Below are 71,756 nucleotides of genomic sequence, written 5' to 3'. Positions count from 1 at the left end.
CAACACCGGGACCAGTGCATAACACTTTTACTCCCATGTACAGCTTGCCTGAGACTCGGAGATCGGCGCCACCATCATCACCACCACCACCACCACCAAACGTTCCAGGATCCCCTACACCATCGCCTCATCAGGGCTGGCCGGCCCGGGAGTCTTTGAGGGGACAGCCAGATGTTGCTTTGAGAGAGCCACCGCAAGCACCTGCTCCGGTTTCGCAACCGGTGTTGAGAAGATCGCAGCGTCGGTGTGGTCCTCCAGACCGTCTGGACTTGTGAATCCTGTTATTTTTTTTGTCATTGTCTGTTTTCATCCACCCCGCCACCTTTGGTTCCTAAAGGAGGGGTGAATGTGGTGAACCATCGTTGGTTCACCACTGGGGTTGTTGTTATGGGGGTTGTACTATGTTGTTGGGTTAGGGTGTTTACCTGTCCTAAGGGTTATCATGGCACACTCCAGTGGGGTCCCGCCTCCGGTGGCAGGGTATAAGACCCCCTGCTCTGGCAGGACCCCTTCAGTCTGAACGGGTGAATTTGTGTTAGTAGTTTCATTGTTAATGTATTAAAGCCTTCAGTTCTAAAGCCTTGTTTCCGGGTGCTCATTGAGGTGCATCAGAGCTTTACTCTGTATCTAACCCCGTGCTGTACCTGTCCTGGGAGTGTTTGATGGGGGCAGTGTAGAGGGAGCTTTACTCTGTATCTAACCTCGTGCTGTACCTGTCCTGGGAGTGTTTGATGGGGACAGTGTAGAGGGAGCTTTACTCTGCATCTAACCCCGTGCTGTACCTGTCCAGGGAGTGTTTGATGGGGACAGTGTAGGGGGAGCTTTACTCTGTATCTAACCCCGTGCTGTCCCTGTCCTGGGAGTGTTTGATGGGGGACAGTGTAGAGGGAGCTTTACTCTTTATCTCACCCCGTGCTGTTCCTGTCCTGGGAGTGTTTGATGGGGACAGTGTAGAGGGAGCTTTACTCTGTATCTAAACCCCTGCTGTACAGGTCATGGGAATGTTTGACTGGGGACAGTGTAGAGGGAGCTTCACTCTGTATCTAACCCCGTGCTGTAGCTGTCCTTGGAGTGTTCGATGGGGGACAGTGTAGACGGAGCTTTACTCGGTATGTAACCTCGTGCTGTACCTGTCCTCGCAGTGTTTGATGGGGACAGTGTAGAGAGCGCTTTAATCTGTGTCTAATCCCGTGCTGTGCCTGTTCTAGGGTGTTTGATAGGGACAGTGTAGAGGGAGCTTTACTCTGTAACCAACCCTGTGCAGTACCTGATCTGGGAATGTTTGATGGGAGACAGTGTAGAGGCAGCTTTACTCTGTATCTAACCCCGTGGTGTTCCTGTCCTGGGAGTGTTTGATGGGAGACAGTGTAGAGGGAGCTTTGCTCTGTATCTAACCCCGTGCTGTACCTGTCCTGGGAGTGTTTGATGGGGACAGTGGAGAGGGAGCTTTACTTTAGAACATAAGAACATAAGAACTAGGAGCAGGAGTCGGCCATCTGGCCCCTCGAGCCTGCTCCACCATTCAATAAGATCATGGCTGATCTTTTCGTGGACTCAGTTCCACTTACCCGCCCGCTCACCATAACCTTTAATTCCTTTACTGTTCAAAAATTTATCTATCCTTGCCTTAAAAACATTCAGTGAGGTAGCCTCAACTGGGCAGGGAATTCCACAGATTCACAACCCTTTGTGTGAAGAAGTTCCTCCTCAACTCAGTCCGAAATCTGCTTCCCCTTATTTTGAGGCTATGCCCCCTAGTTCTAGTTTCACCCGCCAGTGGAAACAACTTCCCTGCTTCTATCTTATCTATTCCCTTCATAATCTTATATGTTTCTAGAAGATCTCCCCTCATTCTTCTGAATTCCAATGAGTATAGCCCCAGTCTACTCAGTCTCTCCTCATAAGCCAACCCCCTCAACTCCAGAATCAACCTAGTGAATCTCCTCTGCACCCCCTCCAGTGCCAGTATATCCTTTCTCAAGTAAGGAGACCAAAACTGTGCACAGTACTCCAGGTGTGGCCTCACCAGCACCTTATACAGCTGCAACATAACCTCGCTGTTTTTAAACTCCATCCCTCTAGCAATGAAGGACACAATTCCATTTGCCTTCTTAATTACCTGCTGCACCTGCAAACCAACTCCTTGAGATTCCTGCACAAGGACACCCAGGTCCCTCTGCACAGCAGCATGCTGCAATGTTTTACCATTTAAATAATAGTCCATTTTGCTGTTATTCCTACCAAAATGGATGACCTCACATTTACCAACATTGAACTCCATCTTCCAGACCCTCGCCCACTCACTTAGACTATCTATATCCCTTTGCAGACTTTCAGCGTCTTCTGCACACTTTGCTCTGCCACCCATCTTAGCGTTATCTGCGAATTTTGACAGACTACACTTGGTCCCCAACTCCAAATCATCTATGTAAATCGTAAACAATTGCGGTCCCAACACTGATCCCTGAGGCACAGCACTAGTCACTGATCGCCAACCAGAAAAACATCCATTTACCCCCACTCTTTGCTTTCTGTTAGTTAACCAATCCTCTATCCATGCTAATACATTACCCATAACACCGTTCACCTTTACCTTATGCAGCAGTCTTTGGTGCGGCACCTTGTCAAATGCCTTCTGGAAATCCAGATACACCACATCCACAGGTTCCCCATTGTCCACTGCACATGTAATGTTCTCAAAGAATTCCACCAAATTAGTCAAACATGACCTGCCCTTCATGAACCCATGCTGCGTCTTACCAATGGGACAATTTATATCCAGATGTCTCGCTATTTCTTCCTTGATGATAGATTCAAGCATTTTCCCTACTACAGAAGTTAAGCTAACCGGCCTATAGTTACCCGCCTTTTGTCTCCCCCCTTTTTTAAACAGTGGCGTCACATTTGCTGTTTTCCAGTCTGCGGGAACCACCCCAGAGTCCAGTGAATTTTGGTAAATTACCACTAGTGCATTTGCTATTTCTCCCGCCATCTCTTTTAGTACCTGGGATGCATTCCATCAGGACCAGGAGACTTGTCTACCTTTAGCCCCATTAACTTGCCCAACACTACCTCTTTCGTGATAATGATAGTTTCTAGGTTCTCACCTGCCATAGCCTTCCTGTCAGCAATTTTTGGCATGTTATTTGTGTCTTCCACTGTGAAGACCGACACAAAATACCTGTTCAATGCCTCAGCCATTTTCTCATTTCCAGTTATTACATCCCCCTTCTCGCCCTCTAAAGGACCAATGTTTACTTTAGCTTTACTCTGTATCTAACCCCGTGCTGTACCTGTCCTGGGAGTGTTTGATGGGGACAGTGTAGAGGGAGCGTTACTCTGTATCTAACCCCATGCTGGACCTGTCCTGGGAGTGTTTGATGGGGACAGTGTCGAGGGAGCTTTACTCTGTATCTAACCCCGTGCTGTACCTGTCCTGGGAGTGTTTGATGGGGACAGTGGAGAGGGAGCTGTCATCTGTATCTAACCCAGTGCTGTACCTGTCCTGGGAGTGTTTGGTGGGGACAGTGTCGAGGGAGCTTTACTCTGTATCTAACCCCGTGCTGTACCTGTCCTGGGAGTGTTTGATGGGGACAGTGGAGAGGGAGCTGTCATCTGTATCTAACCCAGTACTGTACCTGTCCTGGGAGTGTTTGATGGGGACAGTGTAGCGGGAGCTTTACTCTGTGTCTAACCCCGTGCTGTACCTGTCCTGGGAGTGTTTGATGGGGACAGTGTAGAGGGAGCTTTACTCTGTATCTAACCCTGTGCTGTACCCGTCCTGGGAGTGTTTGATGGGGACAGTGTAGAGGGAGCGTTACTCTGTATCTAACCCCATGCTGGACCTGTCCTGGGAGTGTTTGATGGGGACAGTGTCGAGGGAGCTTTACTCTGTATCTAACCCCGTGCTGTACCTGTCCTGGGAGTGTTTGATGGGGACAGTGTAGAGGGAGCTTTACTCTGTATCTAACCCCATGCTGTACCTGTCCTGGGAGTGTTTGATGGGGGACAGTGTAGAGGGAGCTTTACTCTGTATCTAACCCCGTGCTGTACCTGTCCTGGGAGTGTTTGATGGGGACAGTGTAGAGGGAGCTTTACTCTGTATCTAACCCCGTGCTGTACCTGTCCTGGGAGTGTTTGATGGGGACAGTGTAGAGGGAGCTTTACTCTGTATCTAACCCCGTGCTGAACCTGTCCTGGGAGTGTTTGATGGGGACAGTGTAGAGGGAGCTTTACTCTGTATCTAACCCCGTGTTGTACCTGTCCTGGGAGTGTTTGATGGGGACAGTGTAGAGGGAGCTTTACTCTGTATCTAACCCCGTGCTGTACCTGTCCTGGGAGTGTTTGATGGGGGCAGTGTAGAGGGAGCTTTACTCTGTATCTAACCCCGTGCTGTACCTGTCCTGAGAGTGTTTGATGGGGATAGTGTAGAGGGAGCTTTACTCTGTATCTAACCCCGTGCTGTCCCTGTCCTGGGAGTGTTTGATGGGGACAGTGTAGAGGGAGCTTTACTCTGTATCTAACCCCGTGCTGTACCTGTCCTGGGAGTGTTTGATGGGGGACAGTGTAGAGGGAGCTTTACTCTGTATCTAACCCCGTGCTGTACCTGTCCTGGGAGTGTTTGATGGGGACAGTGTAGAGGGAGCTTTACTCTGTATCTAACCCCGTGCTGTACCTGCCCTGGGAGTGTTTGATGGGGACAGTGTAGAGGGAGCTTTACTCTGTATCTAACCCCGTGCTGTACCTGTCCTGGGAGTGTTTGATGGGGACAGTGTAGAGGGAGCTTTACTCTGTATCTAACCCCGTGCTGAACCTGTCCTGGGAGTGTTTGATGGGGACAGTGTAGAGGGAGCTTTACTCTGTATCTAACCCCGTGCTGTACCTGCCCTGGGAGTGTTTGATGGGGACAGTGTAGAGGGAGCTTTACTCTGTATCTAACCCCGTGCTGTACCTGTCCTGGGAGTGTTTGATGGGGACAGTGTAGAGGGAGCTTTACTCTGTATCTAACCCCGTGCTGAACCTGTCCTGGGAGTGTTTGATGGGGACAGTGTAGAGGGAGCTTTACTCTGTATCTAACCCCGTGCTGTACCTGTCCTGGGAGTGTTTGATGGGGACAGTGTAGAGGGAGCTTTACTCTGTATCTAACCCCGTGCTGTACCTGTCCTGGGAGTGTTTGATGGGGACAGTAATAGCAGAATGATGAGCAGTGATGCGTGGAGCTGTGGTGTGGTTTGAGATGAGATACTGTCTGTGTGCACTTGCTCCCTATGTGTTTGCACTGATGATAAGGGAAGGCTGATCGGGTTAGTGTTGGTGTTTAGCTGGTTGGTTAATAGCGATATCCGTAATGGCGTTTGCTGTAGACAGTGTTTGGGGCGTGGATCAGGAACACTGAGCCATGTTCTGAACCCAGTCTGGCCCCCAGCAGAGTTTCTATTTTGGTGTTAGTGTGAGGATGAGCTGTTTCATTCCTGGTGTGATTCTGTTGACAAACACGGAAGCTTTTTTCTAAACAAACTTTATTTAATTACACAGCTTAATTATAACAAATAATTAGCTTAACTTTTATTGGGTAATATTTACATGTGACAAGATACAATTCTTAACTGCTACCCTATCTCTATCTGTTCCAATCGAGCAATATTCCTCTTGTAGACTTAGTCCCTCTCTTGTGATTAATTAGCAAAACACAGACATACTTTTACTTTGGTTACCAGGGTTGGAGCTTTCTGAATCCCTCTGGAGAGAGGGCGCGCGGGACAGGGAGGGCGCGCGCGCGGGACAGGGAGGGCGCGCGGGACAGGGAGGGCGCGCGGCAGAGGGAGGGCGCGCGGGAGAGGGCGGGCGCGCGCGCGCGCGGGAGAGGGCGGGCGGGCGGGCGCGCGCGGGAGAGGGCGGGCGGGCGCGGGAAAGGGAGGGCGCGCGCGGGAGAGGGAAGGCGGGCGCGCGCGGGAGAGGGAGGGAGAGGGAGGGCGAGCGAGGGCGCGCGGGCGAGGGAGGGAGGGAGGGAGGGCGCGCGGGCGGGAGGGAGGGCGCGCGGGCGGGAGAGGGAGGGCGGGCGGGAGAGGGAGGGCGCGCGCGGGCGGGCGGGAGAGGGAGGGCGCGCGCAGGCGGGCGGGAGAGGGAGGGCGGGCGCGGGAGGGAGGGCGCGCGCGGGCGGGAGAGGGAGGGCGGCGCGGGCGGGAGAGGGAGGGCGCGCGCGGGCGGGAGAGGGAGGGCGCGCGCGGGCGGGAGAGGGAGGGCGCGCGGGCGGGAGAGGGAGGGCGCGCGGGCGGGAGAGGGAGGGCGCGCGCGGGCGGGAGAGGGAGGGCGCGCGCGCGCGGGAGAGGGAGCGCGCGCGGGTGGGCGGGAGAGGGAGGGCGCGCGGGTGGGCGGGAGAGGGAGGGCGCGCGGGCGGGAGAGAGAGGGCGCGCGGCACAGGGAGGGCGCGCGGGACAGGGTGGGCGCGCGGGACCGGGAGGGCACGTAAAGTGGCGAGTGCGAATGGCACCTCTTTTCGTGCCTCTCGCAATTTTATGACTTCCGGAGCAGTTAGCCTCTCGCCGGAAATGGGCAAAAGGCTGATTAATTTATTTAAATATATGGAAATGTTGCTTTGCATTTCTTTAGCGACCCCGGCGCTCGATCGTTCCGGCACTCGATCGTTCCGGCACACCTGCCTTCCTGGCCTTGCTGGGGGAGGTTCTCTCCAGCGAGGAAAATACCCGTTCCCCATGATCTGCGAACAGTCGTGTTGGCCTCATCGGTGGAACCGGAGGCCACTGAGGACCCCTGGGGGTGGCTGAGGGCAAGGCAGGGGTGCCCCTTGGCACTGCCGGCCTGGCACCTTGGCAATACCCACTCGGCATCTTAGCACCATCCACCAGGTAGTGCAATGGGGTGGGGTGTGCGGGGGCAGTGCCGGGGCGGGGCCAATGGGGGTGTGCAAGGGGTGGGGCCAACAGGGGGTCGTGGGCCCGCTGCCACTCTTCCTGTGATTGGTGGGGGAGGGAATGGGGGCCGTGATCGATCTGGGCGGATGTCGGGGCGTGGGCTGCCACGATTGTGGGCGGGTTGCTGTTTGAGGCTGCCTGCAGCAGCAGGGGCCTGAGCTCTCTCCCTCTGTCAGACCCCTGCTACTGTTAATGCGCATGGGCAGCATCAGAGGTCTGCACATGCGCAATATCGCCCTCTACAGGCTGTCGGGTGAATTAAGCCCCGCCCACAGCCTCTAGTGGCTAGAAACTGACGAGCCCATCTTTTCAGAGCCAGAGAGCAAAGATTGGGCGTGAAAACTCACCCAGAAAACGGATCTGGAACTCTCGCAGTTTCAGGCTAGCTGGACACTTAGAATCAATCTCGTAAAATTCCGCCCCTTGTGTTTTAAAATGAAAATGGAACTGATCTGTCCTGCAAGCTTAGCGCATCTCGTTAATCACATGACTCTGTCCCTGTCAATCAACCTAACACAAATTCTGCTGTGAAACCCCAGGGGAACCTAAGTAAACACAAATGCATCAGCAGTGCTTAAACAAACACTCCAATTGTATATTGAGTAATTACCTGCTCTCCCAGTTACTAATTTAAACGTTTTCCGAGACAAACTGTCCCCTGCAAAACAGAGCTGAATTTTAAACATACCCCTTACAAGAAACATAGAACACAGTTCTATGTTCTAAACATGATATAAATATATTTCTTAAAGGCACAGAATGATCACATTAGAAAGTAACAAGAACTCTGTTTACAGCTGCAGAAAGTGACCAAGTATCTGGACCCGAGGAATCTGGGACGCATCAGCTTCCAGGAATTTTGTCATGGAATCTTTGCTATCAAAGGTACGGAGTGAATCAGGGGCCGGTGTGGGATTCAGCGGGTGGACGGAAGGAGGTGGGTGGGGGGAAACAGATGAGTATAAAGCTCGGAGGAAGCAATGGAAGTACTTGGTACCCCAGTGCGAGTCAGTGTGGGTGGAACTGTACCCCAGTGAGAGTCAGTGTGTGTGGAACTGTACCCCAGTGAGAGTCAGTGTGTGTGGAACCCGTACCCCAGTGAGAGTCAGTGTGTGTGGAACTGTACCCCAGTGAGAGTCAGTGTGAGTGGAACCCGTACCCCAGTGAGAGTCAGTGTGTGTGGGACCCGTACCCCAGTGAGAGTCAGTGTGTGTGGAACCCGTACCCCAGTGAGAGTCAGTGTGTGTGGAACCCGTACCCCAGTGAGAGTCAGTGTGTGTGGAACTGTACCCCAGTGAGAGTCAGTGTGTGTGGAACTGTACCCCAGTGAGAGTCAGTGTGTGTGGAACCCGTACCCCAGTGAGAGTCAATGTGTGTGGGATCCGTACTCCAGTAAGAGTCAGTGTGTGTGGAACCCGTACCCCAGTGAGAGTCAGTGTGTGTGGGATCCGTACTCCAGTAAGAGTCAGTGTGTGTGGGACCCGTACCCCAGTGAGAGTCAGTGTGTGTGGAACCCGTACCCCAGTGAGAGTCAGTGTGTGTGGAACCCGTACCCCAGTGAGAGTCAGTGTGTGTGGAACTGTACCCCAGTGAGAGTCAGTGTGTGTGGAACCCGTACCCCAGTGAGAGTCAGTGTGTGTGGAACTGTACCCCAGTGAGAGTCAGTGTGTGTGGGACCCGTACCCCAGTGAGAGTCAGTGTGTGTGGGACTGTACCCCAGTGAGAGTCAGTGTGTGTGGGACTGTACCCCAGTGAGAGTCAGTGTGTGTGGAACCCGTACCCCAGTGAGAGTCAGTGTGTGTGGAACCCGTACCCCAGTGAGAGTCAGTGTGTGTGGGACCCGTCCCCCAGTGAGAGTCAGTGTGTGTGGAACCTGTACCCCAGTGGGGGTCAGTGTGTGTGGAACTGTACCCCAGTGGGGGTCAGTGTGTGTGGAACCCGTACCCCAGTGAGAGTCAGTGTGTGTGGAACCCGTACCCCAGTGAGAGTCAGTGTGAGTGGAACCCGTACCCCAGTGAGAGTCAGTGTGTGTGGGACCCGTACCCCAGTGAGAGTCAGTGTGTGTGGAACCCGTACCCCAGTGAGAGTCAGTGTGTGTGGAACCCGTACCCCAGTGAGAGTCAGTGTGTGTGGAACTGTACCCCAGTGAGAGTCAGTGTGTGTGGAACCCGTACCCCAGTGAGAGTCAGTGTGTGTGGGATCCGTACTCCAGTAAGAGTCAGTGTGTGTGGGACCCGTACCCCAGTGAGAGTCAGTGTGTGTGGAACCCGTACCCCAGTGAGAGTCAGTGTGTGTGGAACCCGTACCCCAGTGAGAGTCAGTGTGTGTGGAACTGTACCCCAGTGAGAGTCAGTGTGTGTGGAACCCGTACCCCAGTGAGAGTCAGTGTGTGTGGAACTGTACCCCAGTGAGAGTCAGTGTGTGTGGGACCCGTACCCCAGTGAGAGTCAGTGTGTGTGGGACTGTACCCCAGTGAGAGTCAGTGTGTGTGGGACTGTACCCCAGTGAGAGTCAGTGTGTGTGGGACTGTACCCCAGTGAGAGTCAGTGTGTGTGGAACCCGTACCCCAGTGAGAGTCAGTGTGTGTGGGACCCGTACCCCAGTGAGAGTCAGTGTGTGTGGAACCCGTACCCCAGTGGGGGTCAGTGTGTGTGGAACTGTACCCCAGTGGGGGTCAGTGTGTGTGGGACCCGTACCCCAGTGAGAGTCAGTGTGTGTGGGACTGTACCCCAGTGAGAGTCAGTGTGTGTGGGACTGTACCCCAGTGAGAGTCAGTGTGTGTGGGACTGTACCCCAGTGAGAGTCAGTGTGTGTGGAACCCGTACCCCAGTGAGAGTCAGTGTGTGTGGGACCCGTACCCCAGTGAGAGTCAGTGTGTGTGGAACCCGTACCCCAGTGGGGGTCAGTGTGTGTGGAACTGTACCCCAGTGGGGGTCAGTGTGTGTGGAACCCGTACCCCAGTGAGAGTCAGTGTGTGTGGAACCCGTACCCCAGTGAGAGTCAGTGTGAGTGGAACCCGTACCCCAGTGAGAGTCAGTGTGTGTGGAACCCGTACCCCAGTGAGAGTCAGTGTGTGTGGAACCCGTACCCCAGTGAGAGTCAGTGTGTGTGGAACCCGTACCCCAGTGAGAGTCAGTGTGTGTGGAACTGTACCCCAGTGAGAGTCAGTGTGTGTGGAACCCGTACCCCAGTGAGAGTCAGTGTGTGTGGAACTGTACCCCAGTGAGAGTCAGTGTGTGTGGGACCCGTACCCCAGTGAGAGTCAGTGTGTGTGGGACTGTACCCCAGTGAGAGTCAGTGTGTGTGGGACTGTACCCCAGTGAGAGTCAGTGTGTGTGGAACCCGTACCCCAGTGAGAGTCAGTGTGTGTGGGACCCGTACCCCAGTGAGAGTCAGTGTGTGTGGAACCCGTACCCCAGTGGGGGTCAGTGTGTGTGGAACCCGTACCCCAGTGAGAGTCAGTGTGTGTGGAACCCGTACCCCAGTGAGAGTCAGTGTGTGTGGAACCCGTACCCCAGTGAGAGTCAGTGTGTGTGGAACTGTACCCCAGTCAGCGTCAGTGTGTGTGGGACCCGTACCCCAGTGAGAGTCAGTGTGTGTGGGACCCATACCCCAGTGAGAGTCAGTGTGTGTGGAACTGTACCCCAGTCAGAGTCAGTGTGTGTGGGACCCGTACCCCAGTGAGAGTCAGTGTGTGTGGAACCCGTACCCCAGTGAGAGTCAGTGTGTGTGGAGCTGTACCCCAGTGAGAGTCAGTGTGTGTGGGACCCGTACCCCAGTGAGAGTCAGTGTGTGTGGGACCCGTACCCCAGTGAGAGTCAGTGTGTGTGGGACCCGTACCCCAGTGAGAGTCAGTGTGTGTGGGACCCGTACCCCAGTGAGAGTCAGTGTGTGTGGGATCCGTACCCCAGTGAGAGTCAGTGTGTGTGGGATCCGTACTCCAGTAAGAGTCAGTGTGTGTGGAACCCGTACCCCAGTGAGAGTCAGTGTGTGTGGGACCCGTACCCCAGTGAGAGTCAGTGTGTGTGGAACCCGTACCCCAGTCAGTCAGTGTGTGTGGAACTGTATCTGAGGAGGAAGATATTGGAAGGTTCTAGATCGTTGCACTGGTGCAGATCCATTTTGTCAACTTGATTTCCTTCCCCTCCATGTGTTTAATGTATTTAATATTTTCCTTTCATTATCAGCGGCTGGAGCAGATTAAATTCCCGCTCACTGCTCCAGAGGAATATTCTGGATAAGATTCTGACAATGACTCACTTCCAAGTTTGTGTGTGAGCTTTGCCAGAATCCTGATCACATGTTGATGTTTTTCAGGAATGTCAGGAAGGCGGAGAGGTTTGCAGAGGGAATTCCAGAGGTTTGGGCTCCAGGTGATGAAGGCACTGCCACCAAGCTGGCGAATTGAAAATTGGGAATGTTGCAGTGAGGGGAATTGAAAGCCGGGCTGGAGGTGTGAACAGAGTATTGGACCGTCTCGGAGACAGCTTCCCCGCTGATATCGGGCTGTTGTCTCTCGCTGAACTCAATCCCTGCCTCTTGTGTTTTTGTTGACAGGGTGTGATGATCTACTGGACAATGCGTTGTGCATGGAGAATACAGGACTGGCTCACTATGACCCCCAATACGAAGATTATTACTGTCGCCAGGTAACCTCCAACCTGACAGCAGTCTGTGATGTTTGTCTGCACTCAAACCAGAAGCAGGTCCATGAGTTTCCTGCAGTGCCTGTCCTTCACAATCTGCACCCCTGTCCTGAAAGTGAAGGCTCATGAGATCCCGGATTGGCCGAGAGGCAGGAAACAGAGGGTGGTGGTTGAGGGATGTTTCTGTGACTGAACTTTCCAGTGGGGTTCCACAGGGCTCAGTGCAGGGGTCCTGGCTATTGGAGATGTCACAGAGTCATAGAGTCATACAGCATGGAAACAGGCCCTTCGGCCCAACTTGTCCATGCCGCCCTTTTTTGTTTAAAACCCCTAAGCTAGTCCCAATTGCCCGCATTTGGCCCATATCCCTCTATACCCATCATACCCATGTAACTGTCTAAATGTTTTTTAAAAGACAAAATTGTACCCGCCTCCACTACTACCTCTGGCAGCTTGTTCCAGACACTCACCACCCTCTGTATGAAAAAATTGCCCCTCTGGACACTTTTGTATCTCTCCCCTCTCACCTTAAACCTATGCCCTCTAGTTTTAAACTCCCCTACCTTTGGGAAAAGATATTGACTATCTAGCTGATCTGTGCCCCTCATTATTTTATAGACCTCTATAAGGTCACCCCTCAGCCTCCTATGCTCCAGAGAAAAAAGTCCCAGTCTATCCAGCCTCTCCTTATAACTCAATCCATCAAGTCCCTGTAGCATCCTAGTAAATCTTTTCTGCACTCTTTCTAGTTTAATAATATCCTTTCTATAATAGGGTGACCAGAATTGCACACAGTATTCCAAGTGTGGCCTAACCAATATCTTGTACAACTTCAACAAGACATTCCAACTCCTGTATTCAATGTTCTGACCGATGAAACCAAGCATGCCGAATGCCTTCTTCACCACTCTGTCCACCTGTGACTCCACTTTCAAGGAGCTATGAACATGTACCCCTAGAATTCTCTGTTCTGTAACTCTCCCAATGCCCTACCATTAACTGAGTAAGTCCTGCCCTGGTTCAATCTACCAAAATGCATCACCTCGCATTTGTCTAAATTAAACTCCATCTGCCATTCGTCAGCCCACTGGCCCAATTGATCAAGTTCCCGTTGCAATCGGAGATAACTTTCTTCACTGTCCACCATGCCACCAATCTTGGTGTCATCTGCAAAGTTACTAACCATGCCTCCTATATTCTCATCCAAATCATTAATATAAATGACAAATAACAGTGGACCCAGCACTGATCCCTGAGGCACACCGCTGGTCACAGGTCTCCAGTTTGAAAAACAATCCTCTACAACCATCCTCTGGCTTCTGTCAAGAAGTCAATTTTGTATCCATTTAGACACCTCACCCTGGATCCCGTGAGATTTAACCTTGTGTAACAACTTACCATGCGGTACCTTGTCAAAGGCCTTGCTAAAGTCCATGTAGACAACGTCGACTGCACTGCCCTCATCTACCTTCTTGGTTACCCCTTCAAAAAACTCAATCAAATTTGTGAGACATGATTTTTCACTCACAAAGCCATACTGACTGTCCCTAATCAGTCCTTGCATCTCTAAATGCCTGTAGATCCTGTCTCTCAAAATACCTTCCAACAATTTACCCACCACAGATGTGAGGCTCACTGGCCTGTAGTTCCCAGGCTTTCCCCTGCAGCCCTTTTTAAACAAAGGCACAACATTTGCCACTCTCCAATCTTCAGGCACCTCACCCGTGACTATCGATTATTCAAATATCTCGGCTAGGGAACCCGCAATTTCCTCCCTAGCCTCCCACAGTGTCCTGGGATACACTTCATCAGGTCCCGGGGATTTATCTACCTTGATGCGCTTTAAGACTTCCAGCACCTCCTTCTCTGTAATATGTACACTCCTCAAGACATCACTATTTATTTCCCCAAGTTCCCTAACATCCATGCTCTTCTCAACAGTAAATACTGATGAGAAATATTCATTTAGGATCTCACCCATCTCTTGTGGATCCGCACATAGATGACCTTGTTGATCCTTAAGAGGCCCTACTCTCTCCTTTATTACTCTTTTGCCCTTTATGTATTTGTAGATTATGAATTTGTAGACTGTAGATGTAGATTAATGATTTGGACTTCAATGCAAAGTCAAGGATGACATGAAAATTGGTAGGGTGATAAATAGTGAGGAGGATAGCATAGACTGCAAGAGGATATCAGTGGACTGGTCCATTGGGCAAAGCAGAGGCAAATGGGATATAACCCAGATAAGTGTGAGATCATGAATGCACTTGGGAAGGGCTAACATGGCAAAGTATTACACTATGACTGGTAGGTCCCTAGATCGTACTGAAGATTAGAGTAACCTTGGAGTGCATATCCATAGACCCTGAAGATTTCAAGGCAGGTAGATAAGTTGGTTAAGGAGGCGTACAAGATACTTGCCTTTATTAGCTGAGGCATAGAACACAAGAGCAGGGAGGTCATGCTGGAACTGGTTAGGCCACAACTGGAGTATTGCATGTAGTTTTGGTCAGGAAGGATGTGATTGCACTGGAGAGGTTGCAGAGGAGATTTACCAGGATGATGCCTGGGCTGGAAGCTTTAAGCTATGACGGAAGATTAGATGGGCTAGGGCTGTTTTCCTTGCAGAATGAAGGTTGAGAGGGGACCTGACAGAGGAGTATAGGATTGTGAGGGACATAGGTAGGGTGGATAGGAAGGCACTTTTTCCATTTGTAGAGGGGTCAATAACCGGAGGACAAAGATTTAAGGTAAGAAGTAGAAGCTAAGAGGGGAGTGGCAGAGAAGAGTAAGTCTGGAACACGCTGCCCGAAAGAATGGTCAAGTTAAAAACTCTTGTATTTAAATATTCACTTGCGCTGCCGTTGCCCCCAGGGTTATGGGCTAAGCGCTGGAAAATTAGATGAATGTAGTCAGATCTTTGTTGACCAGCGTGGTCACGATGGGCTGAGTGGCCTCCTCTGTGGTTTAAACATCTGAGAATCTACACCCGCACCAGGATAGGCTCTTGTCATCTCTTGTTTCCACACTCCTGGCTGTGATTGGTGGAGTTTGGATAGAGCAAGGCGATGGATCCAGGATGGATCAGGGCTTGTCCCAGCAGTCAGAGCTCTGAGCTGAGGATGGAGCTCAGAGTGTTACTGTTTATTAACACACTCAGTTTCAGATTAAACTGGACCTCTGTCCTCATTGTAATAATTTTAATGATTGGCTCCACCGGTTAACTTTTCAAACACAGAGATAGATAAGTTCTTGATTAATAAGGGGATCAGGGGTTATGGGGAAAAGGCAGGAGAATGGGGATGAGAAAAATATCCGCCATGATTGAATGGCGGGGCAGACTCGATGGGCCGAGTGGCCTCATTCTGCTCCTCTGTCTTCTGGTCTTATTATTGATTATAAACAGCTGTTTGAAAAGCCTCTCCATCCTCAGCTCTGACTGCTGGGACAAGTCCCAGTGAATCCCCAACTCCATGTCTGATTGGACTAGCACGTCACATGACTCCTCCCTCAGAGAACACCCTTTAAAGGGGCCAGCTCCTACATCCCATCCCCTTTTAAGTCCTCTAGAGGATTTTCACAGTAACTTCATTGCGGTGTTAATATAAGCCTACTTGTGACACCAATAAATAAACTTTTAAAAACGATTACACATTGGAATAATTAAATTACACAATTGCCAAATAGTAACGATAACGAAGATTTTTACACCAGTCCATCAATAACTCAGCCTATCCAGTCACCTCTTTCTCCTCAAGTGACATAGCTATTCGGGGAGTTCATATTGGCCTTAATTCACAGGACTTGCTCCTTGTACTGACCTTTCACCTTCCTCTGTAACCAGGGGGATGACACTCCAGCCTGTTCCTTGGGTAACCCTCAATACTTGCTGCTGCCACAACTGGATCAGGTTGTGACGCTGGCTGTTGGGAGGGCTGGCACCCATGCGCCTACTCTAGACTCTTCTCTCACATCGTGTCCGGGTGCTTTACCCTCAAAGGCCCGATTCTGGCCACAACAACGCCTGCAACACAGTTTGGTCCAAAATTCTTCCCGAATGCTCTTGCAATTTCAAAAGAATCGTGGTTCGTCTACACTCTGCCTGCTGAGTTTGGGAACACCAGGCATTACCTGCCTTCAGGTAGTGACCTCCCAGCAGCCCAGCTTGAGAGACCCCAGTGGTCGTTTCAGATCGCAGAAACCGAGACAGCTTCGTGTTAAAGGATGGCGGGGTGGAGGGTTTATTCATTTGTGGAACATGGCCGTCGCTGGCTGGCTAGCATTTATTGCCCATCTCTAGTTGTCCTTGAGAAGGTGGTGGTGAGCTGCCTTCTTGAACTGCTGCAGTCCACGTGCTGTGGGTTGACCCACAATGCCATTAGGGAGGGAATTCCAGGATTTTGAGGCAGCGACTGCAAAAGAATGGTGATATATTTCCAAGTTAGGATAGTGAGTGACTTGGAGGGGAACTTGCAGGTGGTGGTGTTCCCATGTATCTGCTGCTCTTGTCCTTCTAGATGGAAGTGGTCGTGGGTTTGGAAGGTGCTGTCTAAGGTGGTGAATTGCTGCAGTGCATCTTGTAGATGGTACACTGCTGCTACTGAGTGTCGGTGAGGGAGGGAGTGGATGTTTGTGGATGTGGTGCCAATCAAGCGAGCTGGTTTGTCCTGAATGGTGTCGAGCTTCTTGAGTGTTGTTGGAGCTGCACCCATCCAGGCGAGTGGGGAGTATTCCATCACTGCCCTCTCAGACAGTCATTGGCCAGTCTGAAGTGCTTCATTGGTAAAAGCCTTTGCATTGTCTGAAACGAGAACCTCTGGTTCTCCGTGGATTGTGTTCACTTTCTGTGGCGTTAGGAGTTGTGGACCTCGCCTCAAACACCTCCATCCGCTTTGAATGGGTGTCCACTAACAACAAGAACATTGTGTTTATAAATGGCGTGGAGATGCCGGCGTTGGACTGGGGTGAACACAGTAAGAGTTTTAACAACACCAGGTTAAATAACACCAGAGTGGAAATTCCACTCCATCTGACGAAGGAGCAGCGCTCCGAAAGCTAATGGTATTTGCTACCAAATAAACCTGTTGGACTTTAACCTGGTGTTGTTAAAACTCTTACTTTATAAATGGCCCCATATAGTCGATGTGGACCCTAACCCAAGACCTGCCTGGCCATTCCCATGGATGTATCGGACCTGCAGCAGGTAACTCCTGAAACTGGCACTGATCACAGGGCTTTACTTGTCTCTCAGTTGCAGCGTGGTACCAGTTTACAACCTGTAACCCGCATCTTCATTATAGACACGCCTGGATGGACGCTCTCTAACTCTCCCAGTAGTAATCCCCTTCCTGGCCCCAGGGGATGACCACTCTCGATCCCCACAAGACAATACCAATCCTCACAATCATAGAATCCCTACAGTGCAGAAGGAGGCCATTCGGCCCATCGAGTCTGCACTGACCACAATCCCACCCAGGCCCTAGTCCTGTAACCCCACATGTTTACCCTGCTAACCCCCCTGAACAACGAAACTCATCATTACTGATGTGGTCAGGCTGTGTTTCCTCTCTTGTTCTGACATCCAGATAAGGCGCTCCGCACCAATGGACCTGTTAGTCCCGCACTGAATCTGTTAATCCGACACTGACAAAGTGTGTAGAAAGTTCATGTCATTCTTATCTCTTCTGGGAGTGTGGGGGGGTGCCCGCGTCTCTGGCAGGGGATAAGACTCGGGGCATTTGTATTGACTGTTTGAGTCCCTGGTCAATGTGCAATGTCATAATTCGACATGAACGAGAGCCAATGGTGTGTCTGGGCTGAAGCTATTGGTGAAATTGCCTCAGCTTCCTGGAACAAACCCACCAGTGGCTTGTGGTCTGCCACTGAAGTGAAATGTCTCCCGTGTAGATATTGATGAAACTTTTTGATGCCACAGATGACAGCTGGCCCTCTCTCCTGCTTTAGGAATTGTTCATCTCTGTGTCTGTAAGGGTTTCCGACACATATTCCACAGGGCTGTCCAACCCATCATCCATTCTGTGGGATAAAACTGCCCAATGAGGATGCGTCAGATGTTAGTATTCTCACCTTGGTGGGGTTAAAGTGCATCAGTAAACATGGCGACTGGTTAAATGCCTCTTTCTGTCGAACCTTCCAGACCCATCTCTGGCGTTCCTTTCCAAGTACATGTAGTGGAGATAACACCGCTGTGGGGTTTGGGAGGAACCCGCCCAGAACAGTTAACCATCCCCAGAGAGGACCCTAGTTCTGAGCTATTCCTCAGGGCCATTGCTTCCAGTTTATCCCCCAGATAACACCCGGGAAAACCACTACATGAGCTCCTCCCTCCCTTGAGGATCTCTCCTGCTTCCTAGAGTCTCTTCAATAACTCTTCCAAATTTAACACACATTCTCCTTCTGAAGGTTCTATTACTCGCATTTGATTTGATTTATTATTGTTACATGTATTAACATACAGTGAAAAGTATTGTTTCTTGCGCGCTATACAGACAAAACATACTGTTCATAGAGAAGGAAATGAGAGAGTGCAGAATGTAGTGTTACAGTCATAGCTAGGGTGTAGAGAAAGATCAACTTAATGTGAGGTAGGTCCATTCAAAAGTCTGACAGCAGCAGGGAAGAAGCTGTTCTTGAGTCGGTTGGTACGTGACCTCAGACTTTTGTATCTTTTTTCCCAACGGAAGAAGGTGGAAGAGAGAATGTCTGGGGTGCGTGGGATCCTTAATTATGCTGGCTGCTTTGCTGAGGCAGTAGGAAGTGTAGACAGAGTCAATGGATGGGAGGCTGGTTTGCGTGATGGACAGGGCTACATTCAGAACCCCTCAGCCCCTCCCCCTCAGCCTCTCTCCCTCATCAGTGCGTCTCCTGGTCAGTCTCTGAGAGGGGGTGTGGAGTGGGTGAGGCAGGGACATTGACAACATTTAAGAGGCATTTGGACAGATACATGGATAGGAAAGGTTTCGAGGGATTTGGGCCAAATGCAGGTAAATGGGGTTGGGTTAGATGGACTTTTTGGTCAGCATGGACCAGTTTGGGCCGAAGGGCCTGTCTCTGTGCCGTAGATTCTAATCATAGAATCTCTACAGTGCAGAAGGAGGCCATTCAGCCCATCAGGTCTGCACCGACCACAATCCCACCCTGGCTCTATCCCCGTGACCTCACGTATTTACCCTGCTGGTTGCCCTGACACTAAGGACAAATTTAGCATGGCCAATCTACCTAACCCGCACATGTTTGGATTGTGGGAGGAAACTGGAGCACCCGGAGGAAACCCACGCAGACATGGGGAGAACGCGCAAACTCCACACAGACAGGGAGCCAAGTTGGGAATCAAACCCGGGTCCCTGGCTCTGTGAGGCAGCAGTGGTAACCACTGGGCCATCCCCAGTGGCTGGGATGTTACTGCTGTTGCTGGATCTGTCTCCAGAGCGGCTGTGATTGTGGCTGGGAGTGGTCAGGACAGTAAGAGTTTTAACAACACCAGGTTAAAGTCCAACAGGTTTATTTGGTAGCAAATGCCATTAGCTTTCGGAGCGCTGCTCCTTCCTAATCAGTGTTGGACTTTAACCTGGTGTTGTTAAAACTCTTACTGTGTTTACCCCAGTCCAACGCCGGCATCTCCACATCGTGGTCAGGATCGACAGACTCCCAGCTCTGCCCTGGTCTCTGTTCAGGCGTGAAGTGAAATACTGGGAGGGGAAATTATTCCGAAATGTGAGCCTGGAATTCGGGAAAGAGTGAGTGCAGTGTAATGTGCTGGTTGTATTGAGTCAGTGGTTCTAACCTGCTGGCTGAGTTAGTGAGTCTTGCCATCATGCTGGGACTTGCTGGTCCTGTCAATGAGAGTGTAGAATGGTGTCTGGGAGAGAGCCCGGAGCTGGTGTCTCGCATACTGAACACAGACGGGGGAGGGGCTGGCGACATGCTGCAAAATGAAGGAGTTTGTGTTGTGGAGAAGTGCCAGAATTCTGGTCTCACCGTGAACAATAGATTCAGTGTCCAGGCTCCAGACTCGAACCGAGCTCTCCGGCTGCCTCCCTGCCGCAGCCACAACCCAGAAACTCTGCCCAGCTCCTGCACATATAGGACCGCGGAGAGACAGGGATCTGTTCCTGTGGACCGTGGATCACCCGCGGAGAGACAGGGATCTGTTCCTGTGGACCGTGGATCACCCGCGGAGAGACAGGGATCTGTCCCTGTGGACCGTGGATCACCCGCGGAGAGACAGGGATCTGTCCCTGCGGTTCGTGGATCACCCGCGGAGAGACAGGGATCTGTTCCTGCGGTTCGTGGATCACTGCGGGTCGTGGATCACTGATCCAGAAGCAGCTGCAGAATGGTTTTCATTCCAGTAGAAACCCACAGTAGAAACTTCCAACAAATATCCCCGTCCACTCCCGGAACAGCTGCTGTTTAAACTTGGAATCGGCAAGTTAACCTGATCCTGTATCAGTGGTTAGTGTCTCTAGTTAACCTGATCCTGTATCAGTGGTTAGTGTCTCTAGTTAACCTGCTGCTGTTCTCGGTGGTTAGTGTCTCTAGTTAACCTGATCCTGTATCAGTGGTTAGTGTCTCTAGTTAACCTGCTGCTGTTCTCGGTGGTTCGTGTCTCTAGTTAACCTGCTGCTGTTCTCGGTGGTTAGTGTCTCTAGTTAACCTGATCCTGTATCGGTGGTTAGTGTTTCTAGTTAACCTGCTGCTGTTCTCGGTGGTTAGTGTCTCTAGTTAACCTGATCCTGTATCGGTGGTTAGTGTTTCTAGTTAACCTGCTGCTGTTCTCGGTGGTTAGTGTTTCTAGTTAAACTCGGTGGTTAGTTCACTCCTCTCCCTCGTTAACTCTCGGTTTTTTTTCCTCAGTATTTCGAGTTAACTCACTTCTTAACCTTTAGTTATTGAATTCAATGTTGCTATTGGCCGTTACTGGTTCTGTCTGGTTGATAGAGAGGGAGGAGGTCCGTTAGACGGACGGAGATTTCTGGAATGATCACTTGCTGACTATCTGTATTCCTGACCTCTTCCCATTCTTTACATCCAATCAAACTCTTCCATCATCCGAAAGACCTCAATCCCGTCACCTCTCAGCCTTCTGTTTTCCAGGGAAAAGTTTTCAATCCTGTCGGAGAGTTGGGGCCTCTCTCTGTCACCTTCACTTCCAGGTACTTTCCACAATGTCTTTCTCTGTCCCTCACAACCAGCGCGCAGGTTAGAACAAAGAACAAAGAAAATTACAGCACAGGAACAGGCCCTTCGGCCCTCCAAGTCTGCACTGACCATGCTGCCCCCGTCTGAACTAAAACCCCCTACCCTTCCGGGGACCATATCCTTCTATTCCCATCCTGTTCATGTACTTGTCAAGGCACCCTTTAAAAGTCACTACCGTATCCGCTTCCACTACCTCCCCCGGCAACGAGTTCCAGGCACCCACTACTCTCTGTGTAAAAAATCTGCCTCGTACATCTCTTTTAAACCTTGCCCCTCGCACCTTAAACCTGTGCCCCCTAGTAATTGACTCTTCCACCCTGGGAAAAAGCTTCTGACTATCCACTCTGTCCATGCCTCTCATAATCTTGTAGACTTCTATCAGGTCTCCCCTCAACCTCCGTCGTTCCAGTGAGAACAAACCAAGTTTCTCCAACCTCTCCTCATATCTAATGCCCTCCATACCAGGCAACATCCTGGTAAATCTTTTCTGTACTCTCTCCAAAGCCTCCACATCCTTCTGGTAGTGTGGCGACCAGAATTGAACACTATATTCCAAGTGTGGCCTAGCTAAGGTTCTATAAAGCTGCAACATGACTTGCCAATTTTTAAACTCAATACCCCGGCCGATGAAGGCAAGCATGCCGTATGCCTTCTTGACTACCTTCTCCACCTGCGTTGCCACTTTCAGTGACCTGTGTACCTGTACACCCAGATCCCTCTGCCTATCAATACTCTTAAGGGTTCTGCCATTTACTGTATATTTCCTATCTGTATTAGACCTTCCAAAATTCATTACCTCACATTTGTCCGGATTAAACTCCATCTGAAATCTCTCCGCCCAAGTCTCCACCTGATCTATATCCTGCTGTATCCTCTGCGGGTTATTGCGGAAGCCTCTGGCATTGCTGCACCAGCCTTTACTTTACAATCCTGTTCACTGAGCAGAATTCCAAATGGAAATTCTGTCACGAGAATCACTCACCTCAGATTCTTTAAGTGGGCAGTTGTTACGAAACCTCGGCTGGACAACAGTTCAGAGTACGGTTCCAATCACTGTGAAACACTGGAGAAGGTGAAGTGAGAATCATCCCCCACACACCCATTACATTAAAAAGTAATCTCCACCATAAAGTCCATGACCAGAAAACTGCGGAACAGGATCTCAGCACTGAGGGAGTGCCGCACTGTCAGAGGGTCAGTACTGAGGGAGTGCCGCACTGTCAGAGGGTCAGTACTGAGGGAGTGCCGCACTGTCAGAGGGTCAGTACTGAGGGAGTGCTGCACTGTCAGAGGGTCAGTACTGAGGGAGTGCCGCACTGTCAGAGGGTCAGTACTGAGGGAGTGCCGCACTGTCAGAGGGTCAGTGCTGAGGGAGTGCTGCACTGTACTCTGGGTTTCTGAGTTTGCTGATATTTATGCAGCTCCCTCACACTCAGTCAGGAAGCTGTGATGAGATTCTCCGTGATGTGGTGGGATTGGGAGTGATTGGCCTGCTGGAGTTGAGTGATTGTCACTGACTGGCCTTGGTCCAGTTTGATGTCAATTCCCATTACATTACTGACATTAAACCGCCTCCTGAAATATTTACCCGTTACTGATCAGTCGACCTGTTGCTGATGTCACACTCTGTGCTCAGTTTGGTGACTCAGTGACTATTTATTTATAACAAATAACCTTCCTTGAGTTTCTTCCTGCTGGAATCGACACCACGTCTCCCGCAGACCCACAGCATCAAACACATGGCCCCGGTCTCTTCCTTTTCCAGTATTATCCCGTAATGGTGAGAGTTTTCCTGGGGAATCCACGCCCCCCCCTCCCCCCCCGCCCACACACACACACGCTGCTCCTGCTAGGCAAATACTCCAGCCTTGTTTTAACTCACACTGAGTGTGAACTCCCACTCACATGGCACATGGTGAACTGTGGAGGCAGCATTTTCTAACATCTACACATTTTTATTCCCCAGTGCCCAGACCAGTGCAAATCACACAAGACCCAAAAACTGCATCTCCCTTTTCTCTGGGATATTTCTGTGTTTATAGGGAAGTCTGTAACCTGATCTTAAAATGAACCCTCCACCCTCCTTCTCATGGCAACCGGAAACCCATTAGCCTTGTATCGAAATAGAAATATGAATCAGTTATCTTTGGTCATCACCGCATTTCATCAGAAAAGGACTGATTCCAACAGAATTGTTCACAATTTGATCTTGACAAAACTTTTCTGCATTTTCCACTCTGGATCTTTTCATCATGGACTTGGATCCGGTTGTCCCTGTCCCAATGATAGCCACAGTTCAACAAAGCAACTGAATCCCTTCAGCTCGTTAACAATTAACCTGCCCCCGCAAACTGACCCCCCCCCGAGTCTCACGGGTGGCGTGACCCCCCCGACCCCCATGGCCAGACTGACCCACCAAGGCCAGACTGATCCTCCCCGACCCTCACTGCCAGACTGATCCCCCCCCGCCCCCCCAACCTCCACGGCCTGGCTGATCCCCCCACGACCAGACTGATTTCCCCTCCCCCCCCCCCCCCAACCCCCATGGACAGACTAACCCCCATGGCTGGCGTGAACCCCTCCGATACCCCTGTGACCCCCATGGCCAGACTGACCCTCCCCCCAACTCCCACAGCCAGACTGACCCCGCCCCCCAACCCCCCCTCGGCCAGGCTGACTGTCAGACACACTCTAGCATTTTTCACATGGCCCCCCTGAGTCCAAAGCTCCAGCCAAAGATATAAACACAATAACCCTGCAAACCTCTCACTGTAATCATTGCAAACCGAGAAAGACTACAAGGAATTTCTGCCTCTTGGCGCGAGTCAGAAGCTGTGAAGCTTCCGACAGATTTGGGTGTTCCGGTAAATAAATGAGTAAAAAGGAAGAAGCATGCAGATTGGCCAAGAAAAATAATAGGTCTGAGGATTGGGAGCAGTTTAGAATTCAGCAAAGAAGGACCAAGGGACTGATAAAGGAGAAAATACAGTACGAAAGTAAGCTTGCAGAGAACATAAAGACTGACACTAAGAGTTTCTATAGATAGGTGAAGAGAAAGAGGTTGGTGAAGATGAATGTAGGTCCCCTACAGACAGAAACGGGGGAATGTATAACCAGGGACAAAGAAATGGCCGAGCAACTGAATACATACTTTAGTTCTGTCTTCACAATAGAGGACACAAATCAGATGCTAGAAATGTTGGAGAATGCAAGATTTAGTGAGAGGGAAGAACTGAGGGAGATCGATATTAATAGAGAAATGGTGCTGGGAAAACTGATGGGATTGAAGGCGGATAAACCCCCAGGGTCTGATCATCTACATCCCAGAGTACTGAAGGAAGTGGCTCTAGAAATAATGGATGCATTGGTGGTCATCTTCCAGGATTCTATAGGCTCTGGAACAGTCCCTGCAGATTGGAGGGTCATGAATGTCACTCCAATATTCAAAAAGGGAGGTAGAGAGAAAACAGGGCATTATAGACCAGTAAGCTTAACATCGGCAGTGGGGAAAATTCTCAAATCCATTAACAAGGACTTTATAGCAGAGCATTTAGAAAGCAGTGGCAGGATCAGACAGAGTCAGCATGGATTTATGAAGGGGAAATCATGCTTGACAAATCTGTTGGAATTCTTTGAAGATGTAACTAGTAGAGTTGACAAGGGGGAGCCAGTCGATGTGTATTTGGACTTTCAGAAAACGTTTGACAAAGTCCCGCATAAGAGATTATTGTGCAAGATTAAAGCGCATGGGATTGGAGGAAGTGTATTGAGATGGATGGAAAACAGGTTGGCAGAGAGGAAACAAAGAGTAGGAATTAATGGGTGCTTTTCAAATTGGCAGGCAGTAACTAGTGGGGTGCCACAGGGATCGGTGCTGGGACCCCAGCTATTCACAATATATATTAATGATTTGGATGAGGGAACAAAATGTAACATCTCAAAGTTTGCTGATGATACCAAGTTGGGTGGGAGGGTGAACTGTGACGAGGATGCAGAGATCCTTCAGAATGATCTGGACAGGTTGGGTGAGTGGGCAAATCAGTGGCAGGTGCAGTATAATTTGGATAAATGTGAGGTTATTCACTTTGAAAGCAAAAACAAGAAGGCAGATTACTACCTGAATGGCTGGATATTGGGAGAGGGGAGTGTGCAGCGGGACCTGGGTGTCCTTGTGCACCAGTCGCTGAAGGTAAGCATGCAGGTGCAGCAGGGGGTAAAGAAGGCAAATGGTATGTTGGTCTTCATTGCGAGAAGTTTCGAGTACAGGAGCAGGGATGTGTTGTTGCAATTATACAGGGCCTTGGTGAGGCCACACCTAGAGTATTGTGTGCAGTTTTGGTCTCCTTTTCTGAGGAAGGATGTTCTTGCTCTCGAGGGAGTGCAGCGAAGGTTTACCAGGCTGATTCCGGGGATGGCGGGACTGATGTATGAGGAGTGATTGACTAGGTTAGGATTGTTTTCACTGGAGTTCAGACAAATGAGGAGGGATCTCATAGAGACTTATAAAATTCTAACAGGTCTATACAGGGTAGATGCAGGGAAGATGTCCCCGATGGTGGGGGAGTCCAGAACCAGGGGTCACAGTCTGAGGATTCAGGGTAGACCATTTAGGACGGAAGCGAAGAGACATTTCTTCACCCAAAGAGTGGTGAGCCTGTGGAATTCATTACCACAGGAAGTAGTTGATGCCAAAACATTGAAAGTATTCAAGAGGCGGCTGGATATAGCACTTGGGGCGAATGGGAAAAAAGGTTATGGGGAGAAAGCAGGATTAGGCTATTGAGTTGGACAATCAGCCATGATGGTGATGAATGGCGGAGCAGGCGCGAAGGGCCGAATGGCCTCCTCCTGCTCCTATCCACTATGTTTCCATTAAAAACTGTTAGAATGAAGCAAACCAGTCAGAGAGCTTGCTGAAACGTTTTTTATCACAGTGGCAAGGGGATGGAAGGGGTAGACGCGATGCTTTGGTTATAGAACATGGAACATAGAACATTACAGCGCAGTACAGGCCCTTCGGCCCTCGATGTTGCGCCGACCAGTGAAACCAATCTAAAGCCCCTCTAATCTACACTATTCCAATATCATCCATATGTTTATCCAATAACCATTTAAATGCCCTTAATGTTGGCGAGTCCACTACTGCTGCAGGCAGGGCATTCCACGCCCTTACTACTCTCTGAGTAAAGAACCTACCTCTAACATCTGTCCTATATCTCTCACCCCTCAATTTAAAGCTATGTCCCCTCGTGCTAGCCATCACCATCCAAGGAAAAAGGCTCTCACTGTCCACCCTATCTAATCCTCTGATCATCTTGTATGCCTCTATTAAGTCACCTCTTAACCTTCTCTCTAATGAAAACAGCCTCAAGTCCCTCAGCCTTTCCTCATAAGACCTTCCCACCATACCAGGCAACATCCTGGTAAATCTCCTCTGTACCCTTTCCAATGCTTCCACATCCTTCCTATAATGCGGCGACCAGAACTGTACGCAATACTCCAAATGCGGCCGCACCAGAGTTTTGTACAGTTGCAGCATGACCTCCTGGCTCCGAAACTCAATCCCTCTACCAATAAAAGCTAACACTCCGTACGCCTTCTTAACAACCCTATCAACCTGGGTGCCAACTTTCAGGGATCTATGCACATGGACACCCAGATCCCTCTGTTCATCCACACTACCAAGTATCTTACCATTAGCCCAGTACTCTGTATTCCTGTTACTCCTTCCAAAGTGAATCACCTCTCACTTTTCCGCATTAAACTCCATTTGCCACCTCTCAGCCCAGCTCTGCAGCTTATCTATGTCCCTCTGTAACCTGCAACACCCTTCCACACTGTCCACAACTCCACCGACTTTAGTGTCATCCGCAAATTTACTAACCCATCCTTCTACGCCCTCATCCAGGTCATTTATAAAAATGACAAACAGCAGTGGCCCCAGAACAGATCCTTGCGGTACACCACTAGTAACTGAACTCCAGGATGAACATTTCCCATTAACCACCACCCTCTGTCTTCTTACAGCTAGCCAATTTCCGATCCAAACCACTAAATCATCCCCAATCCCATGTGTCCGTATCTTCTGCAATAGCTTCCCATGGGGAACCTTATCAAATGCTTTACTGAAATCCATATACACATCAACCGCTTTACCCTCATCCACCTCTTTGGTCACCTTCTCAAAGAACTCAATAAGGTTTGTGAGGCACGACCTACCCTTCACAAAACCGTGTTGACTATCCCTAATCAAATTATTTCTTTCTAGATGATTATAAATTCTATCTCTTATAATCCTTTCCAAAACTTTGCCCACAACAGAAGTAAGGCTCACTGGTCTATAATTACCAGGGTTGTCTCTACTCCCCTTCTTGAACAAGGGGACAACATTTGCTATCCTCCAGTCTTCTGGCACTATTCCTGTAGACAATGACGACATAAAGATCAAAGCCAAAGGCTCTGCAATCTCCTCCCTGGCCTCCCAGAGAATCCTAAAATAAATCCCATCCGGCCCAGGGGACTTATTTAAAGCATTGGCCAGACCCCAGCTGTAGTAACTTGTGTTCTGTTCTGGGCCCCACACCTCAGGAAGGAGAGATCAATCTGGGAGGGATGCAGAGCAGATATCATAGCATCATTACAGCACAGAACAAGGCCTTTTGGCCCATCGAGTCCATGCCAGCTCTCTCTAAATCAATGCCATCAGTCCCACCTCGCACTCGATCCCTGTAGCCTTACTTCTGTTGTGGGCAAAGTTTTGGAAAGGATTATAAGAGATAAGATTTATAATCATCTGGAAAGGAATAATTTGATTCGGGATAGTCAGCACGGTTTTGTGAAGGGTAGGTCGTGCCTCACAAACCTTATTGAGTTCTTTGAGAAGGTGACCAAAGAGGTGGATGAGGGTAAAGCGGTTGATGTGGTGTATATGGATTTCAGTAAAGCGTTTGATAAGGTTCCCCACGGTAGGCCCTGTAGCCCTTTAATCATAGAATCTCGACAGTGCAGATGGAGGCCATTCAGCCCATCGAGTCTGCACCAAATCTCTAGTCTCTCTTCCCGTCACCCCATTATTTACCCCACTAATCCCCCTAACCTGTACAGTTTGGGACACTCAGGCTCAATCTAGAATAATCCACCTAACCTGCACATCTTTGGACTGAGGGAGGAAGCCGGAGCACCCGAAGGAAACCCCACGCAGACACGGGGAGAACATGCAAACTCCTGACAGACGGTGATCCGAGGTCGGAATTGAACCCGGGTCCCTGGCGCTGTGAGGTAGCAGTGCTCATCGCTGTGCCATCGTGCCGCCCCAGGTCCCTGGCACTGTGAGGCAGCAGTGCTAATCACTGTGTCACCGTGTCACCTTCAGGTTTATTACCCTCAGATTCCCGTCCAGTTCCTTGTTGAAATCATTAATTGTTTTAGCTTCCCTCAGCCTGATGGGAGTGAGTTCCAGGTCTTTGCCGCTCAGTCAGTAAAAATCTTTCTCCTCGGTTCCTCCATATTTCTTGCTGAAAGCTTAAACCTGTGTCCCCTAATCCTTCTACCATTGGCTAAAGGGAACAGCTTTTCCTGTTGACCTTATCTAAATCTCTCTCCATCTTGTACACCTCTATCCAATCGTTTTTCAATCTCGTTTGCTCCCAAAAGCTCAACCCCAGCTTCTCCACCTTAACCTTGGAGCTAAAATCCATCATCCCTGGAACTGTTCTGGTCAATTCCACCCCGCACCCACTCAGGCTCCCTCACACCCTTCCAGACGTGCGGTGACCAGAACTGGGTGCAATCCTCTCATTATAGCCGGAGCCACGGAACATTGTGACTGTACACTAGATTACCAATCAGCAGTGTTCCTGGAGCCATTCCCCTGCTTTCTTCCTGGAATGATGTGGAGATGCCGGTGTTGGACTGGGGTAAACACAGTAAGAAGTCTCACAACACCAGGTTAAAGTCCAACAGGTTTATTTGGTAGCAAATACCATAAGCTTTCGGAGCACTGCTCCTTCGTCAGATGGAGTGGAAATCCGCTCTCAAACAGGGCAAACAGACAAAATTAAGTTGCAGAATACTGATTAGAATGTGAATCCTACAGCCAGCCAGGTCTTAAAGGTACAGACAATGTGGGTGGAGGGAACATTAAACACAGGTTAAAGAGATGTGTATTGTCTCCAGACAGAACAGCTAGTGAGATTCTGCAAGTCCAGGAGGCAAGCTGTGGGGGTTACTGATAATGTGACATAAATCCAACATCCCGGTTTAGGCTGTCCTCATGTGTGCGGAACTTGGCTATCAGTTTCTGCTCAGCGACTCTGCGCTGTCGTGTGTCGTGAAGGCCGCCTTGGAGAACGCTTACCTGAAGATCCAAGGCTGAATGCCCGTGACTGCTGAAGTGCTCCCCCACAGGAAGAGAACAGTCTTGCCTGGTGATTGTCGAGCGGTGTTCATTCATCTGTTGTCGTAGCGTCTGCATGGTCTCCCCAATGTACCATGCCTCGGGACATCCTTTCCTGCAGCGTATCAGGTGGACAACGTTGGCTGAGTTGCAAGACGGTCACCTCAGCACCTCACTGTACCGCAAGCCCACGGATAACCTCACGATGCTCCACTTCCCCAGCTTCCACCCTAAACACGTTAAAGAAGCCATCCCCTACGGACAAGCCCTCCGAATACACAGGATCTGTTCGAATGAGGAGGATTGCAACACACACCTCCAGACGCTGAAAGATGCCCTCATAAGAACAGGATATGGCGCTCGACTCATCGATCAACAGTTCTGACGCGCCACAGCGAAAAACCGCACCGACCTCCTCAGAAGACAAACACGGGACACGGTGGACAGAGTACCCTTCGTCGTCCAGTACTTCCCCGGAGCGGAGAAGCTACGGCATCTCCTCTGGAACCTTCAACATGTCATTGATGAAGATGACCATCTCGCCAAGGCCATCCCCACACCCCCACTTCTTGCCTTCAAACAACCGCACAACCTCAAACAGACCATTGTCCGCAGCAAACTACCCAGCCTTCAGGAGAACAGTGACCACGACACCACACAACCCTGCCACAGCAACCTCTGCAAGACGTGCCGGATCATTGACACGGATGCCATCATCTCACGTGAGAACACCATCCACCAGGTACACGGTACCTACCCTTGCAACTCGGCCAACATTGTCTACCTGATACGCTGCAGGAAAGGATGTCCCGAGGCATGGTACATTGGGGAAACCATGCAGACGCTACGACAACGGATGAATGAACACCTCTCGACAATCACCAGGCAAGACTGTTCTCTTCCTGTGGGGGAGCACTTCAGCAGTCCCGGGCATTCAGCCTTGGATCTTCTGGTAAGCGTTCTCCAAGGCGGCCTTCACGACACACGACAGCGCAGAGTCACTGAGCAGAAACTGATAGCCAAGTTCCGCACACATGAGGATGGCCTAAACCGGGATGTTGGATTTATGTCACATTATCAGTAACCCCCACAGCTTGCCTCCTGGGCTTGTAGAATCTCACTAGCTGTTCTGTCTGGAGACAATACACATCTCTTTAACCTGTGTTTAATGTTCCCTCCACCCACATTGTCTGTACCTTTAAGACCTGGCTGGCTGTAGGATTCGCATTCTAATCAGTATTCTGCAACTTGATTTTGTCTGTTTGCACTGTTTGAGAGCACATTTCCACTCCATCTGACGAAGGAGCAGTGCTCTGAAAGCTTATGGTATTTGCTACCAAATAAACCTGTTGGACTTTAACCTGGTGTTGTGAGACTTCTTACTGTGTTCTTCCTGGAAGCCAGTTGGTGATCCAATTTCCTCTCTCAAGCCTGAGTTGGAGCTGACTCTCGCTCACTCCCAGGCAGCGCATCCAGACCTGAACCACTCGCTGCAGGAACTTGTCCCTCCTCATGTTGCCGCTGCTTCTTTTACTAATCACCTCAATCTGTGCGCTCTCATTCTCAATCTGTCCACCAATGGGAACAGTTTCTCTCTCTCCACTCTGTCCATGGCTATCAAATCTCGTCTCAGTTTATCAGTCCCGACCTCTCCAATCTGTCTCCGTATCTGAGGTTTCTCATCCCTGGAACCATTCTCTGGAATCTTTTCCGTGCTCTATCCAAAGCCTTCACCTTTTCTAAACTTTGTCACCCAGAACTGAGCAACTTCTTCACGCACGGGGTCATCAAATCTGCAACTCTGCCCTGACAGATGCGGTTGTGCCATATAAACACTGTGGATACCAGGGCTGCTCAGAGACTGGGAATCCTGCAGAGAGTAACTCACCACCTGACTCCACTCGCCTGGAACGGGTGCGGCTCCAACAACACTGAAGAAGCTCAACACCATCCAGAACAAAGCAGTCCCGCTCGATTACTACCCCCTCCACAAACATCCACTCCTCCACCACCGACGCTCAGTAGCAGCAGTGTGTACTATCTCCAAGATTCACCGCACAAATTCACCAAGGAACCTTCCGCAGCACCTTCCAAACCCACAACCACTTCCACCGGGAAGGACAAGGGCAGCAGATACATGGGAACACCACCACCTGTAAGTTCCCCTCCGACTCACTCACCATTCTGACTTGGAAATATATCGCCGTTCCTTCACTGCCGCTGGGTCAAAATCCTGGACCTCCCTCCCTAACAGCACTGCGGGTTTCCCTACCCCTCAGGGACTGCAGCGATTCAGGAAGGCAGCTCACCACCACCTTCTCGAGGGGCAATAAACGCTGGCCAGCCAGCGACGCCAATGTCCCAGGAATGAAAAGAATAAGGCTGAGAGTGGACTGGGGGGTAAAGGGTTAATTGGAGCTTCCAAAACTGAAGATTTTTACTCGTTTAAATAAGGTAAATAAATGGAGTTGAGATCGAGATCTTTGTGCTCTTGTTAAATGCCAGAAGAGAGTCAGTGGGCTGAATGGCCTCATGTTGAGTGTGGAGCTCGTTACAGGAAGTTGTCGATCTGGAAGGATGTGAGTTTGTGGTGACTGCCCCCAGCCTCTCTGTGTCTCAAACTCACAACTAATTCTGGATCATATCATCAGAACCAAGTCCATTTGATTTAGTTACTGAGTTCAGAACACCCCCAAATCTAAATAGAAATTCACAACGTTATCCCACTCCAGATTTCCAAACCACTGGTGTATTTATAAAATTCTTATGTTTCTTTTTTAAGTTGTGTTGTTAAATGATGAATGCTTTGATCTCTGGCCTGTGACGGTTTTTCTCTAATCAGGAGCTTGAGACAAGAACTGGGGGAATAACATTAAATAACATCTATTTACAGCAACTTTTACTCACCTGACACTTACTGATCCTTCCCCGGGTGGCGCTGACCTTCCCCGGGTGGCGCTGACCTTCCCCGGGTGGCGCTGACCTTCCCCGGGTGGCGCTGACCTTCCCCCGGGTGACCCCTATCCTTTCTCTAACTGTTTGTGTTTGGCTGCAGGATTCCCGGGTGACGGACAGTGGGTTCCTGGATTGCGAGTTGGCAGAGAGTGAGGGTGAACACTACCCTGATGACGACGCGATGACACTCACCCAGCAGGCGATTGTGCATGAGGCTGACATGGACAGTGCCACCGTGAATGCCCAGAACCCGGAGGCACCAGAACCAGGCAGGGAGGATGAGGATGGAGGTCAGATAGTCAACTTGTTCCTGCCTGGGACAGAACAGTAAGTGACCCTCACTCTGACCCCTGACCCTCACCCCGACCCTCACCCCGACCCTCACCCCGACCCTCACCCCGACCCTCACCCCGACCCTCACCCCGACCCTCACCCTGACCCTCACCCTGACCCTCACCCCGACCCTCACCCCGACCCTCACCCCGACCCTCACCCCGACCCTCACCCCGACCCTCACCCCGACCCTCACCCCGACCCTCACCCCGACCCGCACCCCGACCCGCACCCCGGCCCCCGACCCGCACCCCGGCCCCCGACCCGCACCCCGGCCCCCGACCCGCACCCCGGCCCCCGACCCGCACCCCGGCCCCCGACCCGCACCCCGGCCCCCGACCCGCACCCCGGCCCCCGACCCGCACCCCGGCCCCCGACCCGCACCCCGGCCCCCGACCCGCACCCCGGCCCCCGACCCGCACCCCGGCCCCCGACCCGCACCCCGGCCCCCGACCCGCACCCCGGCCCCCGACCCGCACCCCGACCCGCACCCCGGCCCCCGACCCGCACCCTGGCCCCCGACCCGCACCCCGACCCGCACCCCGGCCCCCGACCCGCACCCCGGCCCCCGACCCGCACCCCGGCCCCCGACCCGCACCCCAGCCCCCGACCCACACCCTGACCCCTGACCCGCACCCCGACCCTTGAACCCCAAGGAGGCACAAATGGAGTGAAATGGGGATGATTTAATTGCCGTTCCAGAGACGTGGTTACAGGGTTACCGAGACGGGGAATGAATGTGTCAGGATATTTCTCATTTCGAAGGATAGTTGAATCGGGAAATGAGGTTGGGTAATGTTGATAATAAAGGGACACGTTCAGTGCATTAGTGACAGAGGATCAGAGACTGAAGGATCGGAAACACAGAGTTCCAGTGGAACTAGGGAACAGCAAGGGGCAGCAAATTAGTGGCACTGGTTTATCGGCAATGAAACTGTATTGGTAACATTAACCACAAAACCCCAGGTGTATGCAGCTTGGGTAATCCAGTGATGATCACTTCACTTCAATTCACACACAGGCTGGGTAACCCTCATTAGCACGAGCGCTGTGTGGGAGCGATTCCCGCAGTGTGGACCAAGTGGGCGTTCTGGAGCAAAACGTCAAAGAAACAACTGGGGATCCGGCCAGTTTAGATTTAGTTTTGTCATCGAGTCACAGAGGTTTACAGTATGGAAACAGGCCCTTCGGCCCAACTTGTCCATGCCGTCCATTTTTTTTAAACCCCTAAGCTAATCCCAATTGCCCGCATTTGGCCCATATCTCTCTATACCCATCGTACCCATGTAACTGTCTAAATGCTTTTTAAAAGACAACATTGTACCCGCCTCTACTACTACCTCTGGCAGCTTGTACTGGACACTCACCACCCTCTGTGTGAAAACATTAACCCTCTGGACACTTTTGTATCTCTCCCCTCTCACCTTAAACCTATTCCCTCTAGTTTTAGACTCCCCTACCTTTGGGAAAATATATTGACTATCCAGCTGATCTGTGCCCCTCATTATTTTATAGACCTCTATAAGATCATCCCTCAGCCTCCTACGCTCCAGAGAAAAATGTCCCAGTCTATCCAGCCTCTCATAACTCAAACCATCAAGTCCCGGTAAATCTTTTCTGCACTCTTTCTGGTTTAATAATATCCTTTCTATAATAGGGTGACCAGAATTGCACACAGTATTCCAAGTGTGGCCTTACCAATGTCTTGTACAACTTCAACAAAAGTCCCAACTCCTGTATTCAATGTTCTGACCAATGAAACCAAACATGCCAAATGCCTTCTTCACCACTTTGTCCACCTGTGACTCCACTTTCAAGGAGCTATGAACATGTACCCCTAGATCTCTTTGTTCTGTAACTCTTCCCAACGCCCTACCATTAACTGAGTAAGTCCTGCCCTGGTTCAATCTACCAAAATGCATCACCTCGCATTTGTCTAAATTAAACTCCATCTGCCATTCGTCAGTCCACTGGCCCAATTGATCAAGATCCCGTTGCAATTGGAGATAACTTTCTTCACTGTCCACTATACCACCAATCTTGGTGTCATCTGCAAACTTACTAACCATGCCTCCTATATTCTCATCCAAATCATTAATATAAATGACAAGTAACAGTGGACCCAGAACTGATCCCTGAGGCACACCGCTGGTCACAGGCCTCCAGTTTGAAAAACAACCCTCTACAGCCACCCTCTGGCTTCTGTCAAGAAGTGGAGATGCCGGCGTTGGACTTGTGTGAAAGCTTGTGTGGCTTTTGCTACCAAATAAACCTGTTGGACTTTAACCTGGTGTTGTGAGACGACTTATTCTGTCAAGAAGCCAATTTGTATCCATTTAGATACCTCACCCTGGATCCCGTGAGATTTAACTTTATGCAACAACCTACCAAGCGGTGCCTTGCTCGTGCATTTTGTGTAATAGAAACATAGAAACTAGAAGCAGGGGGAGGCCATTCAGCCCTTCGAGCCTGCTCCACCATTCATCACCACCATGGCTGATCATTGAATTCAATATCCTGATTTCCCCCTTCCCCCCATATCCCTCGATTCCCTTCGCTCTGAGTGCCCTATCTAACTGCTTTTTAAAAACATACAACGTTTTGGCCTCAACTACTTCCTGTTGGAGTGAATTCCACAAACTGACCACCCATTTCTCCCCGCCTCAAGTAAATTGGCGGGGAGGCGGGGCTATCATTTAAATATTAATTTAAATATCATTTAAATGGTATTAGCGGCTTGGGACTGAATTCTCCAGGCCCTTTCCCCCACCCCGCCAGAGGGTTTCACTCCAGTGGGGTTTCCACTCCATCTGACGAAAGAGCAGCGCTCCGAAAGCTGATGGCATTTGCTACCAAATAAACCTGTTGGACTTTAACCTGGTGTTGTTAAAACTCTTACTCTATTCTCTCTCCACAGACGCTGTCAGACCAGCTGAGATTTTCCAGCATTTTCTCTTTCTGTTCCTGGTCACTGGTTAGTGCTCGGAATGTGTTCTGGTCGAGGTGATGAGCTGGGATTGAGAGTGACACTTTGCCCATGTGATCAGTCCTTCCTGCTCTCACCCCTGACTCCTTCCCACCTGTTGGAATGTCGGAGTAACCCGGAATACAACACTGACTCCATCTCCTTCCCTTTGCAGATCTGACCTCTCTTTCTCCGAACCATCCAACAGTTCCCTTCTCAGCACCGAGGAACAGTATGAGGATTATGGAGAGGCAGATGAGACAGACTTCATCCCCAGCAGCCCCTGTCCTGATGATGAAAGCAGAACCAATGGTTTCTCCGACCTGGGATCATCCGTATCCTCCAGGTCAGTGAATGGACTCTCATCAAAGCTCAGGGTTGGAGAGTGGGAGCAATCGGAGATTAAATAGATTGGGAGAGTGTGGTAGAGAGGCTCCTTTAAGCGGAAATCTCCGAGTCTCACGTGATCAAGCCAGATTGCATGGAGTGATTGGCTCGGCTTCCCGCGCTAGCGGTTGCAAGGGCGCAGGCTTGCATTGGGGAGGAGTGGAGAGCAGTCGTGTGTTTATTCTGTTCTGCCAGATCCTTGTTTGTCTATTTATGGTTGGTAATAAATCCTTCATCACTGAAGCCACAACGAGGCGCCTTCGAGAGGGTTCGAGAGTGACAGCAAAGTGCGATGCAGAGGCCGAGAGGACAGAGTCATGAGTTTTGGATTAGGATTATTAATGGATTAATCGCTGTGATCAGGGATTAATTAATGGATTGTTACTGGGTTGATTAAAGGGTTAATATGGGTTATTAATGGGTTGATTAAGGGGTTATTATGGGTTATTAATGGGATGATTTGTGTCTCAGTGCTGGTCAGACCCCGAGCAAGATGAGGCACGTGTTTAACAGTCAGTTCCTGGATGTGTACTGTTCCCAGTGCTTCAAGAAGATGAATCTACTCAATGACCTGGAAGCTCGCCTCAAAAAGCTGAAAGCAAACAGGTGAGTGCAGCAGAGTTGGTGACCCAACAGTGACCCACAGTGACCCAACAGTGACCCTGCCGTGACCCAGTGATAACCCTGTGCTGACCCACAGTGACTCCGCAGTAACCCTGCAGTGACACAAAGGAAGATGGTTGTGGTGGTCAGTGGTCAGTCATTCCAGGACATCTCTGCAGGAGTCCCTCAGGGTCGTATCCTAGACCCAACCATCTTCAGCTGCTTCATCAATGACCTTCCTTCCGTCATAAGGTCAGAAGTGAGGATGTTCCATTCGCGACTCCTCAGATACTGAAGCAGTCCGTGTCCAAATACAGCAAGATCTGAACAATATCCAGGCTTGGGCTGACAAGTGGCAGTAACATTGGCGCCACCACCTTCCCAAGGGCAATTAGAGTCATAGAGGTTTACAGCATGGAAACAGGCCCTTCGGCCCAACTTGTCCATGCCGCCCTTTTTTTTAAACCCCGAAGCTAGTCCCAATTGCCCGCGTTTGGCCCATATCCCTCTATTCCCATCTTACCCATGTAACTGTCTAAACGCTTTTTAAAAGACAAAATTGTACCCGCCTCTACTACTACCTCTGGCAGCTCGTTCCAGACACTCACCACCCTCTGTGTGAAAAAATTGCCCCTCTGGACACTTTTGTATCTCTCCCCTCTCACCTTAAACCTATGGCCTCTAGTTTTAGATTCCCCTACCTTTGGGAAAAGATATTGACTATCGAGCTGATCTATGCCCCTCATTATTTTATAGACCTCCATAAGGTCACCCCTCAGCCTCCTACGCTCCAGAGAAAAAAGTCCCAGTCTATCCAACCTCTCCTTATAACTCAAACCATCAAGTCCCGGTAGCATCCTAGTAAATCTTTTCTGCACTCTTTCTAGTTTAATAATATCCTTTCTATAATAGGGTGGTCAGAATTGCACACAGTATTCCAAGTGTGGCCTTACCGATGTTTTGTACAACTTCAACAAGACGTCCCAACTCCTGTATTAGGGATGGGCAATAAATACTGGTTAAAGTCCAGTGTTGAACTTTAACCTGGTGTTGTTAAAACTCTTACTGTGTTCACCCCAGTCCAACGCCGGCATTCTCCACATCAATAAATACCTGGCCAGCCAGAGACACCCACATCCTTGAATTATTAAAAAAAGCACAGTGACCCTCTAGTAAGCTCACGGTGACCCTGTGATGACCCAATGGTAAACCCGGGGTAACTCTGTAGTGTTCCTGTGATGACCCTTTTGTAACCCCATGGTGACCCCACCTCACAGTGATTCTTTGTAAAGACTAATCGTCAGGAGCTCGGAGTTTGGGGTCTGCCTCACAGTGGCTCCGCGATCTGTGGCGTCCAGACAGCCTGAAGCTAAGATGGTTGGACTCTGACTGGAGCTGTGACCAGGGTCAGGACCTCTGACCGAGGCCACTAATCTGACCGGGGTCAGGACCTCTGACCAGGGTCAGGACCTCTGACCAGGGTCAGGACCTCTGACCAGGAGCAGGATCTCTGACCTGAGGTTGAGGGGTTTGGAGGCAGGGGGTAGAATCAGAGAGTTTCACTGTTTGTATCATTAACAAGAGTTAATCTTCCTTCTGTTCCTTTTCCTCATCAGCCCAAACAGGAAGATCTCGTCAACTGCTTTTGGGAGGTGAGGATTTCTTCACTTGCTCTTTCTGTCAAAAGTCAGAGTCAAAGATCGGGGGCTGGATTCAGCCTCTCATGAGGAAGTGACTTTTGAACCTGAGATAACTTGACCAGAAGAATCAAATTGTCCAGAACACAAAGCAGAATCTCATCCAACGCTCCATAGCGTCATCTTCCAGTGTGGGCTGCCCCGGGGTGCGGGCTGCCCCGGGGTGCGGGCTGCCCCGGGGTGCGGGCTGCCCCGGGGTGCGGCCTCTCCAACACTTCCAAACAGGAAGGTAGAGAGAAAACTATAGACCAGTGAGCCTAACGTCGGTACTGGGGAAGTTGCTGGAGTCCATTATCAAGGATTTCATAACTCGACATTTGGAAGGCAGTGGTATAATCAGACAGAGTCAGCATGGATTTACAAAAGAGAAATCGTGCTTGACAAATCTATTGGAATTCTAGAGGATGTAACCAGTAGAGGTGACCGAGGAGAACCAGTGGATGTGGTTTATTTAGACTTTCAGAAGGCTTTCGACAAGGTCTCACATAACAGACTGCTGTGTAAAGTTAAAGCATATGGGAGTTTAAGTTTAAGTTTACTTATTACTGTCACAAGTAAGCTTACATTAATACTGCAATGAAGTTACTGTGAAAATCCTCGAGTCGCCACATTCCGGCACCTGTTCGGGTACACTGAGGGAGAATTTAGCCAATGCACCTAACCAGCATGTCTTTTGGGGTGTGGGAGGAAACCGAATGATACAAAGTTGGGTGGGAGGGTGAGCTGTGAGGAGGATGTAGAGATGCTTCAGCGTGATTTGGACAGGCTGAGTGTGTGGGTATCTGCATGGCAGATGCAGCATAATGTGGATAAATGTGAGGTTATCCACTTTGGTAGCAATAATAGGAAGACAGATTTTTAATTGAATGGGTGTAAATTGAGCGAGGTGGATACTCAACAAGACCTTGGAGTCCTCGTGTATCAGTCGCTGAAAGTAAGCGCGCAGGTACAGCAGGCAGTAAAGAAGGTGAATGGTATGTTGGCCTTCAGAGCGAGAGGGTTTGAGTACAGGGATGCGGATGTTTTGCTGCAATTGTATAGGGCATTGGTGAGGCCACACCTGGAGTATTGTGTACAGTTTTGGTGTCCTTATCTGAGGAAGGATGTCCTTGCTATAGAGGGAGTACAGCGAAGGTTTACCAGGCTGATTCCTGGGATGGCAGGTCTGTCATATGAGGAGAGACTAAGTCGGTTCGGATTATATTCACTGGAGTTGAGAAGAGTGAGAGGGGATCTCATAGAAACTTATAAAATTCTAACAGGGTTAGACAGGGTAGATTCAGAAAGAATGTTCCCAATGGTGGGGGAGTCCAGAACTAGGGGTCATAGTTTGCGGATAAGGGGTAAACCTTTTAGAACTGAGGTGAGGAGAAATTTCTTCACCCAGAGGGTGGTGAATGTGTGGAATTCACTCCCTTAGAAAGTAGTTGAGGCCAAAATTTTGTGAGATTTCAAGAAATTAGATTTCGCTCTTGGGGCTAAAGGGATCGAGGGATATGGGGGGAAGGGGGGTATCAGGATATTGAATTTGATGATCAGCCATGATCAAAATGAATGGCGGAGCAGGCTCAAAGGGCCGAATGGCCTCCTCCTGCTTCTAGTTTCTATGTTTCTGTGACCTTTCCATAACTTGACCCTTCTGTAGCATGACCTTTCACTTTGTATAACTCAAGTGCAGCGTGGGATCGATCTCTGTTGAAATAAGTATTTTGGTTATTTTTTCCTAGGCAGCTTTTCCATAACAGTAACATCAGCAGTAGCAATGGCAGCACGGAGGATTTATTCCGAGACAGCATCGACTCCTGCGATAACGACATCACTGAGAAGGTGAGAATCTTAGTAGAAGGAAATCAATTCATCCTAGAACAATCTGAAACCTGAGATGTCTGTACCCTGTATCTAACCCCGTGCTGAACCTGTCCTGGGAGTGTTTGATGGGGACAGTGTAGAGGGAGCTTTACTCTGTATCTAACCCCGTACTGTACCTGTCCTGGGAGTGTTTGATGGGGACAGTGTAGAGGGAGCTTTACTCTGTATCTAACCCCGTGCTGAACCTGTCCTGGGAGTGTTTGATGGGGACAGTGTAGAGGGAGCTTTACTCTGTATCTAACCCCGTACTGTACCTGTCCTGGGAATGTTTGATGGGGACAGTGTAGAGGGAGCTTTACTCTGTATCTAACCCCGTGCTGAACCTGTCCTGGGAGTGTTTGATGGGGACAGTGTAGAGGGAGCTTTACTCTGTATCTAACCCCGTACTGTACCTGTCCTGGGAGTGTTTGATGGGGACAGTGTAGAGGGAGCTTTACTCTGTATCTAACCCCGTGCTGTACCTGTCCTGGGAGTGTTTGATGGGGACAGTGTAGAGGGAGCTTTACTCTGTATCTAACCCCGTGCTGTACCTGTCCTGGGAGTGTTTGATGGGGACAGTGTAGAGGGAGCTTTACTCTGTATCTAACCCCGTGCTGTACCTGTCCTGGGAGTGTTTGATGGAGACAGTGTAGAGGGAGCGTTACTCTGTATCTAACCCCGTGCTGAACCTGTCCTGGGAGTGTTTGATGGGGACAGTGTAGAGGGAGCTTTACTCTGTATCTAACCCCGTGCTGTACCTGTCCTGGGAGTGTTTGATGGGGACAGTGTAGAGGGAGCATAACTCTGTATCTAACCCCGTGCTGTACCTGTCCTGGGAGTGTTTGATGGGGACAGTGTAGAGGGAGCTTTACTCTGTATCTAACCCCGTGCTGTACCTGTCCTGGGAGTGTTTGATGGGGGACAGTGCAGAGGGAGCTTTACTCTGTATCTAACCCCGTGCTGTACCTGTCCCGGGAGTGTTTGATGGGGGACAGTGCAGAGGGAGCTTTACTCTGTATCTAACCCTGTGCTGTGCCTGTCCTGGGAGTGTTTGAAGGGGACAGTTGGTGCTGAATATCTCTCTATTTTTCTGTCTAGGTGAGCTACCTGGAGAAGAAGGTTTCTGAGTTGGAGAACGAGTGCTTACTGAATGGTGACCAGAAAAGTAAACTCAAACAAGAAAATACACAACTGGTGCACAGGTAACCAATCAGCTTCCTGTTACCCAGTATCCCAGCTTGGGATTGTGTTTTGTGATTGGACAGTACTGAGTGGAGTCCGTCCCCCTGTATTGAGTGAGGGGTTTGGGGGTGATTGCTGTGGGGGTGTTTAGCAGAGAGCAGTGACCTGGGTGAGGGTTGTACGTTGGCCAGAGGGGAGAGGTCAGGGATGATGTCTCTTGAGTGCCGGTGAGCTGGGTTCTGCTGTTTGAATTGGTGAGTCTGGCTGTGGACCTTTTTGAGACTCTCTGTGGATTGGACAGTCAGTGGATCCCTTTCCCCTCTGTCTCCTTGTATTCTCAGTAAGAAGTCTCACAACACCAGGTTAAAGTCCAACAGGTTTATTTGGTAGCAAAAGCCACACAAGCTTTCAGAGCACTGCTCCTTCATCAGGTAAGTCGAGTTCTGCTCACAAACAGGGCCTATAACCTCTGTTTGTGAACTGAACTCCCATTCACCTGACGAAGGAGCAGTGCTCCGAAAGCTAGTGGCTTGTGCAACCAAATAAACCTGTTGGACTTTAACCTGGTGTTAAACTTCTTACTGTGTTTACCCCAGTCCAACGCCGGCATCTCCACATCTTTGTATTGTGACAGGATTCACGCAATGGAGGAGCAGCTGAAGGATCAGGAGATGCGAGCCGAAGAGGTTTACCAGGAAGAGTTGAGAAAACACCGGGAACTCCTCAACAAACTGGAGAGGGAGAAGAACGCGGAGATTGAAATGCTGACGGCAAGGTACAGTCCGCGTGGGAGCTCAGTCACTGTATAACCCCCCCATCGCTAAAATAACCCCCCCCCATCGCTAAAATAACCCCCCCATCGCTAAAATAACCCCCCATCGCTAAAATAACCCCCCCCATCGCTAAAATAACCCCCCATCGCTAAAATAACCCCCCATCGCTAAAATAACCCCCCCATCGCTAAAATAACCCCCCCATCGCTAAAATAACCCCCCCATCGCTAAAATAACCCCCCCCATCGCTAAAATAACCCCCCATCGCTAAAATAACCCCCCATCGCTAAAATAACCCCCCATCGCTAAAATAACCCCCCATCGCTAAAATAACCCACCCCCCATCGCTAAAATAACCCACCCCCCATCGCTAAAATAACCCCCCCATCACTAAAATAACCCCCCATCGCTAAAATAACCCCCCATCGCTAAAATAACCCCCCATCACTAAAATAACCCCCCCATCGCTAAAATAATCCCCCCATCGCTAAAATAACCCCCCCATCGCTAAAATAACCCCCCCATCGCTAAAATAACCCCCCCATCGCTAAAATAACCCCTCCATCGCTAAAATAACCCCCCCATCGCTAAAATAACCCTCCCATCGCTAAAATAACCCCTCCATCGCTAAAATAACCCCCCCATCGCTAAAATAACCCCCCCCATCGCTAAAATAACCCCCCCATCGCTAAAATAACCCCCCCCATCGCTAAAATAACCCCCCCATCGCTAAAATAACCCCCCCCATCGCTAAAATAACCCCCCCCATCGCTAAAATAACCCACCCCCATCGTTAAAATAACCCCCCATCGCTAAAATAAACCCCCATCGCTAAAATAACCCCCCCATCGCTAAAATAACCCCCCCATCGCTAAAATAACCCCCCCCATCGCTAAAATAACCCACCCCCATCGCTAAAATAACCCCCCATCGCTAAAATAACCCCCCCATCGCTAAAATAACCCCCCCATCGCTAAAATAACCCCCCCATCGCTAAAATAACCCCCCCATCGCTAAAATAACCCCCCCATCGCTAAAATAAGCCCCCCATCGTTAAAATAGCCCCCCCATCGCTAAAATAACCCCCCATCGCTAAAATAACCCCCCATCGCTAAAATAACCCCCCCATCGCTAAAATAACCCCCCCATTGCTAAAATAACCCCCCCATCGCTAAAATAACCCCCCATCGCTAAAATAACCCCCCATTGCTAAAATAACCCCCCATCGCTAAAATAACCCACCCCCATCGCTAAAATAACCCCCCCATCGCTAAAATAAACCCCCATCGCTAAAATAACCCCCCCACCGCTAAAATAACCCCCCCACCGCTAAAATAACCCCCCCATCGCTAAAATAACCCACCCCCATCGCTAAAATAACCCCCCCATCGCTAAAATAACCCCCCCATCGCTAAAATAACCCCCCCATCGCTAAAATAACCCCCCCATCGCTAAAATAACCCCCCCATCGCTAAAATAACCCCCCCATCGCTAAAATAACCCCCCCATCGCTAAAATAACCCCCCATCGCTAAAATAACCCCCCATCGCTAAAATAACCCCCCCCATCGCTAAAATAACCCCCCATCGCTAAAATAACCCCCCCATCGCTAAAATAACCCCCCCATCGCTAAAATAACCCCCCCATCGCTAAAATAACCCCCCCATCGCTAAAATAACCCCCCCATCGCGAAAATAGCCCCCCCATCGCTAAAATAACCCCCCATCGCTAAAATAACCCCCCATCGCTAAAATAACCCCCCATCGCTAAAATAACCCCCCCATCGCTAAAATAACCCCCCATCGCTAAAATAACCCCCCATCGCTAAAATAACCCCCCATCGCTAAAATAACCCCCCCATCGCTAAAATAACCCCCCATCGCTAAAATAACCCCCCATCGCTAAAATAACCCCCCCATCGCTAAAATAACCCCCCCATCGCTAAAATAACCCCCCATCGCTAAAATAACCCACCCCCATCGCACAGCAAGTCCGATTACCCATAAAGCCCCCAAACACACCGCTCATCATTTCACCAGCAACTCCCCCCCCCCGAAGGTGCTGACTCTCTCCCCCCCCCCGAAGGTGCTGACTCTGTCTCTCCCACCCTTGGAGGTGCTGACTCTGTCTCCCCCTCCCTTGGAGGTGCTGACTCTGTCTCCCCCTCCCTTGGAGGTGCTGACTCTCTCTCCCCCTCCTTTGGAGGTGCTGACTCTGTCTCTCCCACCCTTGGCGGTGCTGACTCTGTCTCTCCCACCCTTGGCGGTGCTGACTCTGTCTCTCCCACCCTTGGAGGTGCTGACTCTGTCTCTCCCACCCTTGGAGGTGCTGACTCTGTCTCTCCCACCCTTGGAGGTGCTGACTCTGTCTCCCCGCGTATGGTCAGTACTGCAGTTAATTCTGGGATGTTTTCTCTCCTAGGGCCCAGCAGTTGGAGGACGAATCGAATGAGCTGAAAAATACAGCGACTCGGTTAAAGTTCCAGACGGAGAAACTGGATGAGGTGAGTGTGATGGAGTGGGATCCCCGGGGGGAACAGGAACTGGTGGGGAAGTGAGAGACAGTGGTGGGGGGTATCGAGAGAGGGGGTCTTTATTTACACTCATGATCATTTTTTTTTCCCCATATTGGCCCTGGGGTTTTTCACTCTGGGTTTTCGCCTCTCCCTGGAGATCACATGGTCTGGAATGGGGGGGTGGGGGTAAGTTAATAGGTTGTAATGAACAAAGCATCGTAGCTGTGAGGGACAGCTCGGTGGATAGGATATTGGTATGTAGATAGGCTGGAAAATTGGGCGGGGATCCTGGATTCAGGATTCAATCCTGGACCGGGGAGCGGCGCGGGCTTGGAGGGCCGAAGGGCCTGTTCCTGTGCTGTATTGTTCTTTGTTCTTTGTTCTTTGATGTTAGGGTGGGGATGCAGTTTTCATTGAATCATAGAATTATAAAATCCCCACAGTGCAGAAAGAAGCCATTCAGCCCATCGAGCCTGAACTGACAACAACCGCAACCTGACCCTATTCCCATAATGCCACATATTTATCCCACTAATTCCCCTGACCTATACAGTTCGGGTACACTGAGGGAGAATTTAGCACGGCCAATGCACCTAACCAGTGCGTCTTTCAGACTGTGGGAGGAAACCGGAGCACCCGGAGAATGTGCAAACTCCGCACAGACAGTGACCCAAGCCAGGAATCGAACCCAGGTCCCTGGCGCTGTGAGGCAGCAGTGCTAACCGGTTTGATCCTGCGATTATTAATTGTGCTGATTGTTACAGTGTGATATGGAATTACACAGGGGAGGCCATTCGCCCATCGTATCTCTGCTGGTCTGTGAACAAGCTATCAGATTGATCCCCACCCTGCTATTTCCCATCTCTCCGAATATTGTCAAATATTTATCCAAATTCATTTTGAAAGTTGCTTTACAGGAAGTCCATTCCAGACGGTAACTCATTGGATAAACCTTCTCCCCCTCTCTGCCACGGACAATCTGTGTCTCCATGGTTATCGAGCCTTTAGCCATTAGAAACTGCTCCTCCCAATTCCCGCAGCATTTTCTCTGATCCACACTGGGACTGGGACATCGGCTCAGAGGAATACAGGGACAGCAGTAGGATGTTTGGCCCATCGAGCCTGCGGCCCATCGAGCCTGCGGCCCATCGAGCCTGCGGCCCATCGAGCCTGCGGCCCATCGAGCCTGCGGCCCATCGAGCCTGCGGAGTTTGATGCTGGCTGATTATGGTGCTGAACATTTCTCCCGTCTTGCTCCAAGAGCACTCCGAAATGTTCCCTTTTCCATGTTTCAGGAACATCAGCAAATCACGTACAAACTGGAGGACACGAGTCTGCGTCTGAAAGACGAGATGGATCTTTACAAGAAGATGATGGACAAGATGCGGTGGAATAGACACGAGTTTCAGAAAGAGCGGGAGGTAATGCAGGAGGTGGGTGTCTACAGAGGGAGCGGACTGGGTGTTGGGGGGGTGGATATTGCGGGGGGGGGGGGTGGATATTGCGGGGGGGGGGGTGGATATTGCGGGGGGGGGGGTGGATATTGCGGGGGGGAGGGGCGGATATTGCGGGGAGGCTGCAGTGTCATGCGTAGGCTCAGATGTGGAATCTCTCCTAACAGCTAACAACACAAGAAATAGAAGCAGGAAGAGGGCCATTCAGCCCATCGAGTCTGTTCCATCATTCAATATAGCTGATCTGCATTTTCCCATAAACCACTTACTCCTCACCTTCAACCTTTGCTCTCTGGCCTTAGACACCTCTCCCAGGAGAAGATTATTACCAACTACCCTATCTAGCCTCTCAGAATTTTGTATCCCTCCATCACATCCCTCCCCCTCAGCATCCTCTGCTCCAGGGAAAACAAACCCAGCCTATCCAGTCTCTCCTCAAAGCTGAAACTTTCAATCCCAGGCAGCATCCTGGTGAATCTCCTCTGCTCCCTCTCCAGTGCAATCACATCCTTCCGATAGTGTGGTGACCAGAACCGCACACAGTGCTCCATCTATGGTCTGGCCAATGTTTTATAAAGTTGTACCAAGACCTCCCTGCTCCTATATTCTATGTAAGAAATCTCACAACACCAGGTTAAAGTCCAACAGGTTTATTTGGTAGCACAAGCCACTAGCATTCGGAGCGCTGCTCCTTCATCAGGTGAGTGGGAGTTCTGTTCACAAACAGGGCATATAAAGACACAAACTCAATTTACAAAATAATGGTTGGAATGTGAGTCTTTACAGCTAATCAAGACTCAAAGGTACAGACAATGTGAGTGGAGAGAGGGTTAAGCGCAGGTTAAAGAGATGTGTATTGTCTCCAGACAGGACAGTTAGTGAGATTTTGCAAGCCCAGGCAAGTCGTGGGGGTTACAGATAGTGTGACATGAACCCAAGATCCCGGTTGAGGCCGTCCTCATGTGTGCGGAACTTGGCTATCAGTCTCTGCTCAGCGACTCTGCGTTGTCGTGTGTCGTGAAGGCCGCCTTGGGGAACGTTTACCCAAAGATCAGAGGCCGAATGCCCGTGACCACTGAAGTGTTCCCCAACAGGAAGAGAACAGTCTTGCCTGGTGATTGTCGAGCGGTGTTCATTCATCTGTTGTCGTAGCGTCTGCATGGTTTCCCCAATGTACCATGCCTCGGGACATCCTTTCCTGCAGCGTATCAGATAGACAACGTTGGCCGAGTTGCAAGTGTATGTACCGTGTACCTGGTGGATGGTGTTCTCACGTGAGATGATGGCATCCGTGTCGATGATCCGGCACGTCTTGCAGAGGTTGCTGTGGCAGGGTTGTGTGGTGTTGTGGTCACTGTTCTCCTGAAGGCTGGGTAGTTTGCTGCGGACAATGGTCTGTTTGAGGTTGTGCAGTTGTTTGAAGGCAAGAAGTGGGGGTGTGGGGATGGCCTTGGCGAGCTGTTCGTCTTCATCAATGACATGTTGAAGGCTCCGGAGGAGATGCCGTAGCTTCTCCGCTCCGGGGAAGTACTGGACGACGAAGGGTACTCTGTCCACTGTGTCCCGTGTTTGTCTTCTGAGGAGGTTGGTGCGGTTTTTCGCTGTGGTGCGTCGGAACTGTCGATCAATGAGTCGAGCGCCATATCCTGTTCTTATGAGGGCATCTTTCAGCGTCTGGAGGTGTCTGTTGCGATCCTCCTCATCCGAGCAGATCCTGTGTATTCGGAGGGCTTGTCCGTAGGGGATGGCTTCTTTAACGTGTTTAGGGTGGAAGCTGGAGAAGTGGAGCATCGTGAGGTTATCCGTGGGCTTGCGGTACAGTGAGGTGCTGAGGTGACCGTCCTTAATGGAGATGCGTGTGTCCAAGAATGCAACCGATTCCGGAGAGTAGTCCATGGTGAGTCTGATGGTGGGATGGAACTTGTTGATGTCATCATATAGTTGTTTCAGTGATTGCTCACCATGAGTCCAAAGGAAGAAAATGTCATCGATGCAGTTTGGAAAACAGCAAATGTGACACCACTGTTTAAAAAAGGAGGTAGACAAAAGGCGGGTAACTATAGGCCGGTTAGCTTAACTTCTGTAGCAGGAAAATGCTTGAATCTTTCATCAAGGAAGAAATAGCGAGACATCTGGATATAAATTGTCCCATTGGTAAGATGCAGCATGGGTTCATGAAGGGCAGGTCATGTTTGACTAATTTGGTGGAATTCTTTGAGAACATTACATGTGCAGTGGACAATGGGGAACCCGTGGATGTGGTGTATCTGGATTTCCAGAAGGTATTTGACAAGGTGCCGCACCAAAGACTGCTGCATAAGGTAAAGGTGCATGGTGTTACGGGTAATGTATTAGCATGGATAGTGGATTGGTTAACTAACAGGAAGCAAAGAGTGGGGGTAAATGGGTGTTTTTCTGGTTGGCGATCAGTGACTAGTGGTGTGCCTCAGGGATCAGTGTTGGGACCGCAATTGTTTACGATTTACACAGATGATTTGGAGTTGGGGACCAAGTGCAGTGTGTCAAAATTCGCTAAGATGACACTAAGATGAGTGGCAGAGCAAAGTGTGCAGAGGACACTGAAAGTCTGCAAAGGGATATAGATAGTCTAAGCGAGTGGGCGAGGGTCTGGCAGATGGAGTTCAATGTTGGTAAATGTGAGGTCATCCATTTTGGTAGGAATAACAGCAAAATGGACTATTATTTAAATGGTAAAAAATTGCAGCATGCTGCTGTGCAGAGGGACCTGGGTGTCCTTGTGCAGGAATCTCAAGGAGTTGGTTTGCAGGTGCAGCAGGTAATTAAGAAGGCAAATGAAATTTTGTCCTTCATTGCTAGAGGGATGGAGTTTAAAAACAGCGTGATTATGTTGCAGCTGTATAAGGTGCTGGTGAGGCCACACCTGGAGTACTGTGTACAGTTTTGGTCTCCTTACTTGAGAAAGGATATACTGGCACTGGAGGGGTTGCAGAGGAGATTCACTAGGTTGATTCTGGAGTTGAGAGGGTTGGCTTATGAGGAGAGAGTGAGTAGACTGGGGCTATACTCATTGGAATTCAGAAGATGAATGGCGGATGAAACTAGAACTAGGGGGCATAGCCTCAAAATAAGGGGAAGCAGATTTAGGTCTGAGTTGAGGAGGAACTTCTTCACACAAAGGGTTGTGAATCTGTGGAATTCCCTGTGGAATGCCCCGGGCATTCGGCCTCTGATATTCGGGTAAGCGTTCTCCAAGGCGGCCTTCACGACACACGACGGCGCAGAGTCGCTGAGCAGAAACTGATAGCCAAGTTCCGCACACATGAGGATGGCCTCAACATGGATATTGGGTTCATGTCACGCTACTTGTAATCCCCACAGCTTGCCTGGGCCTGTAGAGTTTCACTGGCTGTCCTGTCTGGAGACAATACACATCTCTTTAACCTGTCTTGATGCTCTCTCCACTCACATTGTTTGTTTCTTAAAGACTTGATTAGCTGTAAGTATTCGCATTCCAACCATTATTCATGTAAATTGAGTTTGTGTCTTTATATGCCCTGTTTGTGAACAGAATTCCCACTCACCTGAAGAAGGGGCTTACGGCTCCGAAAGCTTGTGTGGCTTTTGCTACCAAATAAACCTGTTGGACTTTAACCTGGTGTTGTTAAACTTCTGACTGTGTTTACCCCAGTCCAACGCTGGCATCTCCACATCATGACTTCACCTATGGCCAGTGAAGAGTTAAATATCAACGTCAGGGCCCCTGCAATCTCCTCCCTGACCACCAACAGCAGCCTGGGATACATCTCATCAGGCCCTGGGGATTTGTGCACCTTTATGCCCCCTAAAATATCTAATACCTCCTCCTTATTAATCTAAAGTGCTCTAGAACCTCACCGTCCCAACTGAAATCTCCGGCTGCAATGTCTTTCTCCTTGGTGAATACGGGTGAAAAATATTCAGTTCAGACCTTGCTCCGGCCTCTGGCTTCACGCACAGATCCCCATTTGGTTTCTAATGGGCCCCCCACTCTCTCCCTTCTCATCCTCTTACTCTTAATATAAAATGCTTTGGGGTTTTCCTTTATCTTATCTGCCAATGCTATTCTGTGGCCCCTCTTTGCCCTCCTGATTTATCTTTAAGCTCCCCCCCCCCACACCCTCTCTGTACTCCTGAAGGGTCCCCCCGTTTATAGTGTTCTATACCTACCACATGCTTCCTTTTTCATTATCAAGCCCTCGATATCCTTCGACATCCAGTGTTCCCAGGACTCGCCGTCCTCGCCATTCACCCTGAGAGGAACGCGTTGACCCCGAACTCTCACTATTTCATTTTTAAAAGACTCCCACTTTCCAAATGGAGCTTTCCCTGCGAGCAGCTGCTCCCAGTCTGTGTTTACCAGATCCTGTCGAATGATGTTGAAATCGGCCTTTCCCCAATTCAGAAACTGGGGGGAGAGATTCTCCCAAAAGTGCTGAATTGGTGGGAAAGCTGATCGAGATCACGACTGTTTTTTCAGTGAGTTTCAGAGCTGAATCTCCGCACTCTGTGCACTGCAGAGGTCCCAATCGTGAATCTTATTAAAAACCCAGAGGGGTGGGGCCTATTCACACCGGAGTCTGACAGTTCTGAAACTCTGCGCATGCGCAGTGGCCCCGATCTGTCAATCTCTTCATTTGCTGACCAGCTTATCGCTGGCAGCCCGGGACCCCTGCAGTGCTACCCCTTCAGCCCCCCCCCTCCACCATGGCCCAATCGTGACCCCCACAACAATTCCCAGGTCAGCCCTGATCTCCCCCCGCCCCGCCCCGGAGCTCCCTGATGTCCAGCCCCCCCCCCCCCCCCCCCCGCACCCAGCAGTGGCGATTTTGCCCCACCTCCCGGTAGACCACCCCCGCAGACCTCCCAGAGGCAGCCCTCCCCCCGGTAGACCACCCCCGCAGCCCGCCCTGACCGTTGCCCTCCCTCCATCCCAGACCGATCCCAATGCGGAGTGGCAGCGGGATCCCCACCAATCGCCCCTAGGCCCCGTCCCCTTGGCACTGTGCCAAGGTGCCCCTCGGGCAGTGCCAGGGGCCCATGCCCAGGGAGCACCGCCTTCCCGCCACCCGACCCCTGGGGAGCCCTGATTGCCCCCCCCCCCCCTTCATTCCGGCAGGGTCTCCCGCTTGTTCCCTGAATGTGGGGAGCTATTCTGAACCCCGACAGAATGAAGTAGTTCTGGTGGGGTGGGGAATTCAATCGGGATCTGAAAGGTCCCGATAATGAACTAATAAACATACTTAAAACAGATTTAAATGACTGATCTGCCTTCCCGCTGGTTTCCAGAGTGGTCTGACCGGCGACTGTTCTCCGGCTCTGGGAGATGTGCATGTGTTCCCGGCGGATGGGTAAATCCCTGTTCAAGGCCAGAGACCTGTGTCTCCCACCACAACCCGACAGTAAAGTTGTGGGTCGCGATGGGAGAATCGGGCCCTTGATTACTGGACTATCCTTATATCTTTCCAGAATGACTTTGAAACTTACAGAGTTATGGTCACTATCCCAGAACACTCGCCCACTGACACTTTGGCCATTTGCCCGGATTCGTTCCCGAGGACCAGGTCTAACGTGGCTCCGTCCTCAGCAGGACTCTACACACAGGCACAGAAATCTCCCCTGATGCACTTGTGTGTGAAACAGAAGCCTCCTTGTGGGTTCTGACTTAACCGTGTGTGATAATGCTGTGCCGTTGATAGGAATAGATATATATGTGTTGTATTTCTGTGTTTGAAGGGAATGTTTAAAAATTCAGCGTTAGGCCCCAGGCAGTCAGCATGTTTGTAGGGAATGCAGGTCAGACTCTGGAGAATTACTCATCTCAATCTTGCCAGTGGTTATTTTAAGTAAAGCTAATGGACCTTTGTTTATTTGAGTTCTCCTGAGATTTCTGATTCAAGTGGTGGACAGGGTCATATGATTGTGTGATTTAGGTGCAAACAAAAGGAAAGCTTTTACAGGAAGCAGTTTACAGCTGAAGCCTTGTTGAATTTAGAATAATTTGCAGGCTTCTGGAGTTGTATCACTCTCTGAAAACCTCAAGACCATTAACAAATGTTAAAGCAAGTATAGGGTGGCACGGTCGCACAGTGGTTAGCACTGCTGCTTCACAGCTCCAGGGACCTGGGTTCGATTCCCGGCTTGGGTCACTGTCTGTGTGGAGTTTGCACATTCTCCTCGTGTCTGCGTGGGTTTTCTCCGGGTGCTCCGGTTTCCTCCCACAGTCCAAAGATGTGCGGGTTAGGTTAATTGGCCATGCTAAAATTGCCCCTTAGTATCCTGAGATGCGTAGGTTAGAGGGATTAATGGGTAAATATGTAGGGATAAGTGGGTAGGGCCTGGGTGGGATTGTGGTCGGTGCAGACTCGATGGGCCGAATGGCCGCTTTCTGTGCTGTTTCTAAGATTCTAAGATGTCTGTTTGCTAATTGTATTTATTTAAAGGTTGATTTGATTTATGTATGAATGTGGTTTACCTGGAACTGAAACAGTGATAAGCGAGAAAGTCAAGTTGCTTTTTTTTTCAATTTTAAATATTGCTTCTAGTTACATTAAAACTTTATTAAATAAAGTTTGTTTTATTGTAAAAATCCCTAATTTGTCAGTGGACTAATTCCTGGAAGGAAATATCCTTTCCTCACATTTATCCCAAAATAGAAACATTGTTGGGGTCTGACGTCCTGATGTAATTTGGGATTCTGATCCGGGACTCGAGCTCTGTGTTTCAGGTCTGATCCGGGACACGAACTCCATGTTTCAGGTCTGGTCCGGGACACGAACTCCATGTTTCAGGTCTGGTCCGGGACTGGAACTCCATGTTTCGGGTCTGGTCCAGGACTCGAACTCCATGTTTCGGGTCTGGTCCGGGACTGGAACTCCGTGTTTCAGGACTGGAACTCCGTGTTTCAGGTCTGGTCCGGGACTGGAACTCTGTGTTTCGGGACTGGAACTCTGTGTTTCGGGACTGGAACTCTGTGTTTCGGGACTGGAACTCCGTGTTTCGGGACTGGAACTCCGTGTTTCAGGACTGGAACTCCGTGTTTCAGGTCTGGTCCGGGACTGGAACTCTGTGTTTCGGGACTGGAACTCTGTGTTTCGGGACTGGAACTCTGTGTTTCGGGACTGGAACTCTGTGTTTCGGGACTGGAACTCTGTGTTTCGGGACTGGAACTCTGTGTTTCGGGACTGGAACTCTGTGTTTCGGGACTGGAACTCTGTGTTTCGGGACTGGAACTCTGTGTTTCGGGACTGGAACTCTGTGTTTCGGGACTGGAACTCTGTGTTTCGGGACTGGAACTCTGTGTTTCGGGACTGGAACTCTGTGTTTCGGGACTGGAACTCTGTGTTTCGGGACTGGAACTCCGTGTTTCGGGACTGGAACTCCGTGTTTCAGGACTGGAACTCCGTGTTTCAGGACTGGAACTCCGTGTTTCGGGACTGGAACTCTGTGTTTCAGGACTGGAACTCTGTGTTTCAGGACTGGTCCGGGACTGGAACTCTGTGTTTCAGGACTGGAACTCCGTGTTTCAGGTCTGGTCCGGGACTGGAACTCTGTGTTTCGGGACTGGAACTCCGTGTTTCGGGACTGGAACTCCGTGTTTCAGGACTGGAACTCCATGTTTCAGGACTGGAACTCCGTGTTTCGGGACTGGAACTCCGTGTTTCGGGACTGGAACTCCGTGTTTCGGGACTGGAACTCCGTGTTTCGGGACTGGAACTCCGTGTTTCGGGACTGGAACTCCGTGTTTCAGGACTGGAACTCCGTGTTTCGGGACTGGAACTCCGTGTTTCGGGACTGGAACTCTGTGTTTCGGGACTGGAACTCTGTGTTTCGGGACTGGAACTCTGTGTTTCGGGACTGGAACTCTGTGTTTCGGGACTGGAACTCTGTGTTTCGGGACTGGAACTCTGTGTTTCGGGACTGGAACTCTGTGTTTCGGGACTGGAACTCTGTGTTTCGGGACTGGAACTCTGTGTTTCGGGACTGGAACTCTGTGTTTCGGGACTGGAACTCTGTGTTTCGGGACTGGAACTCTGTGTTTCGGGACTGGAACTCCGTGTTTCGGGACTGGAACTCTGTGTTTCGGGACTGGAACTCTGTGTTTCGGGACTGGAACTCCGTGTTTCGGGACTGGAACTCCGTGTTTCAGGACTGGAACTCCGTGTTTCGGGACTGGAACTCTGTGTTTCAGGACTGGAACTCCGTGTTTCAGGTCTGGTCCGGGACTGGAACTCTGTGTTTCGGGACTGGAACTCAGTGTTTCGGGACTGGAACTCCGTGTTTCAGGACTGGAACTCCATGTTTCGGGTCTGGTCCAGGACTCGAACTCCATGTTTCGGGTCTGGTCCGTGACTGGAACTCCGTGTTTCAGGACTGGAACTCTGTGTTTCAGGACTGGAACTCCGTGTTTCGGGACTGGAACTCCGTGTTTCGGGACTGGAACTCCGTGTTTCGGGACTGGAACTCCGTGTTTCAGGACTGGAACTCTGTGTTTCGGGACTGGAACTCCGTGTTTCAGGACTGGAACTCTGTGTTTCGGGACTGGAACTCCGTGTTTCGGGACTGGAACTCTGTGTTTCGGGACTGGAACTCCGTGTTTCAGGTCTGGTCCGGGACTGGAACTCCGTGTTTCGGGACTGGAACTCCGTGTTTCGGGACTGGAACTCCGTGTTTCAGGTCTGGTCCGGGACTGGAACTCTGTGTTTCGGGACTGGAACTCTGTGTTTCGGGACTGGAACTCTGTGTTTCGGGACTGGAACTCCGTGTTTCGGGACTGGAACTCCGTGTTTCGGGACTGGAACTCTGTGTTTCGGGACTGGAACTCCGTGTTTCGGGACTGGAACTCCGTGTTTCGGGACTGGAACTCCGTGTTTCGGGACTGGAACTCCGTGTTTCGGGACTGGAACTCCGTGTTCCGGGACTGGAACTCCGTGTTTCGGGACTGGAACTCCGTGTTCCGGGACTGGAACTCTGTGTTTCGGGACTGGAACTCTGTGTTTCGGGACTGGAACTCCGTGTTTCGGGACTGGAACTCCGTGTTTCGGGACTGGAACTCCGTGTTTCGGGACTGGAACTCCGTGTTTCGGGACTGGAACTCCGTGTTTCGGGACTGGAACTCTGTGTTTCGGGACTGGAACTCCGTGTTTCGGGACTGGAACTCCGTGTTTCGGGACTGGAACTCCGTGTTTCGGGACTGGAACTCCGTGTTTCAGGACTGGAACTCCATGTTTCGGGTCTGGTCCAGGACTCGAACTCCATGTTTCGGGTCTGGTCCGGGACTGGAACTCCGTGTTTCAGGACTGGAACTCTGTGTTTCGGGACTGGAACTCCGTGTTTCGGGACTGGAACTCCGTGTTTCGGGACTGGAACTCCGTGTTTCAGGACTGGAACTCCATGTTTCGGGTCTGGTCCAGGACTCGAACTCCATGTTTCGGGTCTGGTCCGGGACTGGAACTCCGTGTTTCAGGACTGGAACTCTGTGTTTCGGGACTGGAACTCTGTGTTTCGGGACTGGAACTCCGTGTTTCGGGACTGGAACTCCGTGTTTCAGGACTGGAACTCCATGTTTCGGGTCTGGTCCAGGACTCGAACTCCATGTTTCGGGTCTGGTCCGGGACTGGAACTCCGTGTTTCAGGACTGGAACTCTGTGTTTCAGGACTGGAACTCCGTGTTTCGGGACTGGAACTCCGTGTTTCGGGACTGGAACTCCGTGTTTCGGGACTGGAACTCCGTGTTTCAGGACTGGAACTCTGTGTTTCGGGACTGGAACTCCGTGTTTCAGGACTGGAACTCTGTGTTTCGGGACTGGAACTTCGTGTTTCGGGACTGGAACTCTGTGTTTCGGGACTGGAACTCCGTGTTTCAGGTCTGGTCCGGGACTGGAACTCCGTGTTTCGGGACTGGAACTCCGTGTTTCGGGACTGGAACTCCGTGTTTCAGGTCTGGTCCGGGACTGGAACTCTGTGTTTCGGGACTGGAACTCTGTGTTTCGGGACTGGAACTCTGTGTTTCGGGACTGGAACTCCGTGTTTCGGGACTGGAACTCCGTGTTTCGGGACTGGAACTCTGTGTTTCGGGACTGGAACTCCGTGTTTCGGGACTGGAACTCCGTGTTTCGGGACTGGAACTCCGTGTTTCGGGACTGGAACTCCGTGTTTCGGGACTGGAACTCCGTGTTCCGGGACTGGAACTCCGTGTTCCGGGACTGGAACTCCGTGTTTCGGGACTGGAACTCCGTGTTTCGGGACTGGAACTCCGTGTTTCGGGACTGGAACTCCGTGTTTCGGGACTGGAACTCCGTGTTTCGGGACTGGAACTCCGTGTTCCGGGTTTGCGTGGGTCTGATTGTCACTGTGATGATTCAGATAAGAAACAAGTAAGTTTTTATTTCCATTTCTGCCAGGATTCCCACGATGTCTTTGAGCCAATCTTTCTTTGAGTGGATTGTTCTGGAAGGGGCCAGTGTTCTGTAAGAAAGAGAAGTTGTATTTACTCGGTTTTTTTCACTGTGACATATCAAACAAGCTGTTCGTCACTGTGTCTGTGTCTCTCATCCAGCTGATTGAAGACCTCCGCAAAGAGCTGGAATATTTAGAGTTATTTAAATTGGAATCTGAGCGAGCAGGATGGGGCCGGAACTCTACGTGCAGTGCCATTGAATTCAGCTTCCGCAACAAGGAGATGGAGCTGGAATATGAAGCCAAGCGTTTGAAACAGGTAAATGAATTTGTGTTTTCCTGATGCTCCGATCCCACTGACTGAAACCAAACTTATTCACCATCTGCCCAGGATCAGGACGATTGCTCCTGATTGCACAATGTTCCCCAGGACACAACTGTTTGTGCTGGGAGAGACATCTTGCCGAGTGACAGTCACTCTGAGATGTATCTGTGACTATCAGGTTGAACCGGGGTGGGCCTGGCTGTGATGCCCCCACTGTTGAATGTCTGCTGCTCCCAGCCAGCGCCTTTGGAAATGGGATTCGGGGGAGGTTGGGAGAAATCACAGGTCAAAGGAAGACTCCTAGGTTCATTGCTTTGGATTCTGGGATCAGCCTCAGTTTTCTCCCATTTCGTTTTTAAATCGAGCATCTGGGAGAAGAATCTCATCCTTCTCGACTCCACCTCCTGATGTCCAATTGGAGGCTCTGGATGGGGGGATTGGAGAGCGGCGATATTTCATGGGGCAGTGTCCTCGGGGGAAGGTGTTTGACGGGGGACACTTGGGGACATGGACTTTATCCCTGAGCGATGGGCAGGATGAGTCTGGCTGCTCTCAGCGATGACAGAACCTCCCACCCGGGGCTCCAGCAAACTGCAGTCCAGGGATTTGAGCAAAGCAATTGGCCAGGAGACTGGGATTCGCACATCAGCCACACCCCATAGTGTGTTGTTGCCATGGTGATTGTCAGTAACTCTGCACATTTTCTGAACAAACTCTCCTCCTTTGTCAGGAGAATTTGAGATTAAAAGAACAGAATGATGATTTAAACGGGCAGATTCTCAGCCTCAGTTTGTACGAAGCAAAAAGTCTATTTTCAACACAGACGAAAGCCCAGTCACTGGCAGCGGAGATCGACACCGCGACACGTGACCAGGTAAAGTGACCAATCACAGGGCAGCTCAAAGCTGCTGATACAATGAATACTGATCACTGCGGGGTTAAGCGCGGGCACTGCGGGGTTAAGCGCGGGCTCTGCGGGGTTAAGCGCGGGCTCTGCGGGTTTAAGCGCAGGCTCTGCGGGCTTAAGCGCGGGCTCTGTGGGGTTAAGCGCGGGCTCTGCGGGGTTAAGCATGGGCGCTGCGGGGTTAAGCGCGGGCTCTGCGGGGTTAAGCGCGGGCTCTGCGGGGTTAAGCGTGGGCTCTGCGGGGTTAAGCGCGGGCACTGCGGGGTTAAGCGCGGGCACACGGGTGACATTGCAAGCTGTATCGATGGAAGTTTAAAATGACAGAGATACTGATAGATTAAGTGAATGGGAAAATTGTGACCAATGAAGTTCAATGGAGAGAAATGTGAGGTTGGCCACTTTGAACCTGAAAAGTATAGAACAGGATATTTCAAAATGGTGAGAGCTTAGAAACAGTGGAGGTTCAAAGAGTTTCGAGAATCAGAGAAATCGATCATCAAAACGTCATGAACAGGAACAGGAAATAATCCGAAAGGAGAATGGAATTCTGGCCTTTCTATCTAGAGACCAGAATACAAGGAGGTCAAAGCCATACTTCACCTATACAAAGACCTGGTTAGATCACACCTGGAGTTACTGTGATCAATTCTGGGAACCACACCTTAGGAAGGATAGATTGGCCTTGGTTAGATTTACCAGAATGATACCAGCAGTTCAAGGGTTAAATCACGAGGAGGAATAAAAAACTAGGGTTGTCTTCCTGAAGTTCAGAAGGTTAAGAGGAGAGTTGATTGAAATTTTCAGGCTGTTATTGAGAATAGACAGGGTAGATAGACAGAGTCTAGAACCAGAGGCAGAGTACCTGCCCTGGGATTGTTTGATGGGACATTTGAAAACATTTGATGGCATTTGCTACCAAATAAACCTGTTGGACTTTAACCTGGTGTTGTTAAAACTCTTACTGTGTTTATCCCAGTCCAACGCCGGCATCTCCACATCATTGTTTGATGGGGACAGTGTAGAGGGACCTTTATGGAATCATGCAGCGCAGAAGAGGCCCTTCAGCCCATCGAGTCTGCACTGACACATTAGAAAGACCTGCACTCCCACATAATCCCATCTCTCGGCACTCGGCCCATAGCTCTGAATGTGATGATGTGCCAAGTACTCATCCAGGTACTTTTTAAAGGATGTGAGGCATCCCGCCTCCCCCACCCTCCCAGGCAGCGCATTCCAGACCCTCACCACCCTCTGGGTAAAAAAGTATTTTCTCACATCCCCCCCAAACCTCCTGCCCTCACCTTGAACCTGTGTCCCCTCGTGACTGACCCTTCAACAGAGGGGAACAGCTGCTCCTTATCCACCCTGTCCATGCCCCTCATAATCTTGAACACCTCGATCAGGTCGCCCCTCAGTCTTCTCTGCTCCAGTGAAAACAGCCCAAGCCTATCCAACCTCTCTTCATAACTTCAATGTTCCCTCCCAGGCAGCATCCTGGTGAATCTCCTCTGCACCCCCTCCAGTGCAATCACATCCTTCCAATAATGTGGCGACCAGAACTGCACACAGTGCTCCAGCTGTGGTCTCACCAAAGTTCTATACAACTCCAACATGACTTCCCTGCTTTTGTAATCTACCTCGATTGATAAAGGCAAGTGTCCCATTTGCCTTTTTCACCACCCTACTAACATTCCCTTCCACTGCCAGAGATCTGTGGACAAACACACTTTGTCCCTTTGTTCCACAGAATTTCCCAGTGTCCTACCGTTCATTGAGTACTTTCTTGTCAAATTACTCCTTCCAAAGTGCATCACCTCACACGTTTCAGGGCTGACTCTCCCTGATCAAGCTTTGCCTCTCCAAGTGGAGATACATGCTCTCCTTCAGACGTTTCTCCCAATAGTTTCCCTGCCAATGACGTGAGACTCGCTGATCTGTAGTTTCAGGGTTAAATTCCATCTGCCACTTATCCGCCCATTTTACCATTCTGTCCATATCTTCTTGTAGCCCAGGACACTCCGCCTCACTGTTAACCACCCGGCCAGTCTTTGTGTCATCCACAAACTTACTAATCCGACCCCCACATAGTCATCAATGTCATTTATATGAATGACGAATAATAGGGAGCCCAGCACGCATCCCTGTGGTACACCACGGAACACTGGCTTCCAGTCACTGAAGCAGCCTTCTGTCATCACCCTGTCTCCTACAACTGAGCCAATTTGGAATCCACTTTATCAAATGACCCTGTATCCCGTGTGAATTTACCTTCTTTACAAGTCTCCCATGTGGGACCTTGTCAAAGACTTTGCTGAAATCCGTATAAACTACATCGACTGCACTCCCCTCCTCTACACACCTGGTCACCTCCTCAAAAGATTCAATCAAATTTGTTAGGCATGACCTCCCTCTGACAAAGCCATGCTGACTCTCCCTGATCAAGCTTTGCCTCTCCAAGTGGAGATAGATGCTCTCCTTCAGACGTTTCTCCCAATAGTTTCCCTGCCACTGACGTGAGACTCGCTGATCTGTAGTTCCCTGGTTTCTCTCTACAACCCTTCTTAAATAGCAGAACCACATTAGCTGTTCTCCAGCCGTCTGGCACCTCCCCCATGGCTAGAGAAGAGTTGAAGATTTGGGTCAGAGCCCCTGCAATCTCCGCCCTTGCCTCCCACAGCAGCCCAGGACACAATTCATATGGACCTGGAGATTATACAGCTTTACTCTGGATCTAATCCTGTGCTTTCTTTTGCAGCTGATGGAAGCTCTTCAGGAGCAGGAAGAGATTAACTTGAGACTGAGACAATATATGGATAAGATAATCTTGGCCATTCTGGATCATAACCCCTCCATTTTGGAAATCAAAAAATAAAATGAAGGGAGAAACTGTGGAATGAAGAGTGTGGGTGGTGGGGGCCGGGGCCACTGACGAGGCAGCTTTGCTGCTGGATGCTGGACAATCTCTTGCTGTCTTCACATTAATGTTCATTACCTGGTTACATGTCGATTTAAACTAATATCCACTGTGATTTGGGATTGATTTTCGCACTTCCTGATCCTGTGACAAAAGGAGTTTGAGTGGAAGGATTGACATTTTCTTCATCTGATCATCCGCACAAGAGACTGATTCCTGAGAAGCTTCTGGAAGCAGCGAAGGAAGAGGAGGGGCCAGCTTCTACTCAGCTGATATTCCCCAAAATGGAGAACAGCTGCTCTCTCCCAAACAAAGAATCCTCAATTCCCCACACAGCCTCAGTGGGAACAGAGTGGGCGGTGGGGGTGTCTGGGGGGAATGTGGGGAGTCGGGGGAGTTGATGGTTGGGGGTATCTGTGTGTTGGGGGAGTGTCTGGGGAAGGTGGGGGGGTCAGACATGGATGGGTGGGTGTGGGGGGGGGGGTCGAGGATATGTGTAAGGGTGGGGGGGTGTCTGGGTGTCTGAGGGGGTGTCTGGTGGGGTGGGGGGGGGGGGTGGGGGGGGGGGGTGGGTGGGTTGGTGGGGGTTGTTCTCTGATCTGGAAGGCGGAAGCCGGTTGGATCCAAATGGAAGCAAAGACTCGGCTCCAATATTGTTGGAATGTTTTTAGGAAAACAGTTTTCAAATGTTTGAAAGGTTTTGGCTCTGAAGTTGAGAGTCTGGGGAGGGAGAGGGGGTTTTCCAATGGATTTCTTTGCAAATTTTCACAGCTCCGAGCCTGAGATTCTCTGCTGTCCCCGAACTCTTTCTCTCAGGGGATGCTGTGCTCTTTGCTGGAGCTGGGATCCTCTGCTCCAGCCACTGTCAATCGCAATTCCCACTGCAGACACCCCACACCACCGGGAATCAATCGGCAGGAGCAGGGAACGCCACCGGCGTGAACAGCCGGAGAATTCTGGATTGGGACAGTCCGCTACAGGACAAAAGACAGGTCAATGTGGGAACGTCTCTGATACACCGGCCCTGATCCCAGTGCTGGGATTCTGCACCAACTAAACCTTACAGAGAGCAACAGACTCAAGCCTGAGACAGCGGCGCCAAAGCTGACTGCTCTAAGCAAGCGGCCCATATTGGCCATGCTTGATCCCAGATCCCAGGCAGGGTCCCAGATCGAAAGCTTGTGTGGCTTTTGCTACCAAATAAACCTGTTGGACTTTAACCTGGTGTTGTTAAACTTCTTACTGTGTTTACCCCAGTCCAACGCCGGCATCTCCACACCCAGATCCCAGGCAGGGTCCCAGATCCCAGGCAGGGTCCCAGATGCCAGGCAGGGTCCCAGATGCCAGACAGGATTCCAGACTGGATCTTGGATCCCTGACAGGATTCCAGATAAGAAGTTTAACAACACCAGGTTAAAGTCCAACAGGTTTATTTGGTAGCAAAAGCCACACAAGCTTTCGGAGCTCTAAGCCCCTTCTTCAGGTAAGTGGGAATTCTGTTCACAAACAGAGCTTATAAAGACACAGACTCAATTTACATGAATAATGGTTGGAATGCGAATACTCACAACTAATCAAGTCTTTAAGAAACAAAACAAGGTAAGTGGAGAGAGCATCAAGACAGGCTAAAAAGATGTGTATTGTCTCCAGACAAGAAAGCCAGTGAGACTCTGCAGTGTCTGGCTGTCTTGTCTGGGAGACAATACACATCTTTTTAGCCTGTCTTGATGCTCTCTCCACTCACATTGTTTTGTTTCTTAAAGACTTGATCAGTTGTGAGTATTCGCATTCCAACCATTATTCATGTAAATTGAGTTTGTGTCTTTATAAGCTCTGTTTGTGAACAGAATTCCCACTCACCTGAAGAAGGGGCTTGGAGCTCCGAAAGCTTGTGTGGCTTTTGCTACCAAATAAACCTGTTGGACTTTAACCTGGTGTTGTTAAACTTCTTACTGTGTTTACCCCAGTCCAACGCCGGCATCTCCACATCAGAATTCCAGATCCCAGGCAGCTCCACATATTCCTGGACCTTCCGGACTCAAAGATTCCCAGACAAGTTTCAGTTGTCCAGTCATTTCATTGAAATCTTGGAGCTTCCCAAACACCCACCGGCCTCCCCCCAACACCCACTCAGCCCGATCTCCAGCTCCCCCCCACCCCCCAACACCCACTCAGACCGATCTCCAGCTCCCTCCCCCCCTCCCCCCTCCAGTACATCAAGCAGCTGAGGGAATGTATGTCAGAATGGAGAAAGAGCGATCTTAGTGGAATGTGAAGAGGGAAAGAGAGGGATAGTAATGGAATGGCCAGAATGGGACAGTATTGGAATGGCCAGAGTGGGACAGTATTGGAATGGCCAGAATGGACAGTATTGGAATGGCCACCGTGTGGGACAGTATTGGAATGGCCAGAGTGGGACAGTATTGGAATGGCCAGAGTGGGACAGTATTGGAATGGCCACCGTGTGGGACAGTATTGGAATGGCCAGAGTGGGACAGTATTGGAATGGCCAGAGTGGGACAGTATTGGAATGGCCACCGTGTGGGACAGTATTGGAATGGCCAGAGTGGGACAGTATTGGAATGGCCAGAGTGGGACAGTATTGGAATGGCCACCGTGTGGGACAGTATTGGAATGGCCAGAGTGGGACAGTATTGGAATGGCCAGAGTGGGACAGTATTGAAATGTGATATTATTGGCAGAGACAGAACGTGACGTTTTAGTTGAATATGCGGATTTTGCGCTTGCTCCATCCGGAATATTCCGCAGTGAAGCAATGTTGCACTTTTAATAATTTTAATAATGGTTTTTCTGGAGAAAGAGAATCTCCTTTTCCTTCAAAGAAAATGTGAATTGTTCCTGGCTGTGTCTGTGTGTGAGGGTGTGTCTGTGTGAGGGGGTGTGTCTGTGTGAGGGGGTGTGTCTGTGTGAGGGGGTGTGTCTGTGTGAGAGGGTGTGTCTGTGTGAGAGGGTGTGTCTGTGTGAGAGGGTGTGTCTGTGTGAGAGGGTGTGTCTGTGTGTGTGAGGGTGTGTCTGTGTGTGAGGGTGTGTCTGTGTGAGGGTGTGTCTGTGTGTGTGAGGGTGTGTCTGTGTGTGTGAGGGTGTGTCTGTGTGTGTGAGAGGGTGTGTCTGTGTGAGAGGGTGTGTCTGTGTGAGAGGGTGTGTCTGTGTGAGAGGGTGTGTCTGTGTGTGTGAGAGTGTGTCTGTGTGTGAGGGTGTGTCTGTGTGAGGGTGTGTCTGTGTGTGTGAGGGTGTGTGTGTGTGTGTGAGGGTGTGTGTGTGTGTGTGAGGGTGTGTCTGTGTGTGTGAGGGTGTGTCTGTGTGTGTGAGGGTGTGTCTGTGTGAGAGGGTGTGTCTGTGTGAGAGGGTGTGTCTGTGTGTGAGGGTGTGTCTGTGTGTGAGGGTGTGTCGTGTGTGTGTATGTGTGGGTGGGTGGGTGTGTGTGTGAGTGGGTGGGTGTGTCTGTGTGGGAGAGGGTGTGTGGGTTGGTGTATGTGTGAGTCCATGTTCAGCCAGGTCTGTCCCTACGCACATGAACCCGGCCCCATTCCTGCTTCCAAATCCACTCCCTCTCCCATTGCAGTCAAATTGGGGCCTTCAGTGAGGTGTAAATTGTGTATATAATAGTTTTGAGATTTCTATCCATGTGCCACATTGTCATTGTCAAACGCTGCAGCGATTTTTATAGTTATGATACAGTTTGTCAGTTTGTCTGTTTTCCCTGGGAGTTTGTCTTAGATTCAGGCTGGGATTAATGGCAGAAGGGGAGAGTTTGAAGAGTATAATCATTCACCACACTAACTCCTCAATAAACTGCTACTGTGTTGATATCCTCACCATTCTGTGACTAAAATTAGAATATTCTTCACACACACCAGGATATACCAAGAACGAGATGTCTCAGTTCAATAAAGAAATTGTACAAAGCGTCATCAGCGACGTCTGATTCCTGTAGCTTGTAGCTGTCGATCGACAATTCTTGTGTCAGGTGCTGAGAGCACTGGGTGTGACACACAGTCCATTACCCTGTTGTGGGTAACAGCTCCAATCTGTAAATAAATCCTTTGCTCCTGGCATGTTCAAACCTCACAGCAATGTTTTATTGTGTGTCTCTGAATTCTTTGTCTTCACTGCATCAACCTGAGGCGCACACAGTGTCTCAGCGAGACCACGGCGCAGGCAGACAGAAGCTGCCTTGTCCCAGGGGAGAGTCCAGACAAATCTCAGCAAATCCAGCTCACTCTCCTCACCTCCAGTCCATGGAGAATGTTCAGCACATCACCCCCCTCACAGCAACAACAACCCAAATCACAAGAAGGTCGACACAACCTGACTGTAAAACTTACCGCAAGAACTCTCTCACAAATCACACACAAGTAATTGGTAAACCAACACTGAAATACCGCGTATCCCTCACTGGAACACTGTGATATACCCCGCACCCCCTCACTGTGACACTGTGATATACCCCGCACCCCCTCACTGTGACACTGTGATATACCCCGCACCCCTCACTGTAACACTCTGATATACCCCACACCCCTCACTGTAACACTGTGATATACCCCGCACCCCCTCACTGTAACACTGTGATATACCCCGCACCCCTCACTGTAACACTCTGATATACCCCACACCCCTCACTGTAACACTGATATACCCCACACCCCCTCACTGTGACACTGTGATATACCCCGCACCCCCTCACTGTGATATACCCCGCACCCCCTCACTGTGACACTGTGATATACCCCGCACCCCCTCACTGTGACACTCACTCTGATATACCCCGCACCCCCTCACTGTGACACACTCCTCTGATATACCCCGCACCCCCTCACTGTGACACTCACTCCTCTGATATACCCCGCACCCCCTCGCTGTGACACTGTGATATACCCCGCACCCCTCACTGTGACACTCTGATATACCCCACACCCCTCACTGTGACACTCTGATATACCCCACACCCCTCACTGTAACACTGATATACCCCGCACCCCCTCACTGTGACACTGTGATATACCCCGCACCCCCTCACTGTGACACTGTGATATACCCCGCACCCCCTCACTGTGACACTCACTCTGATATACCCCGCACCCCCTCACTGTGACACTCACTCCTCTGATATACCCCGCACCCCCTCACTGTGACACTCACTCCTCTGATATACCCCGCACCCCCTCACTGTGACACACACTCACTGATATACCCCGCACCCCCTCACTGACACACACTCACTCTGATATACCCCGCACCCCCTCACTGTGACACTCACTCCTCTGATATACCCCGCACCCCCTCACTGTGACACACACTCACTCTGATATACCCCGCACCCCGTCACTGTGACACACACTCACTCTGATATACCCCGCACCCCCTCACTGTGACACTCAGTCTGATATACCCCGCACCCCCTCACTGTGACACTCACTCTGATATACCCCGCACCCCCTCACTGTGACACTCACTCTGATATACCCCGCACCCCCTCACTGTGACACTCACTCTGATATACCCCGCACCCCCTCACTGTGACACTCACTCTGATATACCCCGCACCCCCTCACTGTGACACACTCCTCTGATATACCCCGCACCCCCTCACTGTGACACTCACTCTGATATACCTGGTGTTGTGAGACTTCTTACTTAGACATCTCTGCCATAGGGAGAAGATTATTACAATCTGCCCTATCTGTGCCTCTCAATTTTGTATCCCTCTATCAGATTCCCCCCTCCCCTCCCCTCCCCTCCCCTCCCCTCCCCCTCAGCGTTCTCTGCTCCAGGGAAAACAAACCCAGCCTATCCAGTCTCTCCTCAAAGCTGAAACTTTCAATCCCAGGCAGCATCCTGGTGAATCTCCTCTGCTCCCTCTCCAGTGCAATCACATCCTTCCGATAGTGTGGTGACCAGAACCGCACACAGTGCTCCATCTATGGTCTGGCCAATGTTTTATAAAGTTGTACCAAGACCTCCCTGCTCCTATATTCTATGTCCCAGCTAATGAAGGCAAGCATTCCGTATGCCATCTTCACCACTCTATCTACCTGTGCTGCCACCTTCAGGGATCCATGGACTTGTACACTCACATCCATGTCATTAATGTATATAACAAACAGCAAGGCTCCCAGCATTGATTCCTGTGGTACACCCGCTGGCCACAGGTTTCCAATCACAAACACAACCCTCCATCATCACCCTTTGCCTCCTATTAACAAGCCAATTTTGGATCCAATTTGCCAACTTGCCTTGGATCTGACGGGCTCGAATCTTTTGGACCAGGTAACTAAAACTCAGAGAATAAAACATCAATGGTTGTTAACTCTCCACAACTCTTCAACTGACTTGCTGATATAAACCGTGTACTAAGAGGTGGGATCGAGTCTGTGTTTGTGAATCCAGACCTTTTTGGTTACCTGTCAATAATAATCACTCCGTTTCCAATGTCTCTACTTGACGGGTAAGCCCACATTTCCCTTAGCCACTATTTTTATTTTAAAACCTTTTACTGTTGGCCTTCATTATCAATCACAGGATTTATTTTCTTGCTCCTGATACTTTTTTATATCCCTTCAAATACCAGGGCAGTGTTAACCTGTCCTCACTCCTGGGACATTGTCAAACTGGTTCCGCAGTTAAATATCCGGTTCCAGTTCCTTTCGCTATCCCAGTTTGCTGGTAAGAAGTTCCCCGACTTCAACAACATTCCGGCTGCACAATCTCAGTGACTGGATCTCTCAGAGACGTTGAAACCTCATTCCTCAGTGAAGGTAAAATTGTGAATATTACTCCATTCGATAGAATCGATAATCGGTGAAACTGTCTCAGGTTTCAGAGTGAAAGCCAGTTTCCTGAGCGACTGAGTGTTAGTAATAAACTTCCTGTAAAGCACTCACCCAAAACCTGCTGCTGACTGGATAATCTTTGGGAACATCGCCGTGGTTACAAACACCTGTGAATTCTAGAGATTTACTGTGTAGCTGATAAACCAGAAAACAGAAGAAGTTCAGACATAGCAACAACGCCTTGTAATTCCCACTGGGAACCGACTGATCCAGGATATTTTCCTGAATCCATTTTGTTGTCAGCCTTCCAGCCTAATCTGCTATATCTGCTTTCCTGCACTATCGCCATAGTCCTTGATCCAAAGCGCCGAAACATTGAGCTCTCTTGTGCTTAATTAGACTGCTTGATTGGGCTTTCAAAAGTCTCAAGTACAGCGACCTCCACACATTCCCAATGCTCTGATTGGAGACATTTTTCAGATCAGTCTAAAACTGTTGACTCTTTATCCTGAGACTATGTTCTGGATTCTGCTGCTAGGAACAATAACTTGTATCACATTATAGAACGATTTCTATTTCTTACCCATCCCTAATTGCCCTTGAACTAAACAGCTATCTCACAGTGGGCCACACTGCTGTGGGTCTGGAGTCACATGTAGGCCAGACCAGGTAAGGACGGCAGATTTCCTTCCCTAAAGGACATTAGTGAACCAGATGGGGAATTCTGACAATCGACAATGGTTTCATGGCCATTGTTAGACCTTCACCATCTGGGATTCGTACCCTGGCTCTCTGCATTCCCAGTTGAGTGACAATATCACTATGACAGGTCAGAGGCAGAGAGGTTTAGGGGAGGAATCACCCCCCCTCCCCAGGTACCGAAGTTACAGTCACCAATGGTGCACTGATTATAAATTATGATGGAGTTAGGCCAAAGAGTAGAGTTTGAGGAGCACAGATATCTGACAGGGCTGTATGGCTGCAGCGGATTGCTGACTTAGGGAGGGGCAAGACCATGGACGCATTTGAAAGCAAGGATGAGAATTTTAAAATCAGCATGTCAGTGGATCCAGAGTCAATGTAGATTAGTGAGCACAGGGGTGATAGGGGAATGGGATTTGCTCAGAATTAAGACATGAACAGTAGAGCTTTGGATAACCTCAGGTTTACCTCAGGCAGGTGGCACAGGGGTTAGTACTGCCGCCTCACAGCGCCAGGGACCCTGGTTCATTTCCGACTTTGATCACTGTCTGTGTGGAGTTTGCACCTTCTCCCCGTGTCTGCGTGGGTTTTTTCCGGTTGCTCCGGTTTCCTTCCACAGTCTCAAAGATGTACTGGTTAAGCGCATTGACCCAAACAGGCGCTGGAGTGTGGCAACTAGGGGAATTTCACAGTAACTTCATTGTAGTGTTAATGTAAGCCTTACTTGTGATGCTAATTAAACTTTAAAAATAAACTTTAATGAATGTGTTGGAAAAGTTGAGTCGAAAGGAACAAAGGCATGAACAAGGGTTTCATCCACTGTCTCAACCTTCGCTTTTGTCTCCCTATTGCTTTGGGGACCCAAAAAACACGCAAGTTAAAGAGAGCACATTAAGTAGTAAAGGCAGTGTCAGTAATCCTAGTACCAGACAGATCAGGCAAAAGCAGGACAGAGAGCAAGGGAAGCCCTGGTTAAACTGCATTTATTTCAATGCAAGAGGCCTGACGGGCAAGGCAGATGAACTCAGGGCATGGATGGGTACGTGGGACTGGGATATTATAGCAATTACTGAAACATGACTAAGGGAGGGACAGGACTGGCAGCTCAATGTTCCAGGGTACAGATGCTATAGGAAAGATAGAACAGGAGGTAAGTGAGGAGGGGAAGTTGTACTTTTGATCAGGGAAAGCATCACGGCCGTACTGAGAGGGGATATATCCGAGGGTTCGGCCACTGAGTCTATATGGGTAGAACTGAGAAATAAGAAGGGGGAAATCACTTTGATAGAGTTGTACTATAGGCCCCAAAGAGTCAGCAGGAAATTGAGGAGCAAATATGTAAGGAGATTACAGATAGCTCCAAGAAAAATAGGGTGGTAATAGTCGGAGATTTTAACTTTCCCAACATTGACTGGGACAGCCATAGTATTAGAGGGTTGGATGGAGAGAAATTTGTTGAGTGTATTCAGGAGGAATTTCTCATTCAGTATGTGGATGGCCCAACTAGAGAGGGGGCAAAACTTGACTTCCTCTTGGGAAATAAGGACGGACAGGTGACAGAAGGGTTAGTGAGGGATCACTTTGGGACCAGTGACCATAATTCCATTATAGAGTCATCGAGGTTTACAGCATGGAAACAGGCCCTTCGGCCCAACTTGTCCATGCCGCCCTTTTTTAAACCCCTAAACTAATCCCAATTGCCCACATTTGGCCCATATCCCTCTATACCCATCGTACCCATGTAACTATCTAAATGCTTTTTAAAAGACAAAATTGTACCCGCCTCTACGACTACCTCTGGCAGCTTGTTCCAGACGCTCACCACCCTCTGTGTGAAAAGATTGCCCCTCTGGACACTTTTGTATCTCTCCCCTCTCACCTTAAACCTATGCCCTCTAGTTTTAGACTCCCCTACCTTTGGGAAAAGATATTGACTATCTAGCTGATCTGTGCCCCTCATTATTTTATAGACCTCTATAAGATCACCCCTCAGCCTCCTACACTCCAGAGAAAAAAGTCCCAGTCTATCCAGCCTCTCCTTATAACTCAAACCATCAAGTCCCGGTAGCATCCTAGTAAATCTTTTCTGAATTCTTTCTAGTTTAATAATATTTTTTCTATAATAGGGTGACCAGAACTGCACACAGTATTCCAAGTGTGGCCTTACCACTGTCTTGTACAACTTCAACAAGGCATTCCAACTCCTTAGTTTTAAGATAGCTATGGAGAATGATAGGTCTTTGATTTGATTTATTGTCACATGTATTAGCCTACAGTGAAAAGTATTGTTTCTTGCGCGCTATACAGACAAAACATACCGTTCATAGAGAGAGTGCAGAATGTAGTGTTACAGTCATAGCTAGGGTGTAGAGAAAGATCAACTTAGCGCAAGGTAAGTCCATTCAAAAGTCTGACAGCAGCAGGGAAGAAGCTGTTTTTGAGTCGGTTGGTACGTGACTTCAGACTTTTGTATCTTTTTCCTGACGGAAGAAGGTGGAAGAGAGAATGTCCGGGGTGCGTGGGGTCCTTAATTATGCTGGCTGCTTTGCCGAGGCAGCGGGAAGTGTAGACAGTGTTAATGGGTGGGAGGCTGGTTTGCGTGATGGATTGGGCTACATTCATGACCTTTTGTAGTTCCTTGTGGTCTTGGGCAGAGCAGGAGCCCAGACCAAGCTGTGATACAACCAGAAAGAATGCTTTCTATGGTGCATCTATAAAAGTTGGTGAGAGTCACAGCTGACATGCCAAATTTCCTTAGTCTTCTGAGCAAGTCGAGGCATTGGTGGGCTTTCTTAACTATAGTGTCGGCATGGGGGGGACCAGGACAGGTTGTTGGTGATCTGGACACCTAAAAACTTGAAGCTTTCGACCTTTTTTACTACATCCCCATTGATGTAGACAGGGGCATGTTCTCCTTTACGCTTCCTGAAGTCGATGACAATCTCCTTTGTTTTGTCGACATTGAGGGAGAGATTATTGTTGCTGCACCAGTTCACCAGATTCTCTACCTCATTCCTGTTCTCTGTCTCGTCATTGTTTGAGATCTGACCCACTACGGTGGTGTCGTCAGCAAACTTGAAAATCAAGTTGGAGGAGAATTTGGCCACACAGGTCTGGCCCAAAAGTTAAAATTCTAAATTGGGGCAAGGCCAATTTTGATGGTATTAGACAGGAACTTTCAAAAGTTAATTGGGGGAGTCTGTGGGAAGGCAAAGGGACGTCTGGTAAGTGGCACGCTTTCAAAAGTGTGTTAACCAGGGTTCAGGGTAAACACATTTCTCTTAGAGTGAAGGGCAAGGCTGGCAGAAGGTGGGAACCCTGGAAGACTTGGGATATTGAGGCCCTGGTCAAGAAGGAGGAGGCATATGACATGCATAGGCAACTGGGATAAAGTGAATCCCTTGAAGAGTATAGAGGATGTAGAAGTAGAGTTAAAAGAGAAATCAGGAGGGGAAAAAGGGGACACGAGGTTGTTTTGGCAGATAAGGCAAAGGAGATTCCAAAGAGCTTCTACAAATACATAAAGAGCAAAAGAGTAACAAGGGAGAGAGTAGGGCCTCTTAAGGATCAACAAGATCATCTATGTGTGGATCCACAAGAGATGGGTGAGATCCTAAATGAATATTTCTCATCAGTATTTACTGTTGAGAAAAGCATGGATGTCAGGGAACTTGGGGAAATAAATAGTGATGTCTTGAGGAGTGTACATATTACAGAGAAGGAGGTGCTGGAAGTCTCAAAGCGCATCAAGGTAGATAAATCCTCGGGACCTGATGAAGTGTATCCCAGGA

General features: G+C 50.0%; 1 protein-coding gene across 1 annotated transcript; it reads left to right on the top strand.

The window, feature by feature from the left end:
• The first annotated feature begins 19,513 nt into the window (after nucleotides 1-19,513).
• On the top strand, nucleotides 19,514-60,427 carry rab11fip4b (RAB11 family interacting protein 4 (class II) b). Its single transcript, XM_078225885.1, has 13 exons — nucleotides 19,514-20,029; nucleotides 32,254-32,480; nucleotides 35,627-35,797; nucleotides 36,310-36,444; nucleotides 38,058-38,093; nucleotides 39,866-39,965; nucleotides 41,085-41,188; nucleotides 41,803-41,943; nucleotides 44,363-44,444; nucleotides 45,752-45,889; nucleotides 56,487-56,645; nucleotides 57,382-57,525; nucleotides 60,311-60,427. Exons 2-13 carry the CDS (start codon nucleotides 32,335-32,337, stop codon nucleotides 60,425-60,427), a joined length of 1,473 nt encoding a protein of 490 aa, XP_078082011.1. The 5' UTR covers nucleotides 19,514-20,029; nucleotides 32,254-32,334.
• The last annotated feature ends 11,329 nt before the right edge of the window (nucleotides 60,428-71,756 follow it).

This window comes from Mustelus asterias, chromosome 12 (genome assembly GCF_964213995.1).
Source record: "Mustelus asterias chromosome 12, sMusAst1.hap1.1, whole genome shotgun sequence".
Lineage (NCBI taxonomy): Eukaryota > Metazoa > Chordata > Chondrichthyes > Carcharhiniformes > Triakidae > Mustelus > Mustelus asterias.
The sequence above is the reverse complement of the archived record's forward strand: the minus strand, read 5'-3'. Positions and strand labels throughout refer to the sequence as shown.

Excerpts from the sequence above, each read along its gene's own strand:
- rab11fip4b (XM_078225885.1), top strand. The coding sequence starts at position 32,335 with ATGACACTCACCCAGCAGGCGATTGTGCATGAGGCTGACATGGACAGT. Across the intron at positions 38,094-39,865 it reads TCGTCAACTGCTTTTGGGAG|GCAGCTTTTCCATAACAGTA; the intron begins GTGAGGATTTCT and ends ATTTTTTCCTAG. Across the intron at positions 41,189-41,802 it reads AATACACAACTGGTGCACAG|GATTCACGCAATGGAGGAGC; the intron begins GTAACCAATCAG and ends GTATTGTGACAG.